Raw genomic sequence first — 72,089 nt, 5'->3', positions numbered from 1 at the left:
AGGCACAAATGATACAGGGGCAGTTTAATTGGAAGAATCAGTACACCAGAGGTGGGAACCAATGGCCCAAGAGAAACTTTGGTTTTGAACCCATGGTAAATCAAACGGCGCATACAGGCACAAGGCCCCAGATTGTTCACTCTGGTCCACCAAATCAGCAAACACAAGATAGGAATGTGACTAGAAACTTCCGAAGGGTAGATCCCATTCCCATGACATATGCCAAATTATTTCCTCAGTTGTGGGAAAGGAGAATGGTATCTGCAATCCCTGGGCCATTGCGAACCCTCCTCCACAGTGGTATGATCCTAGGGTTCGTTGTGAGTACCATGCTAATTCTCCCGGCCATACTATTGACCGTTGTTGGGCTTTCAAGCATAAGGTGCAATCATTAAGATACGCAGGATGGTTAGCTTTTGATGATAAGCAACCGGGAGTCCAGGGGAATCCTTTGCCCAAACACGAGGAAGGAAGTGGTTAACATATCCAGGAGGTTCCCAAATCAATGGTTTCAGTCATTATCCACCGAGGCTAAAATGATGGAGTACCAAACTTTTGACTATCTAATCCTTTTCAATTGATGTTCTTTTGTTTTCCATTGTTATTTACTTTTTGTAATCCGTGAACGCCTGTGTCTCGGAATATTTTCTATATTCAATAAAATGAATTATGCATTTAGTTATCTTACTTGCATCATGAGTCCAATTGCCAAATTCTGTTTGCTTATGTTTCATGTCGGAATAGGGAAAGTAATATTGCCAGTGTTCATGAGCTAGAAAGAGATGTTAAAGGATGAAACAATCATTGAATTCAGACGTTATGAAAAAGTTTTTTTACTTTCCAAGGAATTCAAGGAGGTGGCTGCACTGTTTTGATAAATTAATCACTCATGTTTTGATCAAATGATGGATGACCCTCTTTGGCCGACCAGTTATCCCTAAAAAGAACCCAAACAATGATTTACCATTTGTTAACCAAATTGAGCCTGAATGTTGAATCAGCTTTTTCTTAAAAGTCAGATCACCAAAAATCCAACCTGGGTTTGGGTCCCTTAGTGTTTGGCAAATCATTTGAGACAATAGTCATTACCAAAAGGATGGTAGGCCATTGTTCTGCTACCCAAAAGAAAGTCAAAGAAGAAATCCCTTGCAAACCCTTTTTGAGCCTAAAAGATTCATTTCTTGATTAACCCGTCAAAGGATCACACCCTATACTGGGGCAATTTTTAAAAGATTGGTCCCAATTGAAGTTCAAATGAAAATGAAGTCAAGATTCCTTTATAAAAGGAAAAGTGAAAGTTGCAGTGAAAGAAGAAAAAGAAGATTAAAAGGGAAAGAAAAAGAAAAGCAGGAGGAAGAAGAAAGAAAATAAGGGACTTACCACATATGTGATCTTTGACCAAATTACCCTTGATGAAATTGATGATTTTTGAGCCTTATGTAACCCCTTTCTTCTTTAACCCATATCCTTAGCCTACATTACGGTCCAAATGAAAGTCCTGACCAGATTGGTATACATTGTTGTCTTAAATGATTTGTCAGACTCAATGTTGGGTCTGACCTACGTAATGACCTGATCCTGAAAAGGTACGTAGGCAGCTTGTTTAAATAACAAGTTCGGTCAACATCTTGCAAAACGCCTCAACTCGAACTGGGGGCATAAAACATTATTTGGGGTGGTATATTTGAGCCTTAGTTTCCATTTTATTCTGAAAGCCTATATCCCTAAGCCTACGTTTCGTCCCGAGTCTTAAAGACCATCTTGAGATCAAAGCATGGGTTGATGGAACTGGGGCAGTTGAAGAGAATGACGGTCATCTAAGTTGGGAAATCAACGTTACATGACTTTTGAATACTGGTATGAACTTTTTCTATGATAGCATTGAAACATGGTAAAACATTTATTTTGTGCGGATGGCCTTTTGATTTAGCAAATTGATGTCATAGTTGCATAATCATTCCTCGTTCCTTTAAAAAAAAAAAAATGTGGAACCCTTCTTACTTTTTAGAGCATTAAAAGAGGATAGATAGTCAAAGAGTTTCAAAATCACCAGTACTTTCTATGGAAAAGATACCTGTGGAGAAAGGGCAGCCTAACTGGGGTAAATGTTATGTTAGAATCTGCTTATTCAAAAAGAAACCAACAATATGAGTCAAGATCAGTGGCAGATGAATTTAACTGGGGCAAATTTCAAGTTGAGTCTCAGTACGTCCCATTCAAGCGCCTTCTTATCAGATTGGAATATGAAATCAGAATCAAGATCATCTATAGGTCCATTCAACTGGGGCAGATTTTATGATTTTCATTTGAGTTGAGTCAATCACTTTCATGATCGGATGAATAAAGAAGATTAAGCTAAGATCGGTTACAAATCCATTCAAATGTGGCGAATCTCATGTAGAGACCAAAGATGAGGTCATTGGGAGAGATGATTCATGCATTGTTATGCATTACCCCAAGTTTCACGCATTGTCATACATGTCATGCATTACCCCAAATTTCACGCATTGTCATACATTTCACGCATTACCTAAATTTCATATATTGCCATGCATTCCATGCATTACCATACATCTCATGCATTGCCATGTATTTCATGTATCACCTAAGATTTCATGCATTTCCATGCATTCCCGCATTACCATACATCTTATGCATGATCATACCTACATTTCATGTGTTACCATACATCTTATGCATTGCCATGCATTTTACGCATTACCATACGTCTTATGCATCGCCATGCATTTCATGCATTACCCTATATTTCACACATTACCACACATCTCATGCATTTCATGTATTATCATGCATTTCATGTATTATCATGCATCTCATGTATTGTCATGCATTTCATGTATTACCATGCATCCTATGCATTTCATGCATTTCACGCATTACCATACATCTCATGCATCGCCATTGTGCATTTCATACATTACACAAAAAATAAAAATGCATACATATAATCACAAGTTAGTAACATGCATATTAATAGCAACATATAAACTGCATTATAAGTTAGCAACATGCACACAAATAGCAGCATATCATTGCATTCTAGCATCACAAGCAGCAATAAAGCACCCCTTCACACTTTTCTTGAGCTTTCAAATGATTATTTGACATCTTGGATGGAGAAATTTCAGTTGTGTTCTGAGCTGGGGTAGCTGACCCCAAGCACACATTGATTTACTTGGAAAACTGGGGCAAGTTGACCCCACACACACATTCATTTATTTTGAAACTGGGGCAACAGATCCCAAAGACAAGGGGATTCATTCATTGACATTCAGACTTTATGCCAAGTACATTTTCCAAATAGAGTAACAACTTTCCAAACTTTGCTTTCACACCTTGTTACTAGTTAAGGTGGCTCGAATCATCGTATCCGCTACGGCTCGGATTCTTACATTCGAAGCAAGCCATCATTGTGTCCCATAGCTGGATCATCATGTCCCTACGGCTCGGATTCTTACATTCGAAGCAAGCCATCATTGTGTCCCATGGCTGGATCATCGTGTCCCTACGGCTTGGATTCTTACATTCGAAGCAAGTCATCATTGTGTCCCATGGCTGGATCATCATGTCCCTACGGCTCGGATTCTTACATTCGAAGCAAGCCATCATTGTGTCCCATGGCTGGATCATCGTGTCCCTACGGCTCGGATTCTTACATTCGAAGCAAGCCATCATTGTGTTCCATGGCTAGATCATCGTATCCCTACGGCTCGGATTCTTACATTCGAAGCAAGCCATCATTGTGTCCCATGGCTGGATCATTGTGTCCCTACGGCTCGGATTCTTACATTCAAAGCAAGCCATCATTGTGTCCCATGGCTGGATCATCGTGTCCCTACGGCTTGGATTCTTACATTCGAAGCAAGCCATCATTGTGTCCCATGGCTGGATCATCGTGTCCCTACGGCTCGGATTCTTACATTCGAAGCAAGCCATCATTGTGTCGCATGGCTGGATCATCGTGTCCCTACGGCTCGGATTCTTACATTCGAAGCAAGCCATCATTGTGTCCTATGGCTGGATCATCGTGTCCCTACGGCTCGGATTCTTACATTGGAAGCAAGCCATCATTGTGTCCCATGGCTGGATCATCGTGTCCCTACGGTTCAGATTCTTACATTCGAAGCAAGCCATCATAGTGTCCCGTGGCTGGATCATCGTGTCCCTACGGCTCAGATTCTTACATTCGAAGCAAGCCATCATTGTGTCGCATGGCTGGATCATCGTGTCCCTACGGCTCGGATTCTTACATTCGAAGCAAGCCATCATTGTGTCCCATGGCTGGATCATCGTGTCCCTACGGCTCGGATTCTTACATTCGAAGCAAGCCATCATTGTGTCCCATGGCTGGATCATCGTGTCCCTACGGCTCGGATTCTTACATTCGAAGCAAGCCATCATAGTGTCCCATGGCTGGATCATCGTGTCCCTACGGCTCGGATTCTTACATTCGAAGCAAGCCATCATTGTGTCGCATGGCTGGATCATCGTGTCCCTACGACTCGGATTCTTACATTCGAAGCAAGCCATCATTGTGTCGCATGGCTGGATCATCGTGTCCCTACGGCTCGGATTCTTACATTCGAAGCAAGCCATCATTGTGTCCCATGGCTGGATCATTGTGTCCCTACGGCTTGGATTCTTACATTCGAAGCAAGCCATCATTGTGTCCCATGGATGGATCATCGTATCCCTACGGCTCGGATTCTTACATTCGCAGCAAGCCATCCTTGTGTACCTCAACCTGGATTCTTACATTCAATGCAGATCGTTTCTGGTTAGTAGAAATAAACAGCTCTTGATTAACCTGAAAGCCATAGAGAGTTGAATGGCTTGGCTAAAATAGGTGTCTTTTATCTTTGCAGGCTTGTTGCTACAAAAACGTAGGAGAGTTCCTACCGTTACATTGAAGCAACTAAGCCTACAAAGAGGGGCAGCTGTAGACACCCTATTTTTGCCCTAACCAAATAGAACAAGGGGTCCCCTCTTATTATTTTATTATTATTATTATTATTATTATTATTATTTTCCTATATTATTAGTACTTTACTATTATTTTGCTTGTATTTTTATTATCATTATTATTATTATTTTTCATTTTTATTATTATTACTAGTACTTTTACTATCTTTATTTTCTTTTTACTTTACTATAATTATTTTATTTATTTAATTTTATTGTTTGTGATATATTATTATTATTATTATTATTATTATTATTATTATTGTTATTTGTTTATTATTTATTAGTATTATTATTTTTATTTATTTTCCTACATTATTATAAGTAATTTATTATTATCACTATTATTTATTTATTATTATCATTATAATTATTTTATCTTTATTATTTTTATTTTTACTATAATTATTTATTACTATTTACTATTTAGTAGTATTATTATTATTATTACCTTATTGATATTTATATTATTATGATTATTATGATTATTATTATTATTATTATTATTATTATTATTATTATTTCCATTTTCATTATTACCATAAGAATAAAAAAAAAAGGAGAAAAATAAAAATAAAATCCAAAAAGGAAATGTTTTTAGGGTTTTCAAAAAAAATTTTATAAGAGGGGGGGCCAAGACAGCCAAGGGGGGAGGACACGGAGGCGGCGCACAGCACGCAGCAGGAACCAAAACAAAAAAAAAAACCTAACCTTTCTTCTCTCTCTCTCTCTCTCTCTCTCTCCCTCTCTCGCACACCCAACCCCCAGCCATCCATCCTCTTCGCAACTCACCCTCACGTCCCGAAAATACAGCCAAGAGGCTACCTCACGGCCAAAACCACAACAGCCCAGGCCAGCTTCCCTCCGGCCACTCACAGCCCCATCACTATCGCCGTGTCTGCAACTGCTGCCGCTGCAACCATCCAAGAACTACACAGCAGCAGTGGCAACTCCTTCCAACTCCGGCTGTCACTCGTCCTCACCACAGACCACCCTGCAGCCTCTGCAACTCTCTCCGGCGACCACTCCAGCACCAGTCCCAGCAGCGGCTGTATCTGGCCATCTCACAGGCAAACCTAGCCCCCTCCAGCCACGACTCCCATCTCTGCCCCCCCTCTGTAAGTACCCACTGTTGTCCCTCTTCACTGCACACACACACACAGCACGCAAGCCACACACACAACACGCACACACAGAAACGCACACACACAGCACACACACACAGCAACACACACACACAGCACACACAGAAACGCACACACACAGCGCACACACTGCACACACACACACAGCACACACACTGCACACACACACAGCGCACACACTGTCACACACATGAATTTTGTTTTATTTTTATTTACTTGTTTATTTATTTATTTTACATCTTTATTTGTTTTGGAATATTTGAGACACTAACATTGTTGCTTACTTTTATATATATACATATACATGTAAAGTTTAATTTTTTTTTATATACATTTAATTGGGTTTATATATATACGTATATTGGTTTTATTTTAAGTCTTAAAGCTCAAGTTTTTATTTTTATTTTTTGTCTCTTTTCTCTTATTTGCATGTGGGTATGTATTAAAATAATATCTATTGTGGTATTTTGTGTGTGTATATTAATATAATACTTGTTGTAGCTTTTAGTTAAATATTTGCATATAGGCTATGTGTATATATGTATATTAATACATTATTTGCTGTAATATTTAGTTAATGTTTATATCTAGGCTATGTATGTGCGTATGTTGATATAATATTTATGGTAGTATTTAGTTAATATTATTATTATTATTATTATTATTATTATTATTATTATTATTATTATTATTATTATTATTATTATTATTGCTAGTTTTGATTTGTCCTAATATCTAATGTCTTGATTTTTGTTTTTTTTTTTTTTTCTTTGCGTATGCAGGTACATAGGTTTTTATAATTTTTATAGTCATTTTAATTTTTGATACGCAGGGTAAGTTTTGATTGTGTTATTCATATAAGTTAATCTTCTTGAGTGCGGAATTTTTATAGTTGGAACTTGTCTAGATATTTAAAGTTTAATTTCATTTTATTCGTTGGATTGTTAATATTATTGTTGCATGTTTAATACGTAGCTAGAATAGTTATTGTAATTATTTACTTAATCCATATGTTTAGGGCTATTTAGGGTTTTCATTGTTGATGCATGTTCAATTTTAATTACTTAGGGTTTTCTTTATGTGTTATCTATACTCATATTAACATTTTCTGATATTTAGTATTCGTATTCTAATATTTTATCATGTTTACATATAAAGGTATCAATCATTATGGCAAGTTTAAGGTTTTGGTATATATTTTGCTTAGTATGATATTGTATATAATATTAGGATATAATTATTATCTAACTTCACTTATTAAGGTATTTTTTTTTTTTATATAGATGGTATTACCTTGTATAGTATCTTCAGTGTTTTAATATATATATATATATATACATATGGTATTTTATTGCCTGTTTTGAAAGTTGTAATATTTTAATAGATATGTTTATTATCATTAGTATTTTTATATGCATTGTGATAATTTAATATTTTAACTTATTATCTTTTTAATATATAGTAAAACCTCCCATACTAGTATTTTCCTATAAAAATTTTATATACAATTTCAAAATTTGGGAGCGTATTTTCTTAGATATTTTATTGATTTTTATTAGCCCTATGATTTTATTGCGGGGGTATGAGCCTTCGGGCATCACGTACCCTAAGCTCTGAGGGAATATATATGTATATATTATCTTTATTTATTTATTATTTTATTTATTTATTTATTTTTCACATGTATTTGTAAATTCATAAAAAGGAGTAATTTAAAGACTTATTAGATTAACTTAGGGATAATTTCAAAATAATTAGGTACCATTCGTAAGAACGGGCGCGTAGGGGGTGCTTGTACCTTCCCCTCGGGTAACCGAACTCCCGAGCCCAACTCTGGTAATGTAGACCGATTCTACCCCTAACAGGGTAGTAATCATGTGTTCTAACAGCACTAAAGGTTAGTGGCGACTCCGACATTCCAATTTTTCCCTGAAAATATAAAAATTGATTTTTAATTTCGCCGCCCGGGGCACACGCGCGCCCGGGACGTCGCAACAACCGACTTTACTGACACCTGTGATCTTTCCCTTAACATTATCACCAAAAGTAACAAACCCTTCATCCTTGAGTGTGAAGGATGTGAATTTTGATTTGTCTCTGATCATGTGGCGTGTGCATCTGCTATCCATATACCATCTATCTTTTGAAGATGTGGATCTTAAGAAAATCTATAAGACACAATCAAACAACAAGCTTTGGTACCCAGATTGTCTTGGGTCCAGGAGGGTTAGTGTTAGTTTGACCTTTCACCTTCCATACTCTTTTAATTTTTACATCTTTATTTTTCAAAGGGCAATCAAATTGTATGTGACCTAACCTTCTACATTTAAAGCATGTAGTATATCTATAATGATTCTTAGTTGGAACAAATGACTTTGATTCTTTTGTGAAATACCCCATATAAAGTTGTATTTTCCTTATATTTTCTTTACCATTAAAACCGAGCCCTTCTTTTTCTAGAGAATTTCTTTGAGATCCTAAGAGCTTTTCAAAATTGTTTTGCCCTTTAGTAAATTTACAGATAATTTCAAATTTTTCTTTCAAGTCCCTTTCTAACTCCTCAATTTTCAACTCTTTATCCTTTATGAAAGATGCATGGGATTCATTTTAGTGTTCAACAAGATTTGAAAGTTCTTTGACTTTGCTTCTTCACTTAGAAATTTTCTTTGTTTTCTTCTCAAGCATTTTAATAGTATATAGGTATTCTTGTTTCAGTTCATCATATGACATCATATCATTTTCATTTTCAGATTCACTAGAGTAGTATGAAGATGATGAACGAGATGATTGTACCTCAAGGTCATCATGTACCATTAGACACAGATTGGCAACCTCGTCGTCACTGGATTCAGATTCTGAACTGCTAGTGTTGTGTGTATCACAGCCAACTTTCAACGCCTTCTTCTTTTTCTTTGAAGTTATGAGTTTGGGGCATTCAGGCTTGATGTGTCCAACTTCTCAGCAATTGTAGCATGTTGGTGGATCCTCCTTCTTTTTCTTCATGCTTTGCTCTCCTCTTTCCGATTTAGAGTTCCGAAATTTTCTGTGGAACTTTTTGTTCTTCTTCAAGAACTTTCCGAACTTCTTTGTTAGCAAGGCTATGTCATCATCCGTTTCAGAATCGCTTCCTTCACTTGAATAGCTTGATGATGCCTTAAGTGCAGTGACCTTCTTAGCTTTGCATTGTTCATTTTTCCTCTCATTTATCGCCAGCTCATAGGTGATGAGTGATCCAATGAGTTCGTCCATCGAAATCTCCTTGAGATTTCTCCCTTCTGCTATTGCAGTAGCTTTTGCTTCCCACACTGGAGGTAATCCCCTGAGTATTTTCCTGATCAACTCATAAGAGGGGTAAGTTTTTCTAAGAGCATTTAAAGAGTTAATGATGTGTGTGAATCTAGTGTACATGGATTGTATGGATTCATCAATCGTCATTTTAAATGCTTCATATTCACTAGTAAGCATGTCTATTCTGCTATCCTTTATTTTCTTAGTGCCTTCATATGTAACTTCTAATTTTTCCCAAATTTCTTTAGCTGAGTTACATGTCATTACCCTATTAAATTCATTAACACCTAGTGCACAGAAAAGTATATTCATGGATGTGGCATTACTTTGAACTGACTTTCAATCCTCTTCAGTATATTCATCTTTAGTTTTAGGTACATTAATCTTATCAATGACTTTCATGGGAATGTGATTTCCTTTAGTCACAATATTCTAGACCTTCCAATCTACGTTCAGTAGATATATGCTCATCATATGTTTCCAATAGGAGTAATTTACACCACAAAAAATGGGTGGTATAGTGGATGAGTGTCCCTCACCAAATGGAGTTACACCAATATGTGTCATGTGATCGTTTTACAAATTAACTATCAACTCTAAGTAAACCCGCTCTGATACCAAATGTTGATTAAGGTGTAAAGGTCCAGGCGACCGAAGTTCCTTAAGCCTTAAAAAAATCACGTTGGAATACAAGGTCAGGCGATCGAAGTGGTGACTTCAGGCTCCTGAAGTGACTTTAGGCGCCTGTGGTTCCAAGGTCAGGCGACCGAAGAGCCTCGGTGAGGTTGTGTCTTCTCCATTTAATTCTTCAGGCTACTAAACTTAATCTTTAGGCAACCGAAGAAATTCTTCAGGCGCCTGAGGTTTGAGTTCAGGCGACCGAAGTCCCCATTTTCTCAAATTTTCATTTCTAAAAAATCTGTTTGGCTCCTTTTCTTGAGTCTTTCATAAAACATATTTTTCATGATTTTGAAAAACATTTCAAGGTCTATGAGAGTTTCCTAATGATGTACATGAAATGCATGAATCCTAAAATCATTCTAAGTTATAATGAGCCTCAAATTAAATCATACGAAAATGTAAGTACATGAGTTCTAAATACCCTTTCCCAAGATATTCTTGAACTTTGCCACTTGCATCTTGATTCTCGTACTCTTTGAGTTCCATGGATCTTGTCAAGATTTGTTAAATTTTCATGCATGTTTAGTGTAAGTCCTTTTCACAAACTCAATGCACAGATCAAATATCAAGTGATTTGTCATTATCAAAACAAGATTTGACTTGTAGAGTCAACAGGCAGTCTGGTTTGATGTGAACGACCTTGTTGCCATTATAGCACGTAGGAGCATTTGATTTTTTTTTTCTTTTGCTGGACTCTCCCTTCTCAGTTGTAGACTCTCTATATTTTTTATACGGCTTCCTGTTCTTTCTGAAGAATCTCCTGAATTTTCTAGTTAGCATGGCCATTTCATCATCAGTGTCAAATTCACTACACTCACTTGATGTGTTAGTGGAAGCTTTCAATGCAGTCACTTTCTTAGCCCTATTATGTTCATTAAGTCTCTCATTTATGGTTAGTTCATAAGTGATCAGGGAACCTATCAATTCATCTAGAGTCATGGCCTTAAGGTCTCTACCCTCAGCAATGGTCATAGCCTTGGCTTCCCAAACAAGAGGTAAGCCTCTAAGTATCTTCCTAATCATCTCAAATGTGGGATAGGTCTTTCCTAATGCATGGAGTAAGTTTATGATGTGTGTGAATCTAGTGTACATGCTCTAAATGGACTCACCTACATTCATCCTAAATGCCTCATACCCACTGGTCAACATATCTATCCTACTGTCCTTCACATCTCTAGTACCCTCATATGTGACCTCTAACTTATCACATATTTTTTTTGCAGTAGAACATGTCATAATTCTATTAAATTCATTTACATCAAGACTACAGTACAAAATATTCATAGCAGTGGTATTTAGGCTAACAGCTTTCATATCATCATCATCATCATATTCATCCTCAGTCTTAGGAACCCTAGTTGTACCCTCAATTTCCATAGGAACATAATTTCCCTTAAAAACAATCCTCCGCACCTTCCAATCAATATTCTAAAGGTAGATGCGCATCCTCTGTTTCCAGAAATGTGAATTAACACCACTGAAAATAAGAGGTCATGTGGAAGATGGTCCCTCAGGGAAAGGGGTCACAGAGCTATGAGTTATATGTGATCTTTTGCAAAATAACAGCTAGTCTATGCTACATGGCTCTCATACCAATTGTTAGTTTTACCGTGATCCCAAGAGGGGGGTGAAGTGGTATTTTTAAAATTTAATCCCTAGTTAAATATTCTAACACTAGTATATTCACAACCCTATGGTCAATCTAGTGCAGGTAATGTAAATGTATAACAGAAAGTAAATAAAGCAATTTAATCAAACATACATACACCACAAAGCAGTAAAATAAGGGTGAAACACAAAAATGTTATCGAGGTTCAGCCAATTGCCTACGTCCCCGCCTTGGCTAACAAGCACAAGGATTACCACTATACTTGCTCACTTAAACGGGTGAAGCGGCACCTAAACAAGCCAGGTCTATTAGCACAGGACTGACCTTCAACCTTTACAAAAAATCCTTATCGGGCTGGATTACCATCCCCTCAGGTCACACCTGGAAACACTCAGATTTTACAATCAATTAATATCAGTACAGTGATTGTGATTTCGTGTCAAGAAGATATGTACTCAATTGCGCTCAGTCACATGCACCAAAAAATGATTTAATATGTAAGCTCAGTATGGTCTAATATTTCAACTCCTAAATATATTTGCTATCTATGTAATGAGTGCGTGAGAGTGTCAACAAAAAATCTTTGTATCTTAAGATATTCAATCAACGTGTACACACAAAGATATCAAGCAAGTCTCGCGAATATCAATCAATAGGATATCTCAATCACGTGAATATTTGATAATGTATAAACTCGGTTTGCAGAAGATATATAATCTTTGTATTCAGCAAATGAAATGTAAGTTAATGAATATTGCAGCAAAGATTAATATCACATAAACAAATATCTTTCCAAGAATACGTCAAAATAAATCACTCAAGATATTTGAGAATGTTTTTAAAAAACTTTTTGTAAACAAGAAACAAATACAAACTTCTTAAGTAATTGCAACGAAGATGCAATACTCAGAAGTTCAATGCAAGTCTTCTTAAGAGAGACTTATTAGCAAAGCCTCCTAAGAACACTTAGGTTTAGCTCTCGTTAAAATCAAATCAATCAAACACGAATGGGAGAGCAAACCTATGAAAATAAACACTCAATCAACTTACTGAGGATTTAAGCAATCGAAGAGCGTAAGTGTGAGTGATTGGAGTAAGAAAATGAGTAGTAGAAAATTTTTGGCTTGAGAGAGAATTTTTAATTGGGTTTGCTATTCTTGTTACTAATTTCCCCAAATGAAGGGGTATATATAGACACCCCATGAATTATAACCATTGGGGACAAGGTTAGGATTATTAGAAAAGTTTTAATGACATTTAGTAATTTTAACCCTATTAAAAAATAGTTGACCACAATAAAAATGTAGGGCAACCCGAGAGTACCGGTTAACCAAAACATTTTTGGTCGACCAAGGTTCATATGGTTTGGTCGACTGGGCCAAAAATGAACTACCTAGGTTGGTCGACCGGGCCAAAAATGAACTGCCTAGGTTGGTCGACTGGACATGTATGTCCGAGGCGATTTTTTTAATTTTTCGAGGTTCGGTCAACCAAAACTAGAATGAACTAGACTGGTCGGTCAACTGGACCATTGGATTCCCACACGTGGGAACTCGGTCGACCAGGTTGGTGTAATACGAAAGGGTCTTGGTCGACCAATAAGTCAAACTGTTAACTTAAAGGGGGTTTGGTTGACCGGGGTCAAATGAGCTTCAGAAGCTCGGTCGATCGGATAGTGGTCAACCTTTTGACCCAGACCGAGTTCAGTCAACTAGGGGCAAAATGACCTGTATAGGTTGGTCAACCAAAGGTGCACATTTTGTGCATTTCGGTCCTATTTCATTTCACAATCGCCCTATTCAAGTGCCTAACACATTCAAGTGCAATGGTGAGTATCCTAAGGTCTTTTCTAGGTCCTGTTTTAGTTATGATTCAATCTGAGCTTACTTATTACACCATGCATGTGATGTGTGTGATTATTGCAAGCAAAACCCTAATTATTATTACAGACCAATTACATGAATGAATTATATATTACAACATAGAATGATTTAGGTCTTGACTCTTCACCCTTTCTATGTGCATCTTGATCTTGACAATTTAGGTACTAGCACATAATCTCAAACAGCCATTAGAAATAATGAGTATTTGTCATATTCAAAATCGAGCGTGACCTATAAGGTCAACAGATCCCGTTTTGATAATGACAAAACACAATTATTTCATCTATGCATTGAGCCTTTTTAGCAAGATAATTATTTAGCACGCACGAATGATACGAATGGTAAGCATGATATGGAAGCCACGAGAAACCTAAAGAGCATACCATCTGGCTCAATTCATGGAACTAGAAGTGTAGAAGAATGAAGATGCAAGTGTCAAGTCCAAGATCTTTATGGAAATGGGTATTTAGAAATTGAATGTATTTACATATGTCGTATGATGAAATTTGAAGCTCAAATGTGACCTTAGATTGACCATAGGACCTCCAAGTAACATGAAAAATCTTTTCTATAAAATTCCTAACTTATACAAATGTTTTTAAATGGTTTTGAAGTTAAAAGAAGGCAAAAACTAATTTTTACAAAGGGGCTAGTCAACCGGCCAGTCGACCGATCAGTAAAGATGAGCAATTTTCTTAATCAATTAGTTCGTGCTCAAGATGAAAGTTATGGGATGTTCTCTTAGATTTCTATTGATACTAATAATGTCCAATTTGGAATCGTATAGAAAAATTTAGGGCCAAAACAGTGAAAGGTGTACATAGCAGAAAAATTCCCTTCATGTTTCTTATGTCACATTGATAGGCATTTTTATTAATTTATAACTTCTTATCATAAAAGGTGTTCAACACAAAAGTTGTGGTATTTTCTCATAACTTTCTGTTAACACCAAGAACATCTAATTTGGAGTTATATAGTAAAAGTTAAGTCCAAAATATTGAAGGTCACTCGCGCATAACGTCAGTTCAGCGCAGATCTGCGCAGAATTTCTTTTAAATAAATTGATCCAACGGCCAAAAATCCATCTAAGGCCGAGAACTCTTATAAAATTAACCTAGAAGCCCTAATGCCTCATTTTTTGCATAATATTGATAGACTTGAACATTATTGCACATCTCTTGAGAAGTTTTGAATACTCTTGCTAAGAATCATTACCTGCACGCAAAGAACACACTTTTACTTGAAAAATTATTGATAGCAAGAACATAGATCTGTGTATTATTAAAGATTATTTTTGAAAGGATCTTATTTTCTAATCTTGCATAAAGTATTCTGGAATCGAATCATATGTTTCTCCAAAGCATTTATTTATAAAATCATTTTTGGGAGATATTGATTTAAAAGGTAAATTTGTGAAGCATATAATTCACATAACGAATTTATCATTACATACATACTGAGCTTCAAGTTTTATCATAGGAATATGCGTTAGGAATTTTAATTGTACTCATTAGCTTGTTCAAAAGCATCCGAGTGTTCAAGAATTTCATCTATTTATTGTATTGACGGTTCGGGTTGTGAACCGGGAAGGAGGAAGTTGTGCCTCGTGTAAGCAGCGGAGTGGAAGGAAGCTACACCTCTTGTAAGCAGGGGAGTAGGAGGAAGTTGTGCCTCTAGTAAACAGCGGGTTTGTAATAGGAAGCTCTATCCTAGTTAAAGGAGCGGATTAGTGCAATCCATGGGGGTTTTGCCCAAGGCGAGGACGTAGGCCGGGTTTGGCCGAACCTTGTTAAAAATTCGGTGTCTGCGTTCTATATCTCTATCTCTCTTTGTATTTCTGCACTTATATTCATATTATATCTGCTGTGCATGTGTTAAATATTGATATATATGAATATCTAAAATACGTGAGAATAATCAGGTAATACTGAATTAACTGAGATATCTATGGATTAAATCAATTGAGTTGTATAATACTGAAATCGGTGTGTATCCAAATTTGTACTTGTAAGTTTGAGTTTTCAATTAAGGATTGAAGTACCAAAATATTTTTAAATGCCCAATTCACCCCCCCCCCCCTCTTGGGATTACACCTAAATTAACAATTGGTATCATAACCTCGTTGCACTAGACTTAAACGTTTTTGTAAAAGATCACGATGGCTTACATTGGTGTAAACCCATTCGGTGAGGGACAATCTTATCTTAGTCCTCCAATATTTTATGATCAAAATTTTTTGGCTTCGAAACTAAAATGAGTGTTTCTATAAAATCAATGGGCTGGAAGACCTGGCAGGTAATAGATAAAGGAATTTTTGTGTCTACAAATGAAAATGATACTAGTTTAATACATGCAAATTCAAATGCCACTGATATGTTTTATTGTGCTTTAGATTCTAATATTTTTCATGAATTCATGGCATGTACATGTGCAAGAGATATTTGAGAAGAACTTGATCGGAAGTATGGAGAAACCTTGGAGAAAGAAACCACCACTCCAGAAATGTTAAGTTCAAATGATCAAGAGGTGGCAAATTGTAAACAAAATGAGTTAGTTGAGGAGGAGGTGTATGTATTTCAGCCTAATTCATATAAAGATTCATTTATTGATTCATGTGATGATTTTTGTGATAAATCTCGCGATAAATATTATGAAAAATCATGTGATGAATCTTGTGTTATATTATGTAATGAATCATGTGTTAAATCATTTGTTGATAATTCTAATAATGATGCATGTAGTGTCCCTTGTGACAATATTGCTATTGATGCATGCAATAATTCAAATGATGGACATTATGACAATTCTTGTAACGAATCATGTGTGGAATCATTTGTTGATGATTCCGTTAATCATACGTGCAATAATTCATGTGATGTATACTGTAATAAATTTTATGTAGCATCACGTGTTGAATTGTATAATGAAAGCATGCCTTCATATGGAGATCTGGAAAAAGCCTCAGTTAAAATGCATAAGCTTCAAGTTATGATATCTAAGAAGAAAATGTGTTTGAAAAATGAAAATGAAAGGATAGCTAAACAATTAGAGGAATTAAAAGATTATCATGCTATTCTAGAAAAGAAGAAAATCATGAAGATTCTAAAGATCACCTGTTTAGATAGAAAAATAAATGAACATCCTGAAACAATTTCTAGGGTTACAAGTGAATATAGTTCAAATAAACCCTTAGAAGTTAAAAGAAATTATATTTCCAAAAAGGGTTTAGATGTATCTCAAAAATTCCATAGCTATGTCTCATTAAGTAAGAAGAAAAGAAATAAGCATACTTTCCCACGGATATACAAAACTTGCTTATTTTGTAAAATGAAAGGGCATACCCGATATAAGTGTCCATTTAGAGGTGTCCGAGACAAAGACAAGAAAATGACATAGGTAATCAAGAAAGGTTTCAATTGGAATTACATGATTATTTAATTATTTCTTTGTTCTTAGGACTAGTTATAGGGTAGGTGATGACTAAAAGCTTAGAAATGGTCAGTGTCCAAAAAGTCAAAAATTAGTATATGCACTTACTATATAAATTTTAAATACTAAGAATCTTGGAAAAGCAAGCCAATATGATTTCTTATAAGTAATTTAACCAATCTAAACTTAATATATATATATATATATATATATATATATATATATATATATATATCATAATGATCGGGTAAGATATAAAATATTGGTTAAAGCATGCTAACTTCGATTTGTTCAAAGTACAAGGTTGAAAGCTTAACTAGCTAAAATATCAAGAACCTTATATATTTGCAATAAGTAACATAAATCATAATATTGAAGAATAAATCCACTTCCAAATGGATTAAATCATCTTTGTTTAGCGAATAATTCTTATTGCTTAACCCATGCTTAAATATTAAAATCTTAAGTTAAGTAGATCATGTCCATTGCATAAGACTAAGCCTTAGGAAATAAATCATATAGTAAGCATCATCTAATCCTAAACTCATCCTTGGAGCCTTAAATGCCTAAATCATTAATCACTCTAGCCACAAGCACTAATAATCATAAATTCCATATCTATCAAGTGCTTATTAAAAGACATCATGTTATAATCAAATCAGGGGCATTCTCTAAGGGAATCAAATTGATTATCAAGACATTTTTATAAATATTTCCTTTGTACTTAAAATGTAAAATTCCTAAATTTTAATTTATAATTAAGTCATTTTCTCCACAAGAAATCTTTACCATACCATGATCATATCCGGTAAAGATTCATCTATCCTTGGCTCGATCCCTTACTTAAAATTGAGATTATACTTGTGGGATACCATCCAATGGTGAGATAATTAGAAATACCCAAAGAGCAGTATTCAAAAAATAATATTCTCCCAAATTGCTCTTTGCCTAAGTAGTTGGATATATTTGCTTCCACGAAATATTTTGAATATTGTCCACTCATAATGAATATTCTTCTAAACTTAATAATAATTTAATTGTTAAGAGTATTCGTTCAATCTCACTACACAAGCTCTCAAACCTCAAATCAAATCTATTAGAAGTTTTTTTTTTTAATATGTAGAATGGCTAAGTTATTTGTAATAGTTTTCAATTTATATGAAAATGCAAATGACTAAGAAACCTATGCGTTGAGATCCATAAGAAAAGAAGCGATATAGGCTAATGACCCTGAAGAAAAATTGTTTATGACTTTTTGGTCCTCTAAGACAAAGCAGGTATAACCAAGTATAAATCATTGAAAATTTTAGAACACTCGGCTAAACTGGTGAAGAATGATTAAAAAAAAAACATAGGACGATGATAAGTGCACAATTGAGGGGGAGCATCTCTCTTTCATGATTATATAAATTAGATGTTCTCATGATCTTATTTTGCTTATGTCCATATGCATATGCAAGTGCAGCACCACAACTTACCATTTATATTGTGTTAAACAATCAAATCTCTTTAATGGATAGTAAGTATATAGTATCATAAACTATTGTAAGAAATGAATTAGTTTATATCCAGTATAGTTGTTCTAAAGATTATGAATAATTGCTTATACTGCTTGGTATGATTAGTGAAATTAATCATTGATAAATATAAGCATTTCATTTCATTTAAGCAAGTATTCAAACCCGTAGGGGGAGCTTTCTGAAAATTATTTCCTATCTTATTATGCTCACCAATATTTTATGCTTAGATGTGCATTGAATTTTCGGTGACATGTACTTAATTGTGATGATCCTACTGAATACTCAAAATGAAAAATATGTTGCTTTACCACAAGTTTCTTGAGTTAACCATATGATCTTATTTTAAAATGCCTTGATATAATTAGAGTCTGTATGATTAATCTTTCTGGTTATATTTCTTTTCAGAATGTACTAGAGTAAAATTATTTTAGATCTAAAGGGGGAGAGAAATTTTGTTTTGATATCAAAAGGGGGAGAGATATTTTTTTAAATTGCATAGTCTACAATGTGTATGAGCTTAAATGACACACACACACACAAAAAAAAAAAGGAAAGTTTTTCAAAAAAGGGGAGTTATCCTTTTAAAGCTAAGAAAATTTTAAAAAAAAATTATCTTCCATTTAATTTAACCTTTTTTCTTATACCAAAAGGGAGAGAATATTAATGAAAAAATGATATAGTCCTTGTGTTTAGGGGGAGACGATTAATGTGCATATGCATTATTGCTTTATCTAGATGCATATTGACCTCAACTTAAAATTCTCAACTTGAAATATCTCAGTGCCTTCTTTCTGGATATAATTGAATTACAATGCCTATTTTAAAATTTATACTTTTTCCTCTTGTGTTTGTCATCATCAAAAATGGGGAGATTATTGACTTTTTGAGTCTGATCCCATTTTGATAATGACAAAACACAATTATCTCATCTATGCATTGAGTCTTTTTAGCAGGATAATTATTTAGCACGCACGGATGATACGAATGGTAAGCATGATATAGAAGCCACGAGAAACCTAAAGAACATACCATCTAGCTCAATTCATAGAACTAGAAGTGTAGAAGAATGAAGATGCAAGCGTCAAGTCCAAGATCTTCATGGGAATGGGTATTTAGAAATTGAATGTATTTGCATATGTCGTATGATGAAATTTGAAGCTCAAATATGACCTTAGATTGACCATAGGACCTCCAAGTAACATGAAAAACCTTTTTTATAAAATGCCTAACTTATACAAATGTTTTAAAATGGTTTTGAAGTTAAAAGAAGGCAAAAACTAATCTTTACAAAGGGGTTAGTCAACCAGCCAGTCCACCGAACAGTAAAGATGAGCAATTTTCTTAATCAATTAGTTCTTATCTTAATGGGTGCTCAAGATGAAAGTTATGGTATGTTCTCTTAGATTTTTGTTGATATTAATAATGACCAATTGAAAATCGTATAGAAAAAGTTATGGCCAAAACACAGAAAGGTGTATGTAGCAGAAAAATTCCCTTCATGTTTCTTATGTCACATTGATGGGCATTTTCATTAATCTATAACTTCTTATCATAAAATGTGTTCAATACAAAAGTTGTGGAATTTTCTCTTAACTTTCTGTTAACACCAAGAACGCCTAATTTGGAGTTATATAATAAAAGTTAAGTCCAAAACACTAAAGGTCGCTCGCGTAGAACATTGGTTCAGCGCGGATACGCGTGGAATTTCTTTTAAATAAATTGATCCGATGGCAAGAAATTCATCTAAGGTCGAGAACTCTTATAAAATTAATCTAGAAACCCTAATGCCTCATTTTTGCATAATATTAATAGACTTGAACATTTTTGCACATCTCTTGAGAAGTTTTGAATACTCTTGCTAAGAATCATTGCTTGCACCGCAAAGAACACTCTTTTACTTGGGCATTTGCATATTCAAGATCTGAGCAAATACACACGCAACTTTTGTTAAATCTAGGTTTGATCTTGAGGTTTGGAAAAATATTTTATTGAGCTTTCAATTTTTAATTAATCGATCATCTTCTCCATTATTCGTTTATTGAAAAATCTTTTTGGGAGTAAGAAACTTATTTTCCCATAGTTATTTATTTGAAAAATATTTTAGGAATAGCTTTCTAAAGTTTGAATCCTTGTGATATTCAAAGTTGTATTTTTATTCAAAGAGATCTATCTTATTGGTGCAAAAAGTATTTAAAAAATATTATTTAAATCTTTGAAATATTCAAAAGCACATTTTTATTCAAAGATTTAATCATACGAGTTATTTGATAGCAAGAACTTAGATCTGCATAATACTCAAAGATTTTTTCATCTCACAAACTTATTCTTGAATATTCATTCTGAGAGATTGGAATTATTTGATTGCAAATACTAAGAGCCTCTAAATACATATCCTTGAAGAATATTATTTTTGAAACACAGTGTTTGAATCTTTGCAATATTCAAGGTTGTATATTTATTCAAAGATTTAATTTGAAAAATTATTGATAGCAAGAACATAGATCTGCGTATTATTAAAGATTATTTTTGAAAGGATCTTATTTTCTAATCTTGCATAAAGTATTCTGGAATCAAATCATATGTTTCTCCAAAGCATTTATTTATAAAATCATTTTTGGGAGCTATTGATTTAAAAGGTAAATTTGTGAAGCATATCATTCATATAATGATCTTATCGTTACATACATACTGAGCTTCAAGTTTTATCATATGAATATGTGTTAAGAATTTTTATTATACTCATTAACTTGTTCAGAAGCATCTGAGTGTTCAAGAATTTCATCTATCTATCGTAGTGATGGTTCGGGTTGTGAACTGGGAAGGAGGAAGCTGTGCCTCGTGTAAGTAGCGGAGTAGGAGGAAGTTGTGCATCTTGTAAGTAGCGGGTTTGAAATGAGAAGCTCCATCCCAATTAAAGGAGTGGATTAGTGCAATCCTTGGGGGTTTTGCCCAAGGCGAGGACGTAGGTTGGGTTTGGCCGAACCTTATTAAAAATTTGGTGTCTGCATTCTATCTCTCTATCTCTCTTTATATTTCCACACTTATATTCATATTATATCTGCTATGCATGTGTCAAATATTGATATATATGCATAACTAAATTATGTGAGAATAATTGGGCAATACTGAATTAATTGAGATATCCATGGATTAAATCAATTGAGTTGTATAATATTGAAATCGGTGTGTATCCAAATTTGTACTTGTAAGTTTGAGTTTTTAATTAAGGATTGAAGTACCAAAATATTTTTAAATACCCAATTCACCCCTTCCTAGGATTACGCCTAAATTAACAATCTCAAATTCGTCACTAATAATGGGCCAATAGTGACGAATTTACAAATTCGTCACTACTACTCTTAAGTAAAATTTTGTTATTTTTTAAAAAAATGAAAGTATTAGTTAGGGTTCTCAAATCCGTCACTAATAATGGGCCAATAGCACTAATACTCTAAACTAGTTTTTTTTTTTTATATGGAAGTATTAGTGACGGTTCTCAAATTTGTCACTAACAATGGGTCAATAATGACGAATCTGTAAATTAGTCAATAATACTCTAAACTAATTTTTTTTTTTAAATAATAGTAGTGACAATTATTTAATCGTCACTAATAAGTGTCTTTTAGTGATGAACTTAATTCGTCACTAATACTGCATAAATCGTCACTAATATTTTCGCGAGATAATTTATGCATGAAAAATGTTTTCCTGGAATATTTTCGATTTTTAGTGCCGAAACTATTATTGACGGTTTCAAATCTGTCACTAATAGTACCATATCAGTGATGGTTTGTTGATCTTATATGTAACAACCCTCAATAAAATATAACATAATAAATCAAAAGGTCAACCCGAACCCGTGGGTAACAGGGACACCTGTCAAACACAGCGGAATTCTATGCAGCAATAAACATAAAATCCAAACATCCATCCATAAAGCATAATACCAGAGCTTTCTATTATAAAATTGTACTTCTATACATCCTCATATACATCAAAATATCTCTAGGGTCACACATAAAATAACTCTGACCCTATTACAAATTCTTACCCTCCTCACAGGGTAATCTCACTAGCTCAACAGCGGCCTTGACCCACCGGTCTTTCAGGGGCTCCTAAAAAATTAATTAAGTTTGGGGGTGAGACACTTCTCAGTAAGGGAAAATAAACTAAATACAGTTGTGTGGTAACATGAACATTTAATGCATTTATACATATATAGTACATCTCATAAATCGAAAAAAAAAATGTTCATCACATACTAAATAATCATACATTTTCATATTTGTTAATAACTCATAACGTACATAAAACATCTACTATAACAGTAATACTAAAAATATACTCAGGATGAATAGCTAGCTGGTGTCATGTATTACCCCCCATGACGGGTTGTGCAGTCCAAAGGCGGGACCCGACAATAGCTAGCCTACCACTACCGAGTCAAATATGTCTGTAAGTACGATGGGCCCGCCACACCCTGGTCCGGACTGCCAGGTGGACGTCCACACTCTACTGAAAGCCACATCAACTATCCATCTCCTATCCCCTCGTGGGATGGTTAGCACTAATCTGAACGTAGGTATCTGGTCTACATATAGCTACGGTACCGAGCTCCTGAATTGAACTAAACTAACATCCGGGTTCTGATAACATATAGTACATGGTAATATAGCATCTTTCATAATTTCATAAGTACGGCCTCGTGCCAAAAACATAAATATGGCCTCGCGCCGTTAATATAAATACGTGGCCTCGTGCCAATAACATAAATACGGTCTCGTACCGATAACATAAATATGTGGCCTCGCGCCAATAACATAAATATGGCCTTATGCCGATAACATAAAATACGGCCTCGTGCCGATAATATAAAATACGGCCTCGCGCCGATAACATAAAATACGGCCTCGTGCTGAAATTGTTTCAGGTATTTACATTCTGAAAATAACTCATTTATCATATATTTGTCAAACTCAATATAGCATAACTCGTCTTTTTCAAGATACTTGAAAATATGCTTTGTTCGTAAAATCATTCATATCATGATTCACTTCACATAAAATAATGTCCATGCCACACATGTGTCGTTTAAAGTCATACCTCATATTCTAAAATCATCATTTCTAGCATCTTATACATACATATACATTTTAATCATAATAGCAGCATTTTCCAAACATACATTTCATATGTGATAAACAAATATAGCATATGTTTTTCTGAAAATAAATGTGCTCATAATTAATAATAACTTGCATGGAAAATAACTATTTTAGTTTATTCTCTTACCTGACTACTAAGAAAGCCCCTAGAATATCCTAGCCTAACCCCTGTAGGATTTCCTACTCAATACTCTGAAACTAGAAATTCCCAGTATTAAACATCAGTATTTTCATGTGTACATCATTTCCTATAACTACCATAAGGTCTAATTTGGCTTAAAAAGTCTTACCTCAACTTAGGGATGATTTCTAACTAGCTTTCACCAATGATCCGCTCCAGCAGATTTGGAGAGAACTTCCCCAGGAGCGTCGTGGTGACTTCGGATCGTCAATCCGGCGTAAAAATGGCCCAAAAAAGAAGAGAGAGAGAGAGAGAGAGAGAGAGAGAGAGAGAGAGAGAGAGAGAGAGAGAGAGAGAGCCAAAGGGGAGACAAAGAGTGGAAGGGAAGCTTAAAAATGAAGTTTAAAAATTGGATTTTTCATATATATAGGGCCAAATTCGTCGACGAGACACGTCACCTCGTCGACGAGTCCTTCATTAAATTCATCGACGAGACTCTGTATTCGTCAACGAAATTCAGGCTGCCTTAGAACCCCTCTCGGTATTTTCTCATCGACGAGCCCCTATATTCGTCGACAAACCTAGGCAATCTCTTGAAATCATTTTTATCCCCCAGATGCAATGTCGTCGACAAAGGCAGAGCATTCGTTGACGAAGTCTACGGGCTCCTTCTGTTTCCGTTTCTATTTCTCTCCCTCTTAATTATTCAAATTCCATTTTATTCGGGTTTTCACATTATAGGTCACACCCGGTTTTGATAATGACAAATACCTATTGTATTTAATGCATGTATGAGGTTATGTGCTGGTATTCTAATTGACAGATCGTAATGATGGCACTAAGAAGAGATTGAAGTTGAAAACCTAATGCATATATGTATTGTATTTTATTTCATTATTAATGAAAGGGTCTGTAATAGTAATTAGGGCTTAGTTTGTAATAATCACACACACATCACCTACTGATCTAATGAGTAAGCTCAAACCAAGAATAATTAAAAAGTATCTAGAAATGACCCTAGAACACTCACTCATGCATACACATGCTTGGTCATTTGAAATAGGGTGATTGTTAGCTGAAACATGACCGAAATGCACAAAGTGTGCACACTCAGCCGACCGACACTTTATGTGCAAATTACCCCCGGTCGACCGGCCAAGGACTGGGTCAACAAGTTGACCACAACCCGATTGACCGAATTATTACAGTTCATTTGACCCCGGTCGACCAAACTCCCCTGAAGTCAACTTTATTGACTTCCTGGTCGAGCAAGAAGAAAATACATTGCAACGCTCTATTCGACTAAGTTCCCATGTGTGGAAACTCAACGGTTTGGTCGACCGACGAAGTTAGTTCAAAACCTTCCCGGTCGACCGAACCTCGCAGGATAGGAAAATCGCCTTCATACTTACAAGTCCGATCAACTGAATGAGCAGTTCATTTTAGTCTCGGTCGACCGAGCCTCAAGAACTTCGGTTAACTGAACTTGTCTTGGTCCACCGGTGCTTTCGGGTTGCTCTGATTTTTTTACCGCGGTTACTTTGTTAAGTGGGGTTAATTTAATTAAATAATATTAAATCTTTTCTAATAATTCCACTTGTGTCGTTAATGGTAATAATCCAAGGGAAGTCTATATATATCCCTTCATTTGGAATAATTAGTAACTTGATTAGCAAACCTGAGTAAAAAATTCTCTCTTAATCTCAAAATTCATACTACTCATTTCTAAGCTCCATACACTTGTACTTACCCTATCTTATTGCCGAAAATCCTTTGTAAGCTTGATTTGAGTGTTGATTGGTCTATAGGTTTGTTCTCCTATATGTTGTGCTTGTTTGATTCGATTTTATTTGAAAGCAAAACTGTGAGTATTCTTAGGAGACTTTTTTAATAAGTATTTTATAAGAAGACTTTGTTTGATCTACTAAGATTGCATATTCATTGCAACATCTTGAGAAATTCGTATTTGATTTTAGTTGCAAAATCTTTTCAAGATCATTTTCAAATATTTATTGTGTCTCATCTTGAAAAATATTTGAAGAGATATTTGTTTATGTGATAAAATCTTTGTTGCATTATTCATTGATCGAGTTATATCATCTATTGAATACAAAGATTGAATCACTTTTGCAAACCAAATCTATACATTACTTGAGTTTTATACGATTGAAAAAACCTGCTAGTTGAAATATATGAAATTTGATTGATATCTTTGTTTGAGCTTTTAGATTGATTACATCTTGTGATACAAAGATCATACTGGTTTGCACTCTCATGCACTGATTACATCTATAGCAAATATATTTGAGAATAGATATATTAAACCACATTGAGCTTACTTATTATATCATTTAGTGGTGTATGTGATTGTACATAACTGGGTACATATCTGCTTTATATGAAAGCATAATCATTGTATCAATATCATTGTTGTAAAATTTGAGTGTTTCCAGGCGTGACCTGAGGGGGCGGTAACCTAGCCCGGTAAGGATTGGTTGTAAAGGTTGAGGTCAGCCCTATGCTAATTGACCTAGTTTGTTTAGGTGCCTCTCCACCCGTTTAAGTGAGCAAGTATAGTGGTAATCCTTGTGCTTGTTAGCCAAGGCGGGGACGTAGGCAATTTGCCGAACCTTGATAACATTTCTACATGTCACTCTCCTTTACCGCTTTCTGGTGCATGCATTGTTAATTAGATTGCTTTGTTTAATTTCTGGTACATATTATAACTGATTTACATTACTTGCACTAGATTGGCCAGAGGATTTTGAATATACTACTGTTAGGAAATTTACCTAGGACTTAAATTTTAAAAGTACCAATTCACCCACCCTCTTGGGATCACGGTAAAGTTAACAATTGGTATCAGAGTCACATATCATAGACTAGTTGTTATTTTGCAAAAGATCACATATGGCTCATAGCTCTGTGACCCCTTTCTCTGAGGGACCATCTTCCACATAACCTCTGGTTTTTAGTGGTGTTAATTACACCTTCTGGAAATAGAGGATGCACATCTACCTCCAGAATACTGATTGGAAGGTGTGGAGGATTGTCTCCAATGAAAATCATGTCCCTGTGAAAATTGAGGGTGCAACTAGGGTTCCTAAGACTGAGGATGAATATGATGATGATGATGATGATATGAAAGCTATCAATTTGAATGCCACTGCTATGAATATTTTGTACTGTAGTCTTAATGTAAATGAATTTAATAGAATTATGACATGTTCTACTACCGAAAAAAAATATGGGATAAGTTAGAGGTCACATATGAGAGTACTAGGGATGTGAAAGATAGTAGGATAAATATGCTGACTAGTGAGTATGAGGCCTTTAGGATGAATGTAGGTGAGTTCATTCAGAGCATGTACACTAGATTCACACACATCATAAACTCACTAAATGTATTTGGAAAGACTTGTCCCACATATGAGATGATTAGGAAGATCCTTAGAGGCTTACCTCCTATTTGCGAAGCCAAGGCTACGGCCATTGCTGAGGGTAGAGACCTTAAGGCCATGACTCTAGATGAATTGATAGGTTCCTTGATCACTTATGAATTAGCCATAAATGAGAGACTTAATGAACATAATAGAGCTAAGAAAGTGACTGCATTGAAAACCTCCACTAACTTATCTAGTGAATGCAGCGAATCTGATACTGATGATGATATGGCAATGCTAATTAGAAATTTTAGCAAATTTTTCAGGAAGAATAGAAAGTCATACAGAAAATATAGGGAGTCTACAACTAAGAAGAGAGAGTCTAGCAAAATAAAAGAAAAGTCAAATGCTTCCACATGTTACAATTGCAACAAAGTTGGGCACATCAAATCAGATTGCCCACTGCTGAAAAAGGAGGTTAAGAAAAAGAAGAAAGTCATGAAGGCTGGGACATCATGGGATAAACTAAGCAGTAGTGACTCAGAATCATACCACAGCGACTCAAAGGTCACTAATATGTGCCTGATGGCACATGATGATGAGGTATGCCTAAGATCTTCCTCCTCTAAGAACAAGTGGTACTTGGATAGCGGGTGCTCACGACACATGACCGGTGACAAGGGAAAATTCACATCAATAATTCCCAAGGATGGAGTATATTTGACACTCGGCGACAATGCAAAGGAACGCATCATCGGGGTAGGTAAGGTTGGTAAGGATTCTTCTTTTACTGTTGATAATGTTTTGTTGGTTTATGGACTAAAGCATAATTTACTAAGCATAAGTCAATTGTGTGATAAAGGATATAAAGTATCTTTTGAAAATGATAAATGCATAGTAGAAAATAAATCAAATCACAACGTGTTTTTTACTACCAATCGCCATGAAAATAGTTATACTACTTCTCTTGATAACCTAGCATCGCAACAAGTAACTTGCTTTTCTGCTATAAATGAAGCCAGTTGGTTATGGCATAGGCGCTGAGGACATGCTAGCATGGACTTGTTGTCTAAATTTATTAGAAAAGAATTAGTAAAAGGCTTGCCTAAAATGTCGTTTGTAAAAGATAAATTTTGTGATGCATGTCAAATGGGTAAGCAAACAAAATCTAGTTTCAAGAAAAATAAATTCATATCTACCACTAAACTACTTGAAATGCTTCATTTAGATTTGTTTGATCCTAATTCTGTGCAAATCCTTGGTGGTAAATCATATGCTTTTGTAATTGTAGATGACTTTTCTAAATTCACGTGGGTGATATTTCTTGCACATAAAAATGAATCATGTGAACAGTTTACCAAACTTTGTAGGAGAATTCAAAATGAAAAAGGATATAAGATAACTCATATAAGAAGTGACAAAGGCACAAAATTTAAAAATGAGGGCATAGAAAATTATTGTGACTTAGAGGGTATATCACATAACTTCTCTGCACCTAGGACACCTCAACAAAACGGTGTGGTAAAAAGAAAGAATATGTCACTACAAGAAATGGGTAAAACTATACTGAATGAACATAACTTACCTAAATATTTATGGGTTGAGGCCATAAATACTGTTTGTTATGTCATGAATAGGGTGTTGATTAGATCGTTAATAAATAAAACTCCTTATGAATTGTGGAATAACCATAAGCCTAATATTTCCTATTTTCATATGTTTGTTTGTAAATGTTTTGTGTTTAGAAATAATGAACACCTAGAGAAATTTGACTCTAAATCTGATGAAGGTATTTTCCTAGGTTATGCACTTAATAGTAAAGCATATAGAGTTTTCAATAAAAGAACACTAACTGTCATTGAATCTATTCATGTTGTGTTTGATGAATCTAATCCATTTTCTAAGAAAGATGATGAAGATGATATTAATATTAAAAAATGCTTAGATAAATTATCTATTGAAAATAATGCAAGTGAAAATTCAGAAGTAAATGATAAATCATCTGAAGATAATGAAAATGAAAATCAGGAGTTGCCTAGAGATCAGAAATTTATTAGAAACCATCCTATAAATCAAATTATAGGTGAACCATCCCGGGTGTAGCCACAAGATCCTCCTTGAGAAACCTAGTGAGTCATTCTGCTTTCTTATCCCAAGAAGAACCTAAAAAATATTAAAGATGTCATAGAAAATGAGTCTTGGGTGATATCCATGCAAGAAGAACTTAATCAATTTGAAAAAAGAAAAGTGTGGACCCTAATTCCTAGGCCTAGTGATCATACCATTATTGGAACTAAATGGGTATATAGAAACAAGAAAGATGAGAACGGGGTAGTAACCAAGAATAAATTTAGACTAGTGGCTCAAGGTTATAATCAACAGGAGGGGATTGACTTTAATGAAACATATGCTCTTATTGCTAGGTTAGAAGTCATTCGTATGCTACTTGCTTATATCGCTTTTAAAAATTTTAAATTGTTTCAAATGGATGTTAAAAGCGTTTTTCTAAATGGCTATATTAATGAAGAAGTATATGTAGAACAACTGCCCGATTTTGAAAATCATAAATATTCAGATCATGTTTACCGGTTATCTAAGGCCTTGTATTGATTGAAACAAGCTTCTAGAGTTTAGTTTGAGAGGCTTAGTGGTTTTCTATTAGAAAATAGGTTTATCCGTGGCAAAATTGACACTACACTTTTCATCAAATCCAATTTATGTGGACGATATCATTTTTGGAGCAACTAATGATGAGTTGTGTAATGAGTTTGCTAAGTGCATGCAAAGTGAATTTGAAATGAGCATGATGGGTGAACTTAGTTTCTTCTTAGGGCTACAAATTAAGCAAACTAAATATGGAACTTTCATATGTCAATCTACATATATCAGGGACTTGTTAAAGAAATTTAATATGGAAGATTGTAAAATTCTTGGTACACCTATGAATTCTTCCATTAAGCTTGATAAAGATGAACAAGGAATCCCTGTTGACGTGAAATTGTATCGTGGCATGATTGAGAGTCTCCCATACCTCACTGCTAGTAGGCTTGATATTATGTTTAGTGTGTGTATGTGTGCTAGGTTTCAAACTGCTCCTAAGGAACCCCATCTAAAAGCAATTAAAAGAATCCTTAGATATCTAGTCGGAACTGTAGAGTTAGATTTATGGTACCCTCAGCATGCTACTTTTGAGATTTTGAGTTATACTGATGCTGACTTTACCGGTAGTAAGGTTGATAGAAAAAGTACCAATAGCACTTGTTACTACTTAAGACAATCTCATGTTTCTTAGTTTTCAAAGAAACAGAACTCAATTGCCTTATCTACAACTGAAGTAGAATATATTACGGCAGAAAGTTGTTGTGATCAAACTTTTTATATGAAACAACTTATGGATTTTGGAAAATAGATATGTATTTTAAATATATATATATATATATATATAATTAATAAACTGATAGTTTTATAATATTTGAAAAAAATTAAGAGCACAACATAATTGAATAAAATAATTTATTAGAGAAAAAATTAATAAACCGTTTGCTCACGTTGTTGATACGAGTTGAGCACAAGTTCAACCCACAGCTGGCCCAAAACGCAAATAACAAATACCCCAAACTCTTTAACCTCCCCATAAAAGGTCAAATGTAAAATTTTGAAAATAGAAAGCTGCCTATCAAAATTTTCAATTGTGTTGACTGTATCTAAGACCTAAACTTCGTGTCTTAGTTACACCAAGCAGAGGCAAGCATCAAATTGCTTCGCCAAAAATAAAACAAAACTAAGCATCAAATGATCATTAAGCTCGGCCTTCCTAAGAACTCTTCCGCCGCAGTGATAATTTATAAATTTTTTTTCGTGAAAAAAGTATTCCTAATTTTACAGTAATCAAAATCGGTTGGTTTTCAACGACGCTTCCTACCGCTCCGTCGAAGGACTCTTCCCCTTCCCCTGTAGTTTCTAACACTTCCCACAAATTCATTGCCTTTCAGCCTCTTCGGTCTCGGAGGTTCCACTTCAACTTCCTCCTCTTTAGTCCCATCATCATCCTCCTCCTCAACCTCAACTTGGTTCCCCACCACGATTTTACGCTTGAGGAGTTCAACGACCCCTCCGAGAGCGGTGTCGGCGTCCTCGCTCTTCATGAGCTCCTCGGCCACCTCCGCGGGAGTGGCCTCCGCCGTGTCCAGAAGGCTTTCGATCTCTGGGAAGAGGGGGTGGCCATGGGTGCCCAGGTAATTGGAAGCCAAGACCTTGAACGCAGGAGGCGTGCAGTAGGACATGTGAATGTGGACGTCCATGCGACCCGGGCGCAGCAGGGCAGGGTCCAGCCGCTCCTTGTGATTGGTCGTGAATATAATGATTCGCTCCTCTCCGCAGCTTGACCATAGCCCATCAATGAAGTTCAGTATGCCCGATAGCGTCAACTGCGCCATTCACAAATTTGAACAGATTTACAAATTTTATTGAAAAATTACATATAACTTTAAATTTACGATTATGAATTCATTTTTGTTTAATGAGAAGTTTATGTATTTTTTAAGTAATTAATAATTAATCAATTAATCACTGCTCCCAGAGAAGGCGGAGACAAGTACATTAAACAACAGTACTGACCTTGGTGGAAGGTTTGGAATCATCCTCGGAGCCTCGATCCTGCATCTCCACGCTGCAATCGATGTCCTCGATCACGAGAATGGATCGATTCGTGGTGGAAATTAGTATCCTCCTCAGTTCTGAATCGCAGTAAACGCTTGTGAGCTCCAAATCGTAAATATCGAACTTCAAGTAATTGGCCATGGCTGCGATCAAGCTCGATTTGCCTGTGCCCGGAGGACCGAACAGCAGGTACCCCCTTTTCCATGCCTTTCCTACCCTTTTATAAAACTCCTTTCTTTCCAAAAACCTCTGCAAGTCCTCCATTATCATCTTCTTCAACTCCGGATCCATCGCCACCGTGTCAAAAGTCGCCGGATGCTCCAGATTTACCGACCCCCAAACCCCGCCGCCGCTGTCTTCGTCGTACACGGGGCAATCCCGAGTGTACAGCTTCACCGCCCTATCCCCGGCCAAAATGGCCTTCGATTGGAGCAGAACGAATGGCAAGTACGAGTCCATCACCTTGTTCCTAAATTTCTTGTCGAACCGGAGCTCGAAGAACCGCTTCTCGTCGGAATGCGACTTTTCCGATTCCGGGCACACGAGCTTCCAGATGAGCCGGGCGTTCTCGAACTCGTCGAGGATTTCCTCGCCTTTATCGACCGCAATGGTGGGTTTGTTCTGTCTCGGGATTTTGGAGACCTTGAACCGGCTGGTGGAGGGGGTAATCTTGGTGCGGAGATAGACGTCCGCTGCGTCAAAGATCTGGTTGCGGGTCATGCCGGAGAACTCGTCGACGACAACGGTGATGTCCTGGGACAGAGGCGTGAAGAGTTTGTGGAAGGCGGACGAAAGGTAGGACCGGAGGGGGCTGGGGACGAGATCGGCGGCCATGGACCGGATCAGCATGGACGACGCGGTGAGGGACGCGTACGCTGAGAAGAGCGACGTCGCCGTCGACTGCATTTCTGGCAGGGAAAACATGGTCGCTCTCGATCGATAGTCTCTATTACATTTCCTGAATTAAGCTCTGTGTGTACTTATAGTGAAGATTCGAAGCTTCCTTCGCAAGCAAGTTTGGTGCGGTAAACGGGCGATTTGACTGCATACGATCGCAGGGAATTGGTGAGGTGCTTGGCCGCCACGGTTCTGCCGAAAGTGCGTTTGCAGTAAGGAAAATTATTTTAAAATTATACTTATATCCCCTTAATCATTTTCAACTTGAGAATTTGCGCTATCCATTTTTATTTCTGTCTTTTTTTTCTTTTTTTTTTTATGGCTGGCTGATATGAATGTATTTGTTACATTATGAATTTTTTTTTTTTATTATTAATTTTCAGTTGTTGTGTTGAAAATTGACTGAAAATTAAAAATCAAATTCTATGAGAGCATGTGTTCATAATAATATAATATGTAGAATTTATTTTTGTGAATTAAATTGTTTTAATGCATTTTAATAGAAATTAAAATATATATGAAATTTAAAATATAATAATATAACCCAAAAATATATTAAAAGTAATTCAAAACATATTTCATCTCTCTTTAGAGCTCTAAAATAAATCCTATTATATATAACAATTTAGAGGACAAAAAATTTCAATTCACGGATTTTTTTTAACATTTTATTTTTGGGTCTAAACTATCTAACCTGTCTTTTCAACAAATATATATTCAGATATTATCTTTTTGACAAACCTTGGAGGAAGGGGTAGAGGAATTGTGAAAATTTTTTAGAACCTACATATTACACCCAAAGAATTTAAATTTCAAACCTCATGGAAGGTCTTTGAGATTATATTTTTTTAATTTCAAAGGAGGTCCATGACTTTTCGCGAAACCCCAAGAGAATTAGTTTTACCCATATATAATTTTATTATAATATTTTGTAATTTTTTTGCCTCCTAGTTCTCAGGATTTCCTTTCGATCTTCAATGAATTAGAAAATGGAGGAGGTGTTGTGATGACCCAAAAATATATATATATATATATATATATATATATATATATATGATTAAAGTACAATAATAATAAAATAATAAAAATAGTCATTAAGTTAATATCAATACAGAAGTGTTTTTCTGTAGGATCCTTGATTCCATGTTTGATGCCTAAGAAAGACCTTGTCTTAGCGAGTGTTCAGAGACCATTGCGGTTCAGTCGCTCCCTGGAGGTCGGTCTGGTCAAAATGGAATTTCATAAGATAAACATGATAGACACTGTTTATACACGTAAATAAGTATATATATATATAAAATAGTGTTTGACAGACATAATTTGTAGAAATACATAATAAGATGATAATAATATAGGTATCATATGTGGGGCCCACAAGACTATGTGGGGTCCACATGAGTCTCGGAGCCACAAGACACTGTTTATATACGTAAATAAGTACATAAAATAATGTTTTAACTGATATAATTTGAATAAATATATAATAAAATAATAATAATATAAGTATCTTATGCGGGGCCCACAAGACTGTGTGGGGCCCACATGAGTCCCGAAGCCGTATGGAGGTTTACACAAGTCTCAAAGCTATGTAGGATGCATAAAATCGTATAAGAGTTATTCGAGTTACGTAGGATCCATTCGAGTCTCGAAGTTGTGTGGGGCCCACAAGATCATGTGGGGTCCACATGAGTTTTCAAAATTTAAATTTAATTCTTGTTCAAAAATAAATAATAAAATAAATAAATACTAAAAGTAGTTTAAAATTAATAACAATGATAATAATAATGATAATAATGATTAGAAAAAAATAATAAAATAATAAAATAATTAATTAAGTAATTGATTAATTAATTATGTAAGTAATTAATTAAACAATTATTTAGTGGGAATGGTGGCAAGCACTCCCACATGGCCTCCATCCCTATCACATACTCAACCCATACCTTGCCCATTCTTTAATTTTTAAAAATTATAATTTCACCCATCTCCCCACACTTTTATAAATTTCATTTCTTTCCCAAAATTTTCCTATAAATAGGGAGCTCTCAACCTTCATTTTTCACAATACTTTTTCAAGGAAGAGAATGATTAGTGAGTGAAAGAAATTGTGGTGGAGAGAGAATTTTTAAATAAGTTCTCAATCACGCACTCTTTCCGATATCATTTCTTAAAGATAGTTATTGTGTTCGTAGCACACGGTAAAAGAAAAAGGTAAGTAAATTTTGATTATGTTAGTTTTTTTTTTTATTTAAAATTCATACCCGAGTTTATTTTATGAGTAAATTTCAATTATGTTAATTAGTTCCACAAAATTTTCATAAGTTTATTTTTACGCGTATTTAATTATACCAGTTCTATCTTTAATATACTTGCATCTATTTTAGGTTAAGAAATGTTCTAATCCCCTCGGGTAAATTTTCAGCATTTATTTCTATTCAAAAATAAAATTATATATTTTTAACACAAAAATTGTGTAGCATGAGTTTATTTTTATGTTACATTTTCTTTATGAAAATATGAGTAAAGATGAAATTTTCACGATATTATTTTAAATTGTATAAATTATAATAAGATGATTTTAAAACCCCTTATGGCAACGAAAGTTCAAAGTTACAGATGCTCGGTACCGCAGCTTAAAGTTTATACGGATCAGAGTGCACCCACGCTGTTTACAGAGTGGTTATTTATGTTAGTGGATTTCTCCTAAGTGCACACCTGGTTCCGGACCAGGACTTAATAAGGAAAATCTCACTTAAAGTTTACGTACGTTGATTTAGTTTGGTCGGCCAGCCAGCTAAGTCCAGTCTTCGGACTGCACAACTCAGTCATGGGGGTAAACATGACTTACGGCAAACAAGCCTAAGGGTGGTTTTTATAATATATATTTATACATATTTAATTACATGTACAAGTTACTGATGATTTGAAGGAAAAGTATAAGTTTACGTGAAAAGGATCATTCTGGTGCTTAAATAACGATATAAGGAAAACGTATAAGGAAAAGTATATGTATGTTCATCATTAAATATTTTTACAGTTTTAAAGTTAAAAGTTTAATTTAACAGTTATAAAATATGATTATTAAAATTTACTGTTGAAATTGATGACAAAAGTTTTAAGCAGAAATTTTTAAATTTATATTTATTCTAAAAGCAGTCTTGAAGTTATAGTATTAAATATTGTTTTACGAAATTCTTTAAAAACTCATTTTAGCCACACACTAATAATAATCTTATTTACTTACTGAGCGTCGTCTCACCCCAATCATATTTTATTTCAGATAACTCTGAAGGACATGTCAGAAATCAGGCTTAGCAAGCATGCGGGTGGGGATTAGAAAAATAAAGATTGATTAGAAATATTAGTATGGTTTCAGATATTTATGTTTGTGTAATTTTTCTTCTTTTGAAATAAATGATTGTAATATGGAATATTAGTGCTCTGGTTTAATAAAAATTGAGTTTATTTTGCTTCCGCTGTAAATGAGTAGTAAAAAGTTAATATCTCAGACCCCTCGGGGTCGGGGTGTTACATTTGGTATTAGAGATATAAGTTATAGGTTCTGTAGACTTTAAAGAAATAATTTTATCAGAGCATAGGATATAGGTTCTGTATAATCTAATATATAAATTTTATAAGAGCATATGTATAAAATATGATTTTGGTAGGATTAGGTAGTTTAGAATATTTATTTTAGTTTGTTATATTATTATACGTTAATAATAGATTTATGATTTTAAAATAACATTTGATCATTATTTAAGAATGGATGCTCAAGATAGTAGCATTGGAGGAAATGAGATTTACGTGAAGGCTCCCAAGGACAGGTAATAATTATAAATTCTCTAAGAAAAATAGTAGTATTATTGAAGACACGTTAATTAATTTAAATATGTTATTTATGTTTGTAGAAACACGTACCCATATTAATGATTTATAATTAATTGTCAAATGCATTAATAATTTTAAATTTTTTTTTATATAAATATAATAATAATATCTGAGATTTAATTATTTTCACTGTTGTTATTTTCACTAAATATATAAGAAATAACCCATTAGACCATACTGAATTTAGAAGTGCTACACATACAAATAGATATGAACAAACGGTCTATTATGAAATCTGAATTTACCCAAAATTTCTTTGCATGTATAAGTTGGATATGAATATGTATTTTTTTTTTTTACATCACATATTCAGTTATCAACAGAACATTCAAGTTTAATTTAGGAAAATATATTTTAGCAAGATCTTTAATTTTAATTTTGTATAAATTTATAAGGAATTAAATATAATTTAAATATTATATATATTTAAATTCAATATATATATAATCCCTTAACATGTGCAAGTTAAATATATCTATTTTTTTTTTCCATTACATATTCAATTTCCATCAGGTATCCAAGTTTAATTTAGGAGTACAAATTTTGATGAAACCTTTAATTTTGTATAAATTTATAAAAGTTAATACAACTTAAAATTTTCTAAATAAAAAAAAAATATATATATATATTTTAATGAAAGCAATATAAAAATTTACTAATTTCTTTCAAATAACTAACCAATGTCAAATCATTAATTGGCTAAGCATGCCCAACATATATTTGATCTAATAATAATAATAATAATAATAATACTAATGTTAATGGAATATATATATATATATATATAAAAGGGGTACTCTTGTAGTTATAAAAAAAAAAGAAAAAAGGGGGGGCCTCATGGGTGGAAATCATCGGCTATAGCTCACTTACCCCCGAAGCAAGGTCAGGGCATGAGACCACTTGGGCATAGTGGGGACTCGAACTCGCGATCACATGGATGCATGGCCGGTTCCTTACCACTAGGCCACCCACCCAAGTGGTGATCTAAGGATGAAATTAATTATAGTTAAAGCATTAATAAAGATGTAAAAACATAAAAAGAACCTAGAGTTTGCAAATTTTACAATACGTGTTACTAGCTCAATTTCCGCGACACATGTCGCTATCCCTCGATTTGTGCAAAACGCGTTGCTCAATATCTGTGACACGCGTCGCTCTCTCTCGATTCTCGTGACACACATTGTTCTCCCTCGATTTGTGCAAAACGCGTTAATCGATATCTGTGACACGCGTCACCCCCTCTCGGTTCTCACGACACACATCGTTATCCCTTGATTTGTGCAAAATGCGTTGATTAATATCCATGACACGCGTCGCCCTCTCTTGATTCTCGTGACACATATCATTCTCTCTCGATTTGTGCAAAACGCGTTGCTCGATATCCTTGACACACGTCGCTCTCTCTCGATTTCCACAACACGCGGCCATTCCCTTATAAAAAGGGTACGCCCTCCTCGAACTCTAAGCATCACAGTTTTCTATCATCTTGAATAATCACATTTCGGTTTGTAGTGATTAGGTCTTCCCAAATTGTCTTTTAGTTGTCTCATTACTCGAAAATGTTGTCAAATCACCCAACTCCCCAAGTTGCTGAGAGCAGCACTAGATCGTCGATTCAAAGATAGAAACCCAGTAAGGCACAGCTGGAGATTTTAGAGGAGGCCTTCCACAACAGTCAAGGGGAACTCCCTTCAGTGGAGCAGACTATCTTGCTTGTAGCACAACTCCGACGGTATGATCCAATAAAGCCGAAAAATATACGCTTTTGGTTTGAGAACCGTAGGCGTAGGCGGGGATCAGTTAGAGAAGCCACTATCTCAACTATTGCCCCAACAATTCTCCATATTACCTCCTCCGCCACTACCGATCCGAGCAGTGCCCCTGCCATTCTTCCAACCCTCTTCCCTATCGAGAATATTCCGACTGTGAAACTTACAACTAATATCTCACCAATGAGCCATATCCCTTACAATGGCAATATCGCAGTCACCACACTAAGGGTTTCGAATAATGCTGGCCTACTTCACCATTTCAAGGAAACCCGATTCGCAATGAGACTCATATATGGGCCACCAATAACTCGGGAAGAGAGCAGCTCTTCCTCCTTCGCTGAACAAATGGGCGTCCTCTCCCTTTTTCCGACCCTAGCCGGCGACATTATAAGAGGTCAATTCTGCCAAGAAAGAACCCAAGCGATTAGCAGTGACACCGCTAGTACTGCGATAGATGTTGACGTTGATCTAAGGCTCTAAAGGCCAGATCTCGTATATTTTTTATTTATTTATAGGACATGTATAATATATATACATATATATAATTATCCTTTTCCACATCTTCTGAATTTCTTTTCCATTTCAACCACTATTAGACCGACGATTCACACTTCAATTCCCAAAATAAAATACTTCGTCAAATTGACCCTCAATCTATTCTAAGACTTAATTAAATCATTAATCAATTTACTCTTTCTAATAGCGCAAACCAATTATACAGTACTCATTTTAAATTAGCAAATTTCGAGGACGAAATTTTTATAAGGAGGGGTGATTGTGATGACCCAAAAAAAATATATATATATATATATATATATATATATGATTAAAGTACAATAATAATAAAATAATAAAAATAGTCATTAAGTTAATATCAATACAGAAGTGTTTTTCTGTAGGATCCTTGATTCCATGTTTGATGCCTAAGAAAGACCTTGTCTTAGCGAGTGCTCAGAGACCATTGCGGTTCAGTCGCTCCCTGTAGGTCGGTCTGGTCAAAATGGAATTTCATAAGATAAACATGATAGACACTGTTTATACACGTAAATAAGTATATATATATATAAAATAGTGTTTGACAGACATAATTTGTAGAAATACATAATAAGATGATAATAATATAGGTATCATATGTGGGGCCCACAAGACTATGTGGGGTCCACATGAGTCTCGGAGCCACAAGACACTGTTTATATACGTAAATAAGTACATAAAATAATGTTTTAACTGATATAATTTGAAGAAATATATAATAAAATAATAATAATATAAGTATCTTATGCGGGGCCCACAAGACTGTGTGGGGCCCACATGAGTCCCGAAGCCGTATGGAGGTTTACACAAGTCTCAAAGCTATGTAGGATGCATAAAATCGTATAAGAGTTATTCGAGTTACGTAGGATCCATTCGAGTCTCGAAGTTGTGTGAGGCCCACAAGATCATGTGGGGTCCACATGAGTTTTCAAAATTTAAATTTAATTCTTGTTCAAAAATAAATAATAAAATAAATAAATACTAAAAGTAGTTTAAAATTAATAACAATGATAATAATAATGATAATAATGATTAGAAAAAAATAATAAAATAATAAAATAATTAATTAAGTAATTGATTAATTAATTATGTAAGTAATTAATTAAACAATTATTTAGTGGGAATGGTGGCAAGCACTCCCACATGGCCTCCATCCCTATCACATACTCAACCCATACCTTGCCCATTCTTTAATTTTTAAAAATTATAATTTCACCCATCTCCCCACACTTTTATAAATTTCATTTCTTCCCCAAAATTTTCCTATAAATAGGGAGCTCTCAACCTTCATTTTTCACAATAATTTTCCAAGGAAGAGAAGGATTAGTGAGTGAAAGAAATTGTGGTGGAGAGAGAATTTTTAAATAAGTTCTCAATCACCCACTCTTTCCGATATCATTTCTTAAAGATAGTTATTGTGTTCGTAGCACACTGTAAAAGAAAAAGGTAAGTAAATTTTGATTATGTTAGTTTTTTTTTAATTTAAAATTCATACCCGAGTTTATTTTATGAGTAAATTTCAATTATGTTAATTAGTTCCACAAAATTTCCATGAGTTTATTTTTACGCGTATTTAATTATACCAGTTCTATCTTTAATATACTTGCATCTATTTTAGGTTAAGAAATGTTCTAATCCCCTCGGGTAAATTTTCAGCATTTATTTCTATTCAAAAATAAAATTATATATTTTTAACACAAAAATTGTGTAGCATGAGTTTATTTTTATGTTTCATTTTCTTTATGAAAATATGAGTAAAGATGAAATTTTCACGATATTATTTTAAATTGTATAAATTATAATAAGATGATTTTAAAACCCCTTATGGCAACGAAAGTTCAAAGTTACAGATGCTCGGTACCACAGCTTAAAGTTTATACGGATCAGAGTGCACCCACGCTGTTTACAGAGTGGTTATTTATGTTAGTGGATTTCTCCTGAGTGCACACCTGGTTCCGGACCAGGACTTAATAAGGAAAATCTCACTTAAAGTTTACGTACGTTGATTTAGTTTGGTCGGCCATCCAGCTAAGTCCAGTCTTCGGACCGCACAACCCAGTCATGGGGGTAAACATGACTTACGGCAAACAGGTCTAAGGGTGGTTTTTATAATATATGTTTATACATATTTAATTACGTGTACAAGTTACTGATGATTTGAAGGAAAAGTATAAGTTTACGTGAAAAGGATCATTCTGGTGCTTAAATGACGATCTAAGGAAAACGTATAAGGAAAAGTATATGTATGTTCATCATTAAATATTTTTACAGTTTTAAAGTTAAAAGTTTAATTTAGCAGTTATAAAATATGATTATAAAAATTTACTGTTGAAATTGATGACAAAAGTTTTATGCAGAAATTTTTAAATTTATATTTATTCTAAAAGCAGTCTTGAAGTTATAGTATTAAATATTGTTTTACGAAATTCTTTAAAAGCTCATTTTAACCACACACTAATAATAATCTTATTTACTTACTGAGCGTCGTCTCATCCCAATCATATTTTATTTCAGATAACTCTGAAGGACATGTCAGAAATCAGGCTTAGCAAGCATGCAGGTGGGGATTAGAAAAATAAAGATTGATTAGAAATATTAGTATGGTTTCAGATATTTATGTTTGTGTAATTTTTCTTCTTTTGAAATAAATGATTGTAATATGGAATATTAGTACTCTGGTTTAATAAAAATTGAGTTTATTTTGCTTCCGCTGTAAATGAGTAGTAAAAAGTTAATATCTCAGACCCCTCGGGATCGGGGTGTTACAGGTGTAGTTGGTGGATTTTAACTTGTTAACTCCAATGTTTCATTAACTTGATTTTAATGATAACAAACTATTTTGTACTAATGACTTTATGTTTAACTTGTTCTTTTTAACAAAAGTTCAAGTCATTAGAGTTGAATAACTAAGAAAAGATTTGAAGACTTTATTTGTTCCATTTGTATCATTTTCTCTTGAATTGTATTGAGTTATAACTTGTATATCTTTAAGAATATGAAGGTCATGACACAAAAAAGAAAAAAAAAAATTACTTGGAAAAGTAAACAAAATTAAGCTATTGTTTTAAGCTGCCTTGCCATCATTTGTATATTCTTTGAGAGTTGTATTAATTGAACTTCAAATTATAAATCAATCCTTGTGAGGATAATTTCTTTCTTAAGTAATTGTTGTAATTGATTGCCTTGATTTGGTACAACACAAGGGGTATAATTCGTGACTTCGCCACTATTAAAGTAAGGGGAGTAGTGGAAACTTATATATATATATATATAAAGAGTAAACCAAGTGTTGATTCTGTGAGTCCAATCTTATTTTGATAATGACAAATCACTTGGTATTTGATCTGTGCATTGAGATTGTGAACAGAAACAATATTTAGCATGCACGAAAGGTTAGGAAGTCTGGAAGTCATGAGAATTAAAGAATATACAACCTGACACAATCCATGAAATTAAAAGAGTAAAAGAGTGAAAATGCAAGCGTCAAGTTCAAGATCGTCATGAGAATGAGTATTTAGAATTGATTGTTTTTGCATATTTTATATGATATAGTTAGAAGCTTAAAATATGCCTTACACATGTATCTCATGAAAATCTTCTAGGGTTAAACATGGACTTAGAGACCTTATTTTGAACCCCGGAAAATGTTTTATAAGGGATCAAAGCAAGAAAGCAAAATTAATTAATTTTGAAATTGAAAATAAAAATTCTGAAGTTGGTCTACCTAGACGACTGAGGTGTACCCTCAGAAGTTTGAAGATGTAACCTCAGACGACTGAAGTTTTACTTTAGACGCCTGAAAAATTTCCTCAAAAGACTAAAGAATTAGTTCAGTTATTTAAAGATTTATTTATTGAAACACAGAATAGGCAAAACACCTTCAGACGTTTGAACCCTCAATTTAGTCATTTGAGCTAGGACTTCAGAAGATTGAACCTACAATTTAGTCATCTGACCCTGTATCTAAACTATAAATTTTAGTGCTTTAAGGAACATCAGACGTCTGAACCCGAACGCTCAATCATCTAAACCTACAAAAACTTTAAAAATTTGAACTTTAGTGAGAAAACAGGCGAGTTATTCACTTAATCAAATTTATCCAATGGTCAAGATTTAACCTAAGCCCGAGATTTCTTATAAAAACAACCTTTAAACCCTAGTGCCTCACTTTTGACATATGATTAGAAGCCTTGAATGTATACACAACTCTGGAAAGCATTAAACACATTGTTAAACTCTTGCCAGCGATTTCAAAGCATTTACATCATATCTACGCATGGGCTACGTTGATTTTCAAAAGGTGTTCCAGCGAATATTGTGCAAACAACTTGGGTATTGAGGTTTGGCGATCAAGCTAATTATTTGCTTATTCTCAAAGACTTTTTCATCTCACAAACTTATTATTGAATATTCATTTTGAGAGATTGATCTTGAGTTATTAATTATATATACATTTTGTGAAAGATTACTACTTGAGAAAAGTTTTTGTTTAAGACTAAAAACTTGAAGAAAGTTTTAAATATATCTTCATTCAAAGATTATTTGATTAGTGTCAGAATTATTTGATTGCAAATACTAAGAGCTTCTAAATACATATTCTTGAGGAATATTATTTTTGAAACATAGTGTTTAAATTTTCGCAATATTCAAAGTTGTATATTTATTCAAAGATTCAACTTTACAAATTATTGATAGCAAGAATATAGATATGCGCATTATTCAAGATTATTTTTTAAAGGATCTTATTTTCTAATCTTGCAGAAAGTATTCTGAAATCGAACCATATGTTTCTCCAAAGCATTTATTTATAAAATCATTTTTGAGAGACATTAATTTAAAGGGTAGATTTGTGAAGCATATCATTCATATAACGATTACATCGCTACATACATACTGAGTTTCAAGTTTTATCATATGGATATGTGTTAGGAATTTCAATTGTACTCATTAGTTTTGTGTAGAAGCATATGAGCTTTTGTAGAAATTGTATTTCTATATTGTAATCACCGTTCGGGTTGTGAACCGGGTTTGAGGAGAAAACTGTATCTCTTGTAAGCAGCGGAGTAGGAGGAAATTGTGTCTCTTATAAGTAGCGGATTATAAGGGAAGTTCCATCCCGGTTAAATTAGCAGTGATTTAGTGGAATCTTTGAGTGGGTTGCTCAAGGCGAGGATGTAGGTTGGGTCGGCTGAACCTCGTAAAATCGTGTTTGCCTTCTCTCTTCCCTTAACTTTTTAATTTTCACTTGCATTTCATTATCAGTTTTTGCATGTTTGTATGTTAATTAATATTACATGCACTTGATAATTAATTGGATATAATTGAATTTATAGAGATAATAATTTGAATCTTAGCATAGTCATTGCAAGATTCCAAAAGCTCATTGTGTTTTATTGCATAAATCCTTTTGAGTATAAACCCTAAGTTCTCCTGCATTTTCTTTGAAAAATATTTTTGGTGAAATAGTTATTAGAGTTTAAATCTTTGAGGTATTTATCATATACATCTCACTCAAAAATTAAGAAAATTATTTTTGTGAAAACCTCACATACTCACTTGAACTTACTTCATATCATATGTGAGTCCATTTGTGCTTATTGTTGTACATTATCTGCATGTTGTAGAAGCATTGTATTTGTACACAAATATTTGATTATTGTTGTATTCCTGATGTGTACCCGGAAGAGGATTGCACTGGCTTGTAACGTGCACTGGATGGTTCATACTCGGTTAGGAGAACTAGGAGCACCTTTCTAAGGTGTGGTTGTAAAGGTTGGGGCAGCCCTGTAATGTGATCTGGGGTACTCCCTTGTCCAGTAAGGAGATGGTGTTGTATCAGTGACGCTTCACCCATTAAGCGAACACATAGTGGAATCTTCTTACTTATGAGCTTGAGGCGGGGATGTAGGTAGTGTTGGTCGAACCTCGATAACAATAACTGTGTCACTCTCCTCCCTACGATTTTTACTTTTGGCATTTGTATGTTTATATTTATTTTTTTCTGAATGGTATATATGGTATAAGTATTTGCATACTCGTTTATTTGAGTGAATTGGTAACTGCTTAGAAAAACCTTAGGTTGTGCAATACTGTTTGTGATTTGAATATAACCTAGGAAAAGTTTTTTAAATTTTCAATTCACCCTCCCTCTTAGGAATACACTATTCCTCACACTCTTCGTGTAAAATATGAGTGTTAAATAGATAAAGAATACATAAATTTATATTTATTGGTTAACCTTTGATCTAACCAATTCACCAATATATTTAAATTTTGACCAAGTTGCTATTTTATTAAATATGAATTCAATTAAACTCAGAAAATGAGTGACAATTCGACCAACCGGTTGATACAAGTCGATTTTTAAAGTATATTTTAATTTTAAAAATATATTTCGTCATTTAATTTGCATGTAAATTGTATATAACAATTTTCGGAACAATAAATTTATTTGATTATTTTTTGAAATTATTAAATTATTTACTTTGCATATATTTTAATTTTTTTAAAAAAATTAATTTAATTATATTTTCATACTTATGTCAACTTGTTGACCTGAACCAATTGAGTGGTTCACTCAAGAACTAGGTGTCCAACTTATTTATGAGTTCAAGTTCCAAATCATATTGTACTTAACTGAATAATTATTTTGATTTTATTTATTAAATTAATGTCATTCTTAAGCTATCTAATCATAAATAAAATAATATGACAAAATTATCATTTCGTTTATTTTTCCACATATACTTAACGGTTGAAGTGCCATTTTCAAAAAATTTAGGAGCTATCCAAAAAAATATTATCTTTATTTTTTAAAGTAAAATGGATAAAGGGGCTGACTCACATATAAATATGTAAGATCATGAATCATATTACATATATATAAATGGGTCACTCATTAGAGACTTGACCCACTTTTTAAAAAGATATTTTAAAAAGGAACTCATCAAGGGAGTTTCTTTTTATATTCTTTAAAAAGTGTTTAGCTTGCAGGGATCCCAAAATTATATTTGCAGCGCTCACCCAAACTCTAAATTCAATAACCCTAATTTTATAAAATCAATTTTAAATAAAATACTATTTTAACATTTTTTAAGCTCATAAATTCCTAATAAACATTTAAACTTTCAAATATAACCAATTTACTTAATTTTTCAAATCTCACTTTCGCTTTGAAGTGGTGCCTAAGATGTCAAAATTGAAATTTTACTTCGACCAAAACAATTACGATCGAGACTAGAACCTCGTGATGGTGCTCGATCGTCGATTTAGTTGAAAATCTAAGAAGAAATTAAGAAAAGAGAGGGAATACCTTTTCCCAGGAGTGATGCCTATGTCGCTTCTATGACAAATTCACTCTGATAGAAATGTCAGTGATGGAGATAGGAACCCAACGATATCTTTGCTTTTTCGATCGGCCAAATATTGGCTGAAAAAATAAGAGAGTGGAAGAGGAGAGAGAGAGAGAGAGAGAGAGAGACGTTCTCTGCTTATTTCCTGAAAAAGATTTCTTCCTCAGGAAGATTTGGTGTGGGTATATATCACTTAATCTAAAATTTTTAAATACTTTAATTAAATAATTAATTTAATTTAATTTATTATTTTTAATTTAATTAGTTGATAAATTTTTTAATTCTTTTAATTAATTTTTTATTTTGATTTTTTTTAATCACTACATCCTCATATAATAATTATTTTTGGGGCATTACATTCTCCATTTCTTATAAAAATTTCATTTTCAAAATTTATTAAATACAACTCCAAGTAAAATTCTTCGTTAATTTAACAAGTTTTGAGTTAATCTTTTAAATAATTCTATTAAAATTGGTAACTAATATAAATTAATGGATTATATATTCTGTTATAATACATCTTAGTTTAGCACCAATACTACACAACTTTAATTTTCATCTCCAATCTTCTAAAGATCTAATCCCATCATAGAAAAAGAAGTCCGGTGTAAAGGGAAAGATTAGCTTTAATTCAAAAAGAAGTCTGGTGTAAAGGGAAAAATTAGCTTTAATTGTTTGATAAAAAAATTGTGAGATGTCTAAAAGTATTTAAAATAATTAAAATGGATATGTATTTTTTTAAAAATATAATTAATGTTTTATAATATTTGAAAAAAATTAAGAACACAACGTAATTGAACAATTTATTAGAGAAAAATTTAACTTTTAACATTTAAAAATTTTAAATTTATAACTCTTAAATTTCATCAGCAGAAACAAAATTTGAAATCCCAAAATTCATACTACTGTTTATTTGATTTGTCTCTACTGTTGGCAAAAATTTCAGCCATTTCCACAAACATATTTTGATTGGGGCGACTGTTTGACTGTTCCCAAAACTGTAAGTTGGTTGTTTATTTTTTAGTATAAAGAAGAAGCAAGCTTAGCACCAAATGGCAACTGTACAAGTGAAGCATTTTTTGTACGTACTTCAAATCAGTTACACCAAGCAGAAGCAGGCATCAAATTGCTCCGCCAAAAACTCTTCCGCCGCAGTGATAATTTATAATTTTTCTTTTTGTGAAAAAAGTATTCCTAATTTTACAGTTATCAAAGTCAGTTCGTTTTCAACGACGCGTCCTACGGCTCCGTCGAAGGACTCTTCCCCTTCCCCTTCCCCTTCCCCTTCCCCTTCCCCTGTAGTTTCTAACACTTCTTACAAATTCATTGGTTTTCAGCCTCTTCGGTCTCGGAGGTTCCACTTCAACTTCCTCCTCTTTAGTCCCATCATCATCCTCCTCCTCAACCTCAACTTGGTTCCCCACCACGATTTTACGCTTGAGGAGTTCAACGATCCCTCCGAGAGCGGTGTCGGCGTCCTCGCTCTTCATGAGCTCCTCGGCCACCTCCGCGGGAGTGGCCTCCGCCGTGTCCAGAAGGCTTTCGATCTCTGGGAAGAGGGGGTGGCCATGGGTGCCCAGGTAATTGGAAGCCAAGACCTTGAACGCAGGAGGCGTGCAGTAGGACATGTGAATGTGGACGTCCATGCGACCCGGGCGCAGCAGGGCAGGGTCCAGCCGCTCCTTGTGATTGGTCGTGAATATAATGATTCGCTCCTCTCCGCAGCTTGACCATAGCCCATCAATGAAGTTCAGTATGCCCGATAGCGTCAACTGCGCCATTCATGTGAAGAATCCAATTACAAATTTGAACAGATTCACAAATTTTATTGAAAAATTATATATAACTTTAAATTTAGGATTATGAATTCATGTTTAATTAGAAGTTCATGTATTTTTTAAGTAATTAATCAATTAATCACTGCTCCCAGAGAAGGCGGAGACAAGTAAATTAAACAACAGTACTGACCTTGGTGATGGAAGGTTTGGAATCATCCTCGGAGCCTCGATCCTGCATCTCCAAGCTGCAATCGATGTCCTCGATCACGAGAATGGATCGATTCGTGGTGGAAGTTAGTATCCTCCTCAGTTCTGAATCGCAGTAAACGCTTGTGAGCTCCAAATCGTAAATATCGAACTTCAAGTAATTGGCCATGGCTGCGATCAAGCTCGATTTGCCTGTGCCCGGAGGACCGAACAGCAGGTACCCCCTTTTCCATGCCTTTCCTACCCTTTTATAAAACTCCTTTCTTTCCAAAAACCTCTGCAAATCCTCCATTATCATCTTCTTCAACTCCGAATCCATCGCCACCGTGTCAAAAGTCGCCGGATGCTCCAGATTTACCGATCCCCAAACCCCGCCGCCGCTGTCTTCGTCGTACACGGCGCAGTCCCGAGTGTACAGCTTCAGCGCCCTATCCCCGTCCGAAATGGCCTTCGATTGGAGCAGAACGAATGGCAAGTACGAGTCCATCACCATGTTCCTAAATTTCTTGTTGAACCGGAGCTCGAAGAACCGCTTCTCGTCGGAATGCGGCTTTTCCGATTTCGTGCACACGAGCATCCAGATGAGCCGGACGTTCTCGAACTCGTCGAGGGTTTCCTCGCCTTTATCGATCGCAATGGTGGGTTTGTTCTGTCTCGGGATTTTGGAGACCTTGAACCGGCTGGCGGAGGGGGTAATCTTGGTGCGGAGATAGACGTCGGCTGCGTCGAAGATCTGGTTGCGGGTCATGCCGGAGAACTCGTCGACGACAACGGTGATGTCCTGGGACAGAGGCGTGAAGAGTTTGTCGAAGGCGGACAAAAGGTAGGACCGGAGTGGGTAGGGGATGAGATCGGCGGCCATGGACCGGACCAGCATGGACGACGCGGCGAGGGACGCGTACGCTGAGAAGAGCGACGTCGCCGTCGACTGCAGTTCTGGCAGGGAAAGCATGGTCGCTCTCGATCGATAGTCTCTATTATATTTCCTGAATTAAGCTGTGTCTGTACTTATTATAGTTGGGCGTTGTTGATGATTCGAAGCTTCCTTCGCAAGTAAATTTGGTGTGGTAAGCGGGCCATTTGATTGCATACGATCGCAGGGAATAGGTGCGGTGCTTGGCCCCCAAGGTTCTGCCGAAAGTGCGTTCGTAGAGAGGAAAATTATTTCAAAATTACACTTATATCCCCTTAATCATTTTCAACTTGAATATTTGCGCTATCCATTTTTATTTCTGTCTTTTTTTTTTTTTTTTAATGACTGGCTGATATGAATGTATTTGTTACATTATGACTTTTTATTATTATTATTATTATTAAATTTCAGTTGTTGTGTTGAAAATTAAAATTAAAATTGTATGAGGGCCTGTGTTCATAATAATATAATATGTAGAATTTATTTTTTTGAATTAAATTGTTTTAATGCATTTTAATTGAAATTAAAATAAATATATGAAATTTAAAATATAATAATATAACCCAAAAATATATTAAAAGTAATTCAAAACATATTTCATCTGCTCCAAAATAAATCCTATTATATATAACAATTTAGAGGACAAAAAATGGTGAACTTTAATGAGTTTTGGCAAAAATATATACTTGCTCTGATTAATAAAAAATTCTATGAATGTCTCCCAAGATTTGATAAAAAAGAAATGAATGTCTCATAAAATTTAATTCACAGATCTTTTTTGACATTTTATTTTTGGGTCTGAATTTTTTTTTTTAATTTCAAAGGAGGTCCATGACTTTTTGCGAAACCCCAAGAGAATTAGTTTTATCCATATATAATTTTATTATAATATTTGGTAATTTTTTGCCTTGTAGATCTCAAGATTTCCCTCGGTCCTTCAATGAATTATAAGAAAAAGGAGGAATTTTCCAAAAGATACCATAAATGTGTAGTTGGTGGATTTTAACTTGTTAGCCCCAATGCTTCATTAACTTGGTTTTAATGATAACAAATTATTTTGTACTAATGACTTTATGTTTAACTTGTTCTTTTTAACAAAAGTTCAAGTCATTAGAGTTGAATAACTAAGAGAAGATTTGAAGACTTTATTTGTTCCATTTGTATCATTTTCTCTTAAATTGTAATGAGTTATAACTTGTATATCTTTAAGAATATGAAGGTCATGACACAAAAAAATTAGACTCGGAAAAGTAAACAAAATTAAGCAATTGTTTTAAGCTGCCTTGCTATCATTTGTATATTCTTTGAGAGTTGTATTCATTGAACTTCAAATTATAAATCAATCATTGTGAGGATAATTTTTTTCATGAGAAATTATTGTAATTGATTGCCTTGATTTCGTACAATACAAGGGGTATAATTTGTGACCTTGCCACTATTAAAGTTCTTGAGAGAATGGATGTAGATATGAGGATTGTCAAGCCACTATAAATAATTTTAAATAGCTCTAATGTTCTTTATACCATCACTTTGTAGCAATATTTCCCAGTCAAGATTGACGTTTTTTTTTTTTTTTTCATCACTATTAAAGTTCTTGAGAGAATGAATGTAGATATGGGGATTGTCAAGCCACTATAAATAATTTTAAATAGCTCTAATATTCTTTACATTCAAAAGGCATCATCACTTTGTAGCAATATTTCCTGGACGTTTATATTTTTTTTTGTCATCCTTAGATGCTTTGGGGATGCATCTATATATATATATAAAAGAGTAAACCAAGTCTTACGGTCAATCACATGATAGTGAGAAAATGGTCATTGGGGCACGCCCTATTAAAGTTGGCAAAGTCAAAGTCAATGTGCATCCACCACTTTTTTGATAGGTAGTCCATATAGCTTACTGTCCTGATGAATTTGGTCATTTGAATTCCTTGTACGTACTCTGCAACTGCTCAGTTCCTCCACAAAAAAAAAAATAAAAATAAAAATGAAAATAAAAAAAAGGTAAACTTCTTTTGTCACACTATCTTGTAGGTTTAAACTATTGCTAAACGAAGAGCGAGGTTGGGGGTTGATCGTATCCTCAGTGGTCTATATGAAACATTTGCATCATTTCATAGGAATATTATGGACTCTCTATCCTTGGTTTGTAAATTCTTATTCAGATTATTCTCTTTGGGACAACTTTGATGGATCCATACCCAGTTAAGAGCAGCTGACTGCTACTCCTTTAATATTTTCGGCGCCGGCTGCTCCTCTGTCAATCTTTGCTGCACCGGTGGTTGCTCCATTTCAACCTTGACGACACTGATTGTCTTGAATATCAAAATTAGGCAGCCTACCAATTTTGATTTTTTGATCCTCTCCTTCCCTATATATGAGATGAAAAAACAAGAGAGAAGACAACACAAGGCAAGATAGAGGGAACACCAAAAATTCTTTTGTAAATTAGTGTGCGTGTGTGTTGTGAGTCGGCAGAGGAAGCTGTAAGAGTTGAGTGAGAGTTGAGTGATTATTGTATCCTCCTCCTCCTCTATATTTTTCCCAGTACATATAGTAATTTCTCTCTCCCGTGGATGTATGCCAGAATTTGGCCGAATCACGTAACTCCGGTGTCAATAATTTTTTGTGAGTGCTTGTTTATTTTCATTAATTAGTCAACCGGTAAAACCAACACACTTCGTCAAAAAGGAACTTCCTCCAGAGCCTTAATAATATCATTTTTCCAAGATATGGTTAGAGCTCCTCCTCGACCATAATCTTGTATAGGCTTGTATTCATTTTCAAGGTGGTGAAGTAACACCTGCACTCTATCTCTCGATCTCCTCAAAGTTCCCCATTCAAGGTTAGAAATTTCACTATAAGGTGATATATTGAGGTCATGGCTCCGTTACGTCTCTAGAGATCACATGGATGGCCTTTTTGATACGGTCCTCTCCACCTATCCTTCCTTAGTTTGGTTCAATGGTCTCAATGAATTGGTCCAAAGATCCATCTTTAATGAAGGCCTCAATCACATTTCTGAGAAGTCCATAATCCTTTATATCATGCCCATACTCCCGCTGGAATTAGCTAGCAATACCCATCTAGGTATCTTCTCTAGATTCTTAGTTTCCCTAAGCCTGACTAGTTTATTCTTAGATTGTTACAAATATGAGGATCTTGACCTAGGAGGTTTTGAGGGGCATGAAGTTCTTAAACCTCTTCTCTAAAGTGTAGTCCTTCTTAGAATTCATTTGGCGTCTTTCTAATTCTCCTTTAGAGTTGGTTTCTAGGTGTCCTTGGCTCACTTTTTCCTTTTTTTTTTTCTCTCTCTCCTTACTTAATATATTTTTAGGGTTGTTTGACCTTTTTTCCATTGTAATATCCCTCCAACTTCTTCAATAGTAGTTTGGGCAAAGTATTTGGTAGTTTTTTTTAAAAGTGCAAAATTAAACATTGGGGGGGGGGGGAATGGTCAAATTGTATATTAATTTAGTGACTATCACTCCTTGTTCCAAGTTTGGGACTTTGAGTGCCTTGAAGTTTAAGTTCTTAATACGCTCTCTCAAAGGCTCTCTTGTCTTTTGGAAAATTTCCATGAGGTGTGAATTTATGTGTAATCCCAAGAGAGGGAGGGGGGTGAATTGGGTATTTTAAAAAATCATAGTCTTTAGATTCTAATTTTGAAAACCTTACAACTACACATGCACAAACTAGATGACAAGTAGTTCAATATTTCTCAACTTTTCAATTTAATGTGTGATTTTATCATGCAAACAATATTACCCAATTACTTAACATTCACAACAAACAAATAATTAAGTGCAAGCGAAAATTAAAAGAGTTACGGGAAGAGAGATGCAAACACGATTTTTATGAGATTTAGTCAACCAAGCCTACGTCCTTGCCTTGGGTAAACTATCTAAGGATTCCACTATACTGCTCCTTAATTTGGGATAGAGTTTCCCATTACAATCTGTTGCTTACAAGAGGCGTAGCTTCCTCCTCATAATTTACATACCAAACCATTAATACAAATAATGAATGATAAATTTTCTGAACACTCGGACACTTCTCAATAGGCTAATGAGTACAATCAGTTATAAGCACTCTCATAAAATATAATATGAAGCTCAAGAGAGAATATATTTTTCTCAATAATGTATATGAAAAATATATATGTATAAGATGTTTCAAAGATCTAAATTTTATTCAATATCTCCCAAAATTGATATCTTTGAAATTAGGAATAGCTTCCCAAGAGAGGGGGGAGGGGTGAATTGGCTTTTAAAAATTTTTTTTTAGTTCTTTCTAAAGTCCTTAACTTCTTTTAATATTTAACCAATTCTTTTACTTTTTGATCTATTTTGTCAATCAAACAAGAACTAAGTAAACATTCAATCTTCAACCACAACACTTATTGCTTAACCAAACAAGTAATCAAATTTTCAACTAAACCAATCAATTTACCATGATGATCAAACCAAACAATCATAAGAATTCTCAGCTTGTGTGTAGCCCTGTTGTTAATATGAATTTGAACCAAGTCCTGTATATATGAATTTGTTCCTTCAATATAATATTCAATGCATTATCCAATCACTCTTTCCAAATATTCAAAATCCAAATAAACTCTCAGTTAACTTTTCTTTGGGTGTTTAACCAAGTAATGTACTCTCGTATGGTTTCCACAAAGAATGGTTCAACCAACGTACTCCCTTTCGATTTCCGCAACCCAGATCAAAATTAAACCTTAAGTTTGTTTGATTTCCAAATATATGTAGTTTATATGATTTTCAAATTTAAACCATCCACGTAATTTAAATATGCATTGAAAATAAAGAATAGGGAAAAAGAGAGTGAGACGGAGATTTTTATGAGGTTCAGCTTTAACACAGCCTACGTCCTTGCCTTTGGCAAAACCACCAAAGGATTCACTAAACCTGTTCCGTTGATGGGTGGAACAAACCTTTACAACACTCCTTTGTTAAGGCTAGAGCTTGCCTTCTCCAAACGATATCCCCTCGTCCGGTCACTCCTTAACTAGGTTAGAGCCCGCATTTCTAAGCAATATCCCCTTACTTAGCCAAAGATCCAAACAATCATTGGAATCGTCAATCTACAAGAAAAATAAAAAGAATAGCTGTGTTCAAGAAACACTCTCTAGAAAGAGCAAATTAGTACAAGTTCAGCATTATATACTTCAATGTAAAATATCAATATGAAATATAATGAAGCTCAAGTTTAGAATTCACCAATATCCTTTTTAGATGAGGATTAGCAGTAGGAATTCAGAAGATAAAGGATTAGCACTTCAAAATATCTCAGCAAAAGAGTTTTTCAATGAGTAAACAAGAGAACTTGTAAGAACAAGAGTGCTTTCAGCTTTCTCAAACAAAATTTTCAATTCTTGGTGTTTTTGATTTGCAAAATCATGTATTTATAGGCTTTCAAAAGTTTCCTTAGATAATTTCGTAAGTTTTTAGAAAGTTTGGAGCATAAGAAACTAATGTTTGAAAAATAAATTTTGAAAATTTTCTGCCCGTTAACAGTGTTAAGATGACTGAACTTTTAGGTTCAGTCGTCTGAGGTGGTTCTGCCTAAAAAAAAAATTTAGCAAAAAATCTTCAAATGATTGAACTTAATCTTCGGTTGTCTAAAGTGGTTCTATATGCTGTTCAGTCAGCTGAAGTGCCTCCCGTGAACAGTGTTCGATTGACTGACAATTGTGACCTTAATTCAATATTTTGGTCATAACGTTTTCTGTATAACTCCAAATTAGGTGTTCTTGGTGTCAAAATAAAGCTAAGAGAAAGTCCTAAAACTTTGATGTTAAACACATTTTAAAATAATGAGTTTTTGATTTATAAAAATTCACCTCAATTCGGATGTATAAAAACTGACAACATTTGGAAAAACTCTTTTTGGTACTTTTCATTCCAAAAATGATTCTAACCTTTTTAAATTAATTTTTGACCTTATTAAAATATTTTCCAAGTATGTTAAAAGGTATCTACGTCCAAGAAGTTAACTTAAGAGCTTCAAAATATTTCAAACGATATTTTAAACATTAAAGCACTTACATGAGACTTCTAAGACATTAACATTCTAAACACTCAAGTCTTCATGCTTGCTTTGGCCCTTTCTTGGTCTTCAAGCTTTAATATTCTTTGAACTCTCTCACTTTACTTTTCTTTGACTCTTTTGACTTTAAACATTCCTTGGCTTTCAACAAATCATGCATGACCTCATATTCTTCAAGGTTTAATATATCATCTTTAAATCCATGCTTTGACTCATTTAAACTTCATTTGATTCTTGTGAGCACTTTGACCTTACTTTCTCATATGTGAGTCCTGAAATAACATTATTCACAAAAATATGTTAAATTCTACTTGTTTGTTAGCATCAAAACAAGATAACAAGATTTTAAGCCTTGTAAGGCCAATAATCTCCCCCTTTTTGATTATGACAAACAAGGAGCAAAAATTTGAGTAAGCCTTAAAAAGGCTCCCCCTTTGAATAAGTTTCATCTTAATAAAATCAATATTAATTTCATCAATCATGCTCATCACTTTCTTTTGGTTTTACAAGCTTTTTCAATCAATATTAAATACTTAAATACTTCTTTTGAATAGATATAATGTTCATGCTCAATTATGCTCAATTTTTGCTTCACAACTTCTCCCCTTTTTGACATCAATCAAAAAGAAAAGAAAAGATTTAAATTCAAATACAAATCATTTTAAGCATATCAATAACCATGTATTCCAAACATATGTACACACTCAAGTTATTGTTTTTCAATATAGCATGGGTAGTGTGTAGCTCACAGCATTTATTCAAGATACCAACTAAAATTAATTTGATGATTTTCTTTATTTTACCAATTTAAAATTTAATTCATGATATCAATTGATTAATGATTCATGACACTCCCCTTGAATTCAATACATTCAGTTTTGTTATTAATTTTGTTTTTATCATCCCATGTAAAATATTGAATCATATCATGTATCAAATATCAATATCATGCTAAGATCATCAATGTCATATCATGCTCATAGACATAATCATGCTCATAAATAATTTGACTTTGTGATACCAAGTGAGCTTTTAGATTTGATATCTATTGAAAATTTTAACATATGATACCAAAAATACTTTATAGATACTGAAGCTTAATATCACATAATGTATAGTTCATGGATACCAATATAACTACTATATCTTTCATAGCTCATAGATAAAGAGCAGTATGTTTATCCATGTGATTCATTTAAAATCATACATGTTCAAGAATTATCCTTATATAAAAAATTTATGCTTAAGCTCAATAATCTCATTCTCAATTTTCAACATAGTGAGCCATACTTTTCAATATAAATCAAGTCAAGTTAATTAATACAAATGTAGCATATAGCATATCAACACATCACATGTAGGCAAGTAAGCATGTAGCATGTAACATCAAGGCGCTTTTATAATAAGCTCAAATTTGATATTTTTTTTATATTTTCTTAAGTTAAGCCTTGTAAAAAAGTCATCATATGATTTTGGCCAATAATGCCATTTTCTATTTTATATATATGTGAAGTCATTATTTCATTTTTGGTACCCATATTTTCTTGGGTCCGAAGGATTTTTCAAGGGAGGTTTCTTTTATTTTCCATACTTGTTTGGTTTTAACACCTTTCCTCTTAAACGGACATTCAAACTTTATATGTCCCTTTTTCTTGCATTGATAGCATATGGTGTTTGTGTAGGCATTAGAAGATGTGCAAGTATAGTCTTTGGATTCTTTCGAGAAATATCCCATGAAAGAATTCTTTTTCTTTTTATTTTCAATTCCATTGAAACCAATGCCTTCTTTATTTAGAAACATTCTTTGTAAGCTAATCATCTTATCAAGGTTTTCCTTTCCTTTTGTGAAGTTGTAAATAATTTTATCCTTATCTTTGATTTGATTTTTGTGATCATTTAACTCTATGTCTTTCTGGTTATGAACCTTCTTTAATGATTTCTCTGATTGTAGAGATAATTTTCTGATTCTATCCTCTAATTCAGAAATATACATATCTTTCTCATATACAGTAGAAGATAAGGATCGAAGGTCTTCTATTATTTGGTCATTCTTGCTTTCTAGTTTCTCAATTTTCAAGTTGTTTTCTTTTTCAGCAAGATTTTTTGATTCTATTTCTTTCATTGCTGATTCATACTTATGTTCTAATTGCTTGAGTTTTGAGTCTTTATCTCTTTAAGCATTCTTTAGGAATTCTAACTTTTTCATTAAACTTTCATTATTATTCTTCAATGAGGTGTTTTGTTTATTTTCTTTCATCAGCATCTTATGTGCTTTGAATAGATCATTTTGAAGTTCATCATAAGATGGCATACCCTCATCACTTGACTCATCACTACAAGAATTATTTGAAGATTTAGTTGAGGAGCTTTCTTTGTTATCCCATGCCATAAAGCACGTGTAAGCAACCTCTTGGTCACTTATTTCATTCTCTGAACTACTTGTACTATCCCAAGTAGTTGCTTTCATGGCCTTCTTGTTTTTCTTTTTAGATTCTTTCTTTAATAGTGGGCATTCTGGTTTTATATGTCCAATTTTATTGCAATTATAGCAAGTAGGGGTTTTATCTTTAGATTTCTTGGTACCAATATCTTTTTCATCTGATTTGGAGTTTTGGTTTCTTCTTTTGAATTTGTTTTTCCTTCTAAGGATTTTTGCTAGATTTTTAGATATAAAAGTTGCTTCATCTTCATCCATCTCTTCACTACTAGAGTTTTCTTTTGAGGCTTTGAAGGCTATTGTTTCTTGGGCTTTTCGTTTTCCCACTCTTTTCATTCATTGCCATTTCGTATGTGATAAAAGAACCTACAAGCTCATCTAAGGAAGTGGTTTTTAGATTTTTTCCTTCCATTATAGCAGTGGCTTTTGGTTCCCATTTAGGTGGTAGCTCTCTAAGAATTTTCCTTATCATCTCATAAGTAGTGTAGGTTTTTTCTAGTGCATTGAGGGAATTGATTATGTGAGTGAACCTAGTAAACATATTTGTAATTGATTCATCCGGGTTCATCTTAAAGGTTTCATACTCGCTAGTGAGCATATCAACCCTATTATCCCTAACATCCGTTGTTCCTTCATAAGTAACATCTAGCTTATCCCATATTTCCTTAGCTGATTTACAAACCATTACTCGATTAAATTCATTAGCATCCAAGGCACAATATAAAGCATTTCTAGCACTTGAATTTGTTTGGAGCATTTTATAATCTTGATCAGTCATATCTTTCTTCTTTTTTAGGATTTGTTTTCCATCTACTATCTTAGTGGGAATTTGATCTCCATCTATAAGAATACACTTTCCAATTCATCGTTTGGAGATAAATTTGCATTCTCTTTTTCCAAAAAGTGTAGTTCAAACCACAAAAGATAGGAGGCCTAGTTGAAGATTGTCTCTCTCCAAAGGGAGCTATGCCTAAGTTAGCCATTAAGATCTTTTTACAACTACTCGTTAGGATTTGTTATAACCCCGCTCTGATACCAATTGAAATTAGGAATAGCTTCCCAAAAGGGGGGAGGGGGTGAATTGAATTTTAAAAATTTCTTTTTAGTTCTTTCTAAAGTCCTTAACTTCTTTTAATATTTAACCAATTCTTTTACTTTTTGATCTATTTTGTCAATCAAACAAGAACTAAGTAAACATTCAATCTTCAACCACAACACTTATTGCTTAACCAAACAAGTAATCAACTTTTCAACCAAACCAATCAATTTACCATGATGATCAAACCAAACAATCATAAGAATTCTCAGCTTGTGTGTAGACCTGTTGTTAATATGAATTTGAACCAAGCCATGTATATATGAATTTTTTCCTTCAATATAATATTCAATGCATCATCCAATCACTCTGTCCAAATATTCAGAATCCAAATAAACTCTCAGTTAATTTATCTTTGGGTGTTTAACCATGTAACGTACTCCTATATGGTTTCCGCAAAGAATAGTTCAACCAATGTACTCCCTTTTGATTTCTGCAACTCTGATCAAAATTAAACCTTAAGTTTGTTTGATTTCCAAATATAAGTAGTTTATATGATTTTCAAATTTAAACCATCCACACAATTTAAATATGCACTGAAAATAAAGAAAAGGGAAAGAGAGAGTGAGACGGAGATTTTTACGAGGTTTGGCTTTAACATAGCCTACGTCCTCGCCTTTGGAAAAACTACCAAAGGATTCACTAATCCTGTTCCGTTGACGGGTGGAACAAACCTTTACAACACTCCTTTGTTAAGGCTAGAGTCTGCCTTCTCCAAACGATATCCCCTCGTTCGGTCACTCCTTAACTAGGCTAGAGCCCGCCTCTCTAAGCAATATCCCCTTGGTTAGTCAATGATCCAAACAATCTTTGGAATCGTCAATCTACAAGAAAAATAAAAAGAATAGCTGTGTTCAAGAAACACTCTCTAGAAAGAGCAAGTTAGTACAAGTTCAGCACTATATGCTTCAATGTAAAATATCAATATGAAATAGAATGAAGCTCAAGTGTAGAATTCACCAATATCCTTTTTAGATGAGGATTAGCAGTAGGAATTCAGAAGAGGAAGGATTAGCACTTCAAAATATCTCAGCAAAAGAGTTTTTTAATGAGTAAACAAGAGAACTTGTAAGAACAAAAGTGCTTTCAGTTTTCTCAAACAGATTTTTCAATTCTTGGTGTTTTTGATTTGCAAAAGCATGTATTCATAGGCTTTCAAAAGTTTCCTTGTTGCTAAAGTTTCCTTAGATAATTTCCTAAGTTTTTAGAAAGTTTGGTGCACAAGAAACTAATGTTTAAAAAATATATTTTGAAAATTTTCTGCCCGTTAACAGTATTCAGATGACTGAACTTTCGGGTTTAGTCATCTGAGGTGGTTCTGCCTAAAAAAAAAATTTAGTAAAAAATCTTCAGATGACTGAACTTAATCTTCGATCGTCTGAAGTGGTTCTGTGTGCTGTTCAGTCAGCTGAAGTGCCTCCCGTGAACAGTGTTTGGTTGGCCGATAGTTGTGACCCCGATTCAGTATTTTGGTCATAAATTTTTATGTATAACTCAAATTAGGTTTTATTGGTGTCAAAAAAAAGGTAAGAGAAATTCCTACAACGTTAATGTTAAACACATTTTAAAATAAGGAGTTTTTGATAGAGGAAAATTCACCTCAATTCGGATGTATAAAAACTGATGGCATTTGGAAAAACTCTTTTTGATGCTTTTCATTCCAAAAATGATTCTAACCTTTTTAAAATAAATTTTGACCTTATAAAAATATTTTCCAAGTATGTTAAAAGGTATCTAGGTCCAAGAAGTTAACCTAAGAGCTTCAAATTATTTCAAACAATATTTTAAACATTAAAACACTTACATGAGACTTCTAAGACATTAACATTCTAAACGCTCAAGTCTTCATGCTTGCTTTGGCCCTTTCTTGGTCTTCAAGCTTTAATATTCTTTGAGCTCTCTCACTTTGATTTTCTTTGGCTCTTTTGACTTTAAACATTCCTTGGCTTTCAAAAAATCATGCATGACCTCATATACTTCAAGGTTTAATATATCATCTTTAAATCCATGCTTTAACTTCTTTAAAGTTCATTTGATTCTTGTGAGCACTTTGACCTTATTTTCTCATATGTGAGCCCTGAAATAACATTACTCACACAAATATGTTAAATTTCACTTGTTTGTTAGCATCAAAATAAGATAACAAGATTTTAAGCCTTGTAAGGCCAACAATCTTAAAAAATATGCTTTGGAGATCCTAGGGTTTGTTTTCAAATAACTTTTGCAAGAATAATAAGATATAAAATCTTTGAATCAAAATATAACTTTGAATATCACCAAAATTTAATCTCTTGTTCTTGAATACCTTTTGAAAAAATAATATTAAATCTTTTGAATAAAAATATGTATTTGAATACTACAAAAGATTTTTCGAACAACTATATATATATATATATATGTGAAGTTCAAGTTCTTACTCCCAATAAATATTTTATATGAAAGAATAATGGAGTATATGAACTTTTAAAAACAAGATTGAATGCTAAATAAAAAAACTTAACCAAGTCTCAAGATCAAACCAGTTTTTTGTAAGAAGATATAAGTGTAAGCACGTGGATCTTGAAGATGATTTTGATGAATACCCAGACTTGATGTGTATTCGTTGAAAGTTGGCAAAGCTTAGCAAAAGGTGTGCAAAATTTGTTCCAAGGTTGTGCTAAAGCGTTAACCTAGGGTTTAGAGTTGGTATATATAAGTATTCTCACCCCTTGATCAATTTTCAAGGGTCGGATCATTTAATTAAGAAATTTCCATCCATTTCTGCACTGAAGTGCCATTCTACTCTATGAACTCGTCGACTAGTGGATACATTCGTCGTCGAGTGTCCTTTATGAGTTCGTCGATGGGGCCAGGGGATTTTTCAACAATTGGGCTGTCTGAGATTTTTATGGTCTCGGTATTTTCTCGTCGACGAGAGCAGAGCATTCGACGATAAGTGGCCTTCAGTTATTCATCGATGAGACCAAGGGAATCATCGACGAGCTACCTGTTATTCAGCTTGATCCAACCTAGGTTAATGCATATGAATATGTCATGAAAAACATGCATTCTAAGGTCAATCTATATGTCATTTTGAGTGTCGCATCATATCTTATGAATTATGCAAATACAATCAAACCTAATACAAATTACAACTGAAAATCTGGATTGCCTTTATCTTTCTGCCCTTCGGTTTCCATGGATTGAGCCAAGTGATATGTACTTTGTATTCCTCATGGCTTCCATAGTGTACTTATCATCCGTGCATGCTAAGTCATTATCTTGTTTAAAATCTCAATGCACAAGTAAAATACCAAGTGATTTGTCATTATCAAAACAGAATTGGACTCATAGAGTCAACAATGTCCCCCCCTTTTGATGATGACAAATATACAAACAAAAATGAGTTAAGCCTAATAAGGCTCCCCCTAAGATAATGCTTGATTTATAATATAGCAATGTAATATAGCAAAGTAATCCAGACATGTTGTAGAATATGACAAATGAAGTTCTCCTAAATTTTCTTACCCAAAGTATTTTCGATTTTGCAATATGCCCAAAGCTACTTGTTTCCATTTCTCTCCCCGTCGCTCTAAAAAAAAAAATTTTTTTTTTTTGCTCTAGAAAGTATTTCTACCCCTTTTGACATCAATCAAAAAGGTATACAAAAATATATGAACTTAAATATCTCTCACTTTAAAAATTTTTTTATTTCTTCCCCTTTCTAAAAATATAGCTGTTTTGTAAAGACGATTCTCATATTGAACATACAGCAGGATTTCAATCGACATGTATATTGGAAAGCAAACAATTCAAGTCATAATATTTCAAATGTAGTATGTGTGTATTAACATCTATCATATATCCATTGAAGATTTAACATGCAATTCTCTATAAACAGCAGTTACTTAATTTTTGAAATTAAATTGCTCCCCCTCAGTTATGTATTCTAATATATCTCTAGGCAGCTTCTCTACTGTGCATTAGGCCAGATTCCCATCTAATTTGGATAAACCTATCCTCCGAAAGTGATTTCATGAATATATCTGCACATTGTTCATCTAGGCACACAAACTCAAGTGCCACATCCCCTTTTTGCACATGGTCACATTGAAAATGATGTCTAATTTCTATGTGCTTAGTTCGTGAATGTGATATGGGATTCTTTGACATATTTATTGCACTCGTTTTATCACATTTTATAGGGATAGTTTCATAGTACAATCCATAGTCCATTAGTTGTTGTTTCATATATAGCGTTTGAGCACAACAACTTCCAGCCGCTATGTATTCAACTTCGACTGTGAACAGTGCAATTGAGTTTTGTTTCTTGGAGAACCATGAAACTAGGGATTGTCCTAAAAAGCGACAAGTGCCGCTCATGATTTTTCTATGCACTTTACTACTGGCAAAGTCAACATCAGAATAACTGGCAATCTCAAGTTAAGTGTACTTAGGATACCATAATCCAAGTTCAATAGTTCTAATAAGGTAACTAAGTATTATTTTAACTGCTAAGAGATGTGACTCTTTAGGTGTAGCCTGATATCTTATGCACAAGCATATGCTAAACATAATATCAATCTTGCTAGCAGTCAGGTATAACAGACTACCAATCATTCCACGGTAGAGCTTAACATCCACTGGTATACCTTGCTTATCTTTATCTAATTTTGTGGAAGAACTCATAGGTATTCCTAAAATTTTACAACCTTCCATATTAAACTTTTTGACCAAGTCTCTAATGTATTTTGATTGATATATAAAAATTTCATGTTTTTCTTGTTTGATTTTAAGTCCTAGAAAGAAGTTAAGTTCACCCATAATGCTCATTTCAAATTCACTTTGCATACAGCTGGAAAACTCATTACACAACTCTTCATTTGTTGCTCCAAAAATGATATCGTTTACGTATATTTGTACTAGGAGCAAGTTATCATTTTTTGTCTTTATGAAGAGTTTTGTGTTAAACTTTGTCACGCCCCGAACCCGCGAGTGGGTCCCAGGTGTGAATTTAGGTAACCTAACCTGTCTCTGTATCAATTTAAACATACATGATACAATACAAATACGAGGGTCCGACCCTGTGGGGTACACAGTTGCCCTATATACATACTCATACCAATCCATACTCATCAGATACGCAGCGGAATACGATCTTTTATACATAAACAAGATCATACCGGAGTCTATACAAACTAGGACATACATTCCCATAATTACAACACGTACCACAGGTGTCTACAAACTATCCTGACAACCTAGATACCAAAACTCGTACCTAAAAGGTACTAGCAGTAGCTACGACACCCCTTGCCTCTGGACGCTAGGATGCTACTTACCGCTACCTGAAGGACCTGAAAAATATTGTACGTACATTCGGGGTGAGACACCTCTCAGTAAGGAAGAAAACAGTTTATATCACTGTGTGGCATACCAGTGTCATTTACATATTTCATAACACTATACACACGATACAGTTTGAAACAATTCGTACAGTTTCATACAAATACATACAGTTCCAATATTTTCACAAAACCATTCCAGTTCATACGATACCCAACATACATACATACATACGGTCAGTGTCGTCACACTAGTTCGCACCTACACCAGGTCACCTCGTCTCATAGCGATTACATTGCTTCATACGCAACTACGTTGCGACAATCAAGGCCCAATGGTGATTACATTGCTCCATTCGCAACTACACTAGGTCACCTAGTCTCACAGTGATTACATTACTACACATGCAACTACGAAGATCTATGACTCAGGCCCAATAGTGATTACATTGCTACATACGCAACTACACAAGGTCACCTAGTCTCACCACGATTACATTGCCACATGCAAAACTATGCTGCGACGACCTAGGCCCACAATGAATCCATTGCTTCATACGATGTAGCACATAGCTCACACCACTTCGGTGACCAACCAGAATTAGACTGGTGATATTTCACACCCGAGGATATAGAGCCGGACACTCTTGCCTACGGTAGTTAACTGATCCATGACACAACGTACGGTAATTAGCCGCCACATAACTTTTTTACAAATACCTGGAACAATTTCATACATCCATACATACCACATTTATTTGGTTTACGGAAAATCATATCAATTGCAATTTCAAGTATATAGTTTATGCAAACATGGATTACAGTAATCTCAATAATACAATTTTAACAAAACAAACGGTTTTCCAAACAAAGTAGAGATGATACCCGAAATCCCCAATTTTCCCTAAAAACTGTAATCCAAAAATCCCGTAGTTTTACTCGATAGATTTCCCCAAATAAGTAGTCATAACATACATACGATCGTAGCCTACAAGCTTACCATCCTAATTTTGAAAATGGACTGATATAAACAGAATCCCCTTACCTTAACCCAAATTCCAACTATGAACTCTACGGCCCTTAAAACTACGAACCGAGACTTTAAAACCTACAAACCACAGTACAATATATACTTACAATCCGTACTTCTACACATATATTGAATCATAAATAAAAATCGAGCCTTACCTCGATTTTAGCCGAAACCCAAAAATGCTCGAAACAGACTTCTGATCCGCTAAAAACGTAGAGAATCCTTCACTGATCCTTGTAGTAACTTTGGATTTACGATTCCGGTGACAAACAATGAAGAAATCAAGGAGAGAGAGAGAGAGCTTCAAATCCTAGAGAGAGAGAGAGAGAGAGGAAAACCAAAACTTAGCCAAGAAGCAACTGAAAATATCCTTATAAAGACCTTTGATCGGGAGGATTTCGTCGACGAATTGGTGTCCTCATCGACGAGGTCTTCAGGGATTTCGTCGACGAGATAGTGATTTCGTCGATGAACCCTGATATTTAAATTTTTCCAAACCTCTCTACTTTTCCTCGTTGATGAACCTTTGAATTTTGTCAACGAGAAAAACAAAGGCTTCGTCGACGAAATCCAGCTTCGTCGACGAACCTACTCTTTTACCAAAATGTCCCTCTCTTTATATATATAAACCCATTATCATGGTTCAGGTTCTTACAACCTCCCCTCCTTACAAAAATTTTGTCCTCGAAATTTGCAATCTCTCTTTACATCCATATTCATACTACTACATACATACCTATTCTAAGGTGAAACGGTGACTATCTATATGCAGTCCCTCTACGATACATATATACTCACTCTAGAGAATACGATGACCATTTATACGCAGCCTCGTTACGATACATACATACATACTCTAGAGAATACGGCGGCCATTTATACGCAGCCCCCTTACGATACGTACATACATTCCCTCACTTATGGCGGAGGAATACCGTGGTCATATACATACACGGTCTCGGGAGCTTACAATACAATACGACTCTCCCAGAGACTAACCACCAAATACAATATGATAACAGAGCATTACATACATACATATATACATACATACATACTCATACCACCCTGCTATCCAACTACTACTCAGAATAACTGCGGATACTTCCAATGTATTTCCGTTTCTAGTTCCCAAGAAGCTTCCTCAACCTCACGGTTTCGCCACAATACCTTCACCAACGGTATTTCCTTGGTACGAAGCTTCTGAACTTTACGGTCCAGAACCTGAATAGGTATCTCCTCATACGCTAAAGTATCCTCGACTTCCAACTCATCATAACTAATAACATGAGATGGATCCAACACATACCTTCTCAACATGGACATGTGAAATACATCGTGGACCCTCGAGAGTGCTGGGGGTAGTGCCACTCTGTAGGCTACCGGACCCACTCGCTTAACGACCTCGAATGGTTCAATATACTTCGGACTCAACATGCCCTTCCTTTCGAATCTCATTACTCCCTTCATCGGAGCAATTCTAAGGAATACCTTACTCCCCACCTCGAACTCCAACTTACGGCGGCGAACATCCGCATAACACGTCTGCCGACTCTGAACTGACTTAATCCTCTCTCGAATCAAACTTACCTTCTCAGACACCTGCTGCACGAGTTCAGGTCCTAAAACCTAACGTTCACTGACCTCATCCCAATACAAAGGAGATTGACACCTTTGACCATACAAAGCCTCGAACGGTGCCATCCCTATACTAGCCTGGAAGCTATTGTTATAGGCAAACTCTACTAGTGGCAGAAATTGAATCCAACTATCACCGAAGTCTAATACACAAGCTTGTAACATATCCTCTAAGATCTATATTGTCCTCTTCGATTGTCCATCAGTCTGGGGGTGGAACACTGTATTAAAAGTAAGCTTCGTCCCTAATGCTTCCTGCAAGCTCTTCCAAAATCAAGAAGTAAACCTCGGATCCTGATCTAAAACAATGGACACCGGTACTCCGTGCATTCTCACAATCTTATACACGTACATATCAACTAGCCTACTCAAAGGGTAGCTAACTTTCATCGGTACAAAGTGAGCAAATTTCATCAACTTGTCCATAATTACCCAAATAGCATTCTTCCCGTGAAGCGCTGTTGGTAATCTGGTAACAAAGTCCATGGAAATGTGTTCCCATTTCTATACCGGAATAGGAAAAAGCTACAACGGCCCTACCGGCCTCTGATGTTTAGCTTTTATCTACTGACACGTCATACACTGCTCCACAAATCGGGCAATATCTCTCTTCATACCACTCCACTAGAAAGACTCGCGCAAATCCCGATACATCTTCGTACCACCCGGATGTACCGTATACAGAGAACGGTGTGCTTCCTCTAGAATCGTCCTTCTGATCTCATCGTATTTTGGAACACACAGTCTGGTCCCAAACCTAACACACCTCTGTCAGAGATGTTAAAATTCACCGCCAAACCCTGCTGCACTTTCTCCAAAATCTTAGTTAACTCTGCATCATTAGCCTGCGCAGCTTTAATATGCTCAAATAAAGTCGGTCGAATTACCAAGCTAGCAATGAAAGCCTGATGATCACTAGAGACCAACTCCATGCCAAGGTTTTCCAGATCCCATCTGATATGATGCTGAGCTACAACTGTAGATACTGCTGCATGTTCTGACTTCCGACTTAACGCTTCTGCTACCACATTAGCCTTTCTCGGGTGATAACTGATCGTGCAATCGTAGTCTTTAATCAACTCTAGCCACCGCCTCTGTCTCATATTTAGTTCTTTCTGCGTGAAAAAGTACCCGAGGCTTTTGTGGTTAGTGAAAATCTCACACTGAACACCATACAGGTAGTGTCACTAGATCTTTAAGGCATAAACAATAGCAGCTAACTCTAAATCATGCATAGGGTAATTCTTCTCATACTTTTTAAGTTGTCGAGAAGCATAAGCTACCACCTTACCATGTTGCATAAGCACACATCCCAAACCCTTCAGGGACGCGTCGCTATATATCACAAATCCCCTATCCCCCAAAGGAATGGTCAATACCGGAGTAATAACCAGCCAGTGCTTCAACTCGAGAAAACACTGCTCACAATCACTAGTCCAGTCAAACTTCACTCCCTTGTTAGTCAATTATGTCAGAGGTCCAGACAATTTAGAGAATCCCTCCACAAATAGACGACAGTAATCCACTAGTCCTAGAAAACTCCAAACCTCCTGCACATTCTTCGGTCTAGCCCAGTCGACCACAACTTCGATCTTGCTAGGATCAATAGAGATACAGCCCTCAGACACCACATGGCCTAAGAACACGACCCGATTCAACCAGAACTCACACTTCTTTAGCTTAGCATACAACTTACTCTCCCGCAGAATCTATAACACTAACCCCAAATGTTCCATATGCTCTTCCGTACTCCTTGAGTATACCAGAATGTCTTCAATGAATACCACTACAAATCGATCTAAGTACTCATGGAAAACCCTGTTCATCAAATCCATGAACACTGCTAGCGCATTGGTCAGCCCAAATGGCATAACCAAGAATTCATAGTGGTCGTATCTGGTTCGGAAAGTAGTCGTCGCTACATCCTCAGATCTAACCTTCACCTGATGATACCCTGACCGTAGATCGATCTTTGAAAAGACCTACGTTCCCTGCAACTGGTCAAAAAGATCATCTATACAAGGCAAAGGGTAACGGTTCTTCACCGTCACTTTGTTAATCTCACGGTAGTCAATGCACATACGCATCGACCTGTCCTTCTTCTTCATAAATAATACTGGAGCTCCCTAGGGTGAAACACTCGGTCAAATAAAGCCCTAGTCCAGTAATTCCTACAACTGCTCCTTTAACTCCTAAAGTTTTACTGGAGCCATATAGTATGGAGCTTTAGAGATCGGTGCCTTACCAGGCAGCAACTTTATCACAAACTCCACCTCACGATTATGTGGTAAACTAGGTAATTCTTCAGGAAACACATCTAGAAACTCGTTGACCACCCAAATATCCTCTAATTTCAACTCATCTCACGGAGGTTCCTTCACGCAAGCTAGGTACCCCTGACAACCTTCCAAGAGTAACCTCCTTGCCTGTAAAGCCGATAGATTCTGTGGCATTGAACGCACACACGATCCTACGAACTCATACTCCTGCATCCCAAGAGGTATGAACATTACTACCTTCTTATGATAATCAATCACTGCATAGCTGGAGAACAACCAATCCATTCCCAGTATGACGTCGAAACCCGACATGTCGTATACTACAAGATTCGCCGGTAGTAGTCTCTCCTGAATTACAACTGGGCAGTTTTCTAACATCTTACTACAAATCGTTACACTCCCAGTCGGCGTAGTCACAGACAACATCTCATTCATCACACAGGTTTCCAGCCCAGATAATTTCACAAAACAAGGAAATATGAACGAATGGGTTGCCCCCTCATCAAACAAAACAATAGCTCTATTAGAAAGAAATAACATGATACCTGTCACCACATTCCCAGCGTGTTCTGCATTTGCTGGAGTAAGTGAATACACTCTCGTCGGAGCCGTGGTTGCCTGGTAGTTCCCTTGAGGCATCTGATTACTCCCACGGTTCTGGCTCTGTGCAGGCATATCCTTCCTTGGAACCTGGTAGCTCTTCGCCGTGTGGCCTGACTTGCCACAGTTATAGAAAACACCCCAGAATGGCCGACACTCGCCATCATGCCATTTATGACACTTGGTGCACGGTGCGAAGGATGAATCCCCCTAAGAACTTAGCCGCTCGGTGCTCTGTCGATAACCAGAGCTGTAATTCTTCTTCTTCTTCCAATGACTCTGCCGAGGACTGCTCTGAGGACTAGAAGGTACTGGCCTCTTCCCCTGAACCTGCACTACTTCATCTCCTCGAAGGTTAATCTTAACAATGGTGGCTTTATCCACTAGGACAGAGAACTCAAGGATCTGTAGCATCCCCACAAGACGGCATATGTATTTCCTCAGACCCCTCTTGAACCTCTGAGCCTTCTTATGCTCATTCGGAACCAAGTACGGTGCAAATTGAGATAACTCGATAAATCTGGCATCATACTTCTGCACCATCAAAGTTCCTTGTAATAGGCCTAAAAACTCATCGGCCTTCGCATCCCAAGTGGAGACCAGAAAATATATCTCGAAAATACCTCCTTGAAACGGCCCCACGTCATACTAAATGGACCAGCCCTCTGCCTCTTCAGCAGGCTCACTACTGTCCACATCGCTCTGCCTCCCCAGTCAGCTAGAAGGTGGCGTACAAAACCTTCTACTTCTCAGTGCAGTGGAGAATTTCCAAAATCCTCTCAGTCTTTTCGACCCAGTCCTCCGCCACTATCGGATCCGATCCTCCCGTAAATATCAGAGGGTGCATACATGTGAATCTCTCGATGGTGCACCCCGCATCAGTAGAATAGCTCTCACGTCTCCTAACACTCCGCCTAATCTCTTGGATCACCTATCTCGTTAAACCAAGAGACATAGAAGGAGAATCATCACTTGCCATCTCCTCGGAGCCACTCTCCAAATTATTATCCTTGGGCTCCATTCTAAAAGTAGAATAGGAATCGGTTAGAATTCCTATATCATACACAGTTAACACAATCATAGACCTAATCACGTCAACATTTACTCTCAAAGGTCTAAGCCTGTCCCGTCACACCGACACGAATCCATCAATGGTCTGCCCTGCCTTTACTGGAATCGTCATTCTAGGAAAAACACGGAATACCACCGATAAATCTTGGTCTAGCAACAGAACAATCCTAAACCAACACTACCCATTTCCTACATCCTATACTCTGGTATGTACACGTCAATACTCCTAACCAAGTCTACAAGACCTAACAACCTGGTTAACTCTGATACCAAGCTGTCACGCCTTGAACCCGCGAGTGGGTCCCAGGTGTGAATTTAGGTAACCTAACCCTTCTCTGTATCAATTTAAACATACATGATACAATACAAATAAGAGGGTCCAATCCTTTGGGGTACACGGTTGCCCTATATACATACTCATATTAATCCATACTCATCAGATATGCAGCGAAATACGGTCTTTTATATATAAACAAGATCATACCACATTCCCATAATTACAACACGTACCCCCAGTGTCTACAAACTATCCTAACAACCTGGATACCAAAACTCATACCTAAAAGTTACTAGCAGTAGCTATGACACCCCTTGCCTCCGGACGCTAGGATGCTACATACTGCTACCTGAAGGACCTAAAAAACACTGTACGTACATTCGGTGTGAGACACCTCTCAGTAAGGAAGAAAACAGTTTATATCACAATGTGGCATACCAGTGTCATTTACATACTTCATAACCCTATACATACGATACAGTTTGAAACAATTCGTACAATTTCATACAAATACGTACAGTTCTAGTATTTTCACAAAACCATTCTAGTTCATATGATACCCAACATACATACATATATACATACATACGGTCAGTGTCGTCACACTAGTTCGCAACTACACCAGGTCACCTCATCTCACAGCGATTACATTGCTTCATACGCAACTACGTTGCGACGATCAAGGCCCAATGGTGATTACATTGCTCCATACGCAACTACACTAGGTCACCTAGTCTCACAGAGATTACATTACTATACATGCAACTACGAAGATCTACGACTCAAGCCCAATAGTGATTACATTGCTACATACGCAACTACACAAGGTCACCTAGTCTCACCACCATTACATTGCCACATGCAAAACTACGTTGCGACGACCTAGGCCCACAGTGAATCCATGCTTCATATGATGTAGCACATAGCTCACACCACTTCGGTGACCAACCAGAATTAGACTAGTGATATTTCACACACTCGGACATAGAGCCGGACACTCTTACCTACGGTAGTTAACTGATCCATGGAACAACGTACTTTAATTAGCCACCACAT

General features: G+C 35.1%; 1 pseudogene; it reads right to left on the bottom strand.

Annotated features, from left to right (window-relative positions):
• Positions 1–30,703: 30,703 nt before the first annotated feature.
• LOC131156981 (uncharacterized) lies at positions 30,704–49,676 on the bottom strand (annotated as a pseudogene).
• Between the last annotated feature and the right edge of the window lie 22,413 nt (positions 49,677–72,089).

The sequence above is a fragment of the Malania oleifera genome, chromosome 1, assembly GCF_029873635.1.
Source record: "Malania oleifera isolate guangnan ecotype guangnan chromosome 1, ASM2987363v1, whole genome shotgun sequence".
NCBI classification, from domain to species: Eukaryota; Viridiplantae; Streptophyta; class Magnoliopsida; order Santalales; family Ximeniaceae; genus Malania; species Malania oleifera.
The sequence above is the reverse complement of the archived record's forward strand: the minus strand, read 5'-3'. Positions and strand labels throughout refer to the sequence as shown.